This window comes from Bos grunniens, chromosome X, assembly GCF_055505025.1.
Source record: "Bos grunniens cultivar Pamir isolate PY7600 chromosome X, Bosgru_T2T1.0, whole genome shotgun sequence".
In the NCBI taxonomy this organism is placed as follows: Eukaryota; Metazoa; Chordata; class Mammalia; order Artiodactyla; family Bovidae; genus Bos; species Bos grunniens.
The window spans coordinates 12,510,403-12,582,491 of NC_141194.1; the positions used below are offsets into that span (position 1 = coordinate 12,510,403).

Below are 72,089 nucleotides of genomic sequence, written 5' to 3' on the forward strand. Positions count from 1 at the left end.
ATTCATATCCACTTACATTTTAAAAAGAAGAATAAATTAAGTTTTTAAAATGGTTACCAACAGGGGGAGGCAGGATGGAGACGAGAGAGATAAAGGAGGAATTCTGTGAATGTACCTTGTTGTTCAGTTTATTTTTGAACCATGAAGGGAACATAGACTAGTTCCAGACAATAAATACAGAACAAAATTAGAAAATGATTATTTTGGCAACCATTAAAGAAATAATGAATGCAGCCAACGACCCTCAATAAATACCAAACCAATGGGTGCAAAGTTGATAGCTTCGTAATGGATGGATTGGACCGAGAGCCCCAAAACCCAATGATTATTCTCATATTATTAAAAATGGAACAATCAGACAATGATTCCCTTATCTTGAGATACAAGATGATGTTCACAGAACTTTGAATTATTTCCACTGAAAACAGCTGAACCTGAAATGAATTGAGCTGCAAGGTCTATCTACCAGTTTATGGAAAATATTGGGGAAGAGAGGAACTACTTGAATGATACAGTAATCACAAAAATCGCAACCATGCTGAACTCTTTAAGACAAATCATTAAGTTTGTCCAACAAATTTGTATCATGAGAACTAAAAATAAAAAAGGAGAAAGCTCAGGAGTAGAATTAATAGGCTTAAGAGCCGTGATCAAATGTAATGAGAGAATCTTGTGAATTTTGATTCAAACAAATTAACTCAAAAATATCATCTTGAGACAAATAGAGAAATTTGTATATAAACTGTAGTTATTCCCTTTTCCAGGGGTTGCTGGCAGATTCCTTACTGTCTGAGCCACCAGGGAAGCCCGTATATAGACTAATTGTGAAATATTCAGTTCAGTTCAGTCGCTCAGTTGTGTCCAACTCTTTGCAACACCATGGATTGCAGTATGCCAGGCTTCCCTGTCCATCACCAACTCCTGGAGCTTGCTCAAACTCATGTCCATTGAGTCGGTGATGTCATCCAACCACCTGATCCCCTGTCACCCCCTTCTCCTCCAACCTTCAATCTTTCCCAGCATCAAGGTCTTTTCCAGTGAGTCAGTTCTCCACATCAGGTGGCCAAAGTATTGGAGCTTCAGCTTCAGCATCAGTCCTTCCAATGAATATTCAGGACTGATTTCCTTAGGATGGACTGGTTGTATCTCCTTGCTGTCCAAGGGACTCTCAAGAGTCTTCTCCAACACCACAGTTCAAAAGCATCAATTCTTCGGCAGTCAGCTTTCTTTATAGTTCAACTTGCACATCCATACATGACTACTGGAAAAACCATAGCTTTGACTAGACAGACCTTTGTTGGCAAAGTAATGTCTCTGCTTTTTAATATGCTGTCTAGGTTGGTCATAGCTTTTCTTCCAAGGAGCAACTGTCTTTTAATTTCATGGCTGCAGTCATCACCTGCAGTGATTTTGGAGTCCCAAAAAATAAAGTCTGTCACTGTTTTCACTGTTTCTCCATCTATTTGCCATGAAGTGATGGGACCGGATGCCATGATCTTAGTTTTCTGAATGCTGAGTTTAAGCCAGCTTTTTCACTCTCCTCTTTCATTTTCATCAAGAAGCTCTTTAGTTCTTCTTTGCTTTCTGCCATAAGGGTGGTGTCATCTGCATACCTGAGGTTCTTGATATTTCTCCCAGCAACCTTGATTCCAAGCTTGTGCTTCATCCAGCCCGGCATTTCGCATGATGTACTCTGCATATAAGTTAAATAAGCAGGGTGACAATATACAGCCTTGACATACTCCTTTCCCTATTTGGAACCAGTCTGTTGTTCCATGTCCAGTTCTAACTGTTGCTTCTTGATCTGCATACAAATTTCTCAGGAGGCAGGTCAGGTGGTCTGGTATTCCCATCTCTTGAAGAATTTTCCACAGTTTGTTGTGATCCACACAGTCAAAGGCTTTGGCATAGTCAATAAAGCAGAAGTAGATGTTTTTCTGAAACTCTTGCTTTTTTGATGATCCAGTGGATGTTGGCAATTTGATCTCTGGTTCCTTTACCTTTTCTTTTTTAAAATTAATTTATTTATTTTAATTGGAGGCTAATTACTTTAAAATATTGTAGTGGTTTTTGCCATACCTCGACATGAATCAGCCATAGGTGTACATGTGTTCCCCATCCTGAACCCCTCTCCCACCTCCCTCCCCATCCCATCCCTCAGGGTCATCCCAGTGCACCAGCCCTGAGCACCCTGCCTCATTCATTGAACCTGGACTGGCAATCTATTTCATATATGGTAATATACATGTATCAATGCTATTCTCTCAAATCATCCCTCCCTTGCCTTCTCCCACAGAGTCCAAAAGTCTGTTCTTTACATCTGTGTCTCTTCTGCTGTCTCACATATAGGGTCATCTTTACCATCTTTCTAAATTCCATATATATGCATTAATATACTGTATTGGTGTTTTTCTTTCTGACTTACTTCACTCTGTATAATAGGCTCCAGTTTCATCTACCTCATTAGAATGATTCAAATGCATTATTTTTAATAGCTGAGTAATATTCCATTGTGTATATGTACCACAGCTTTCTTATCCATTTGTCTGCTGAATGGATCTAGGTTGCTTCCATGTCCAAGCTATTGTAAACAGTGCTGTGATGAACATTGGGGTACACATGTCTCTTTCAATTCTGGTTTTCTCGGTGTGTATGCCCAGCAGTGGGATTGCTGGGTCATAGGGCAGTTATATTTCCAATTTTTAAAGGAATCTCCACACTGTTCTCCATAGTGGCTGTACTAGTTTGCATTCCCATCAACAGTGTAAGAGGGTTCCCTTTTCTCTGCACCCTCTCCAGCATTTATTGCTTGTAGACTTTTTGATAGCAGCCATTCTGACCAGCCTGAGATGGTACCTCATTGTGGTTTTGATTTGCATTTCTCTGATAATGAGTGATGTTGAGCATCTTTTCATGTGTTTGTTAGCCATCTGTATGTCTTCTTTGGAGAAATGTCTGTTTAGTTCTTTGGCCCATTTTTTGATTGGGTCATTTATTTTTCTGGAATTGAGCTGCATGAGCTGCTTGTATATTTTTGAGATTAATTCTTTGTCTGTTGCTTCATTTGCTATTCTTTTCTCCCATTCTGAAGTCTGTCTTTTCACCCTGCCTATAGTTTCCTTCGTTGTGCAAAAGCTTTTAAGTTTATAGGTCCCATTTGTTTATTTTTTATTTTATTTCCAATATTCTTGGAGGTGGGTCATAGAGGATCCTGCAGTGATTTATGTCAGAGAGTGTTTTGCCTGTGTTTTCCTCTAGGAGTTTTATAGTTTCTGGTCTTAAATTTAGATCTTTAATCCATTTGGGTTTATTTTTGTGTATGGTGTTAGAAAGTGTTCTAGTTTCATTCTTTTACAAGTGGTTGACCAGGTTTCCCAGCACCACTTGTTAAAGAGATTGTCTTTTCTCCATTGTATATTCTTGCCTCCTTTGCCAAAAATTAGAGTGTTCATAGGTGCATGGATTTATCTCTGGGCTTTCTATTTTGTTCTGTTGATCTATATTTCTGTCTTTGTGCCAGTTTCATACTGTCTTGATGACTGTAGCTTTGTAGTATAGTCTGAAGTCAGGCTCTTCTGCCTTTCCTAAATCCAGCTTAAACGTCTGGAAGTTCAAGGTTCACATACTGTTGAGGCCTGGCTTGGAGAATTTTGAGCATTACTTGCTAGTGTGTGAGATGAGGGCAATTGTGTGGTAGTTTCAGCATTCTTTGGCATTGCCTTGTGAGATATTAAGGAATTGTTAATTTTGTTAGGTGTGTTAATGGCATGGTGATTAGGTTACAAATAATGCCCTTATGAAGTAGAGTCCAAACTGAAATATTTACAGTGAAATGACATGATGTTTATCATTTGGTTTAAGATGTTCCAACAAAAAGAAAAAAGGGAGTTCTCTGGAGGTCCACTGCATGGGGTGGGTGTTGGGGAACTAAGATTCCACAGGCTGCATGATCCAAGAAAAAAAAAAAAAGAAAGAAAAAAAAATAGTGTGTGTGTGAAAAAATGAAACAAAGATAGCAAGATACTTACTCTTTGTTGAATGTGAGTGACGAGCATATAAGAGTTTATTACATTTTTTTTCTTTTTTGTGGATGCTTGAAGGTTTCTTATATCAAAAATTTTAAAAACTTGCCTCAAACTCAAATCAATTATTTTGCATAACTTTTTGAATGATGGGTGTTCTTTGGAAGGAATGATGCTAAAGCTGAAACTCCAGTACTTTGGCCACCTCATGTGAAGAGTTGACTCATTGGAAAAAACCCTGATGCTGGGAGGGATTGCGGGCAGGAGGAGAAGGGGACGACAGAGGATGAGATGGCTAGATGGCATCACCGACTCGATGGAAGTGAGACTGGGTGAACTCCGGGAGTTGGTGATGGACAGGGAGGCCTGGCATGCTGCGTGTGATTCATGGGGTCGCAGAGTCGGACACGACTGAGCAACTGAACTGAACTGAACTGAAACACTTTCTATGTTGGCAAAGGCACTGTGATATCATAATGACATAAAGGTTCACGTTTACATTTATGTCTAATACAAGGAAAGTGTATCTGATGCGTCAGCTAGTTTGAAATTTTCATGGCTTTATTTACTGTGATAAAAATCCTAGGCTAATTTTTCCTTTATTTTGCAACTGAAAATGGCTAGATTGACAGCTTTTGATTTTATTTTCCTCAAACAGAAGATAAGAGGCAAGATATAAATGAAGACTCCCTTTTAATGTTCTACAATTCTTGACCTTCTATTTCAGTAAGTGAAACCTGGTTTGTCTCTCAGCTCAATGTTTCATTAAAGGTCAGATTGCAGCTTGTAGTAAATAAATTCTAGAAAGGTGTGGGTAACAGGACTTGCATTTGAAGGCCAATCTAGCTGTTAAAAATAATTATCAAACAAAGTAAAATATTTCTTTGGTGTTGGCATTATCCCATTATTTATATATTTTGCTTTTAAGTAAACAATTTGCTTTATGTTTATATATCCTATTTAAGGTATTTACTTACTCATCTAACCTTCTCCATCTCTCTCCTTACACTATCTTTTCTCAATTAATTCTTCACTACCTTAAGGATCAGTTGTAATGTTAGTTCTTCTACAACCTTCTTGATTAGTAACAATGATGCTGTTCACTTAGCACTCACTAATAGGGAAGCATATATTACAATGGCTTCACACATAAAAATTCATCTAGTCATCATTACAACCTTATGAAATCAGTGCTACTTTGTATTTTCTTGCAAGCTGAGGCCCCAAGAATTTGTCACTGGCCCAAATGATAAGATGTAGAAGACATAAAGTCAGGCGATACTGAGGCATGGCCAGTAGGGTAAACAATGTCCCTGTTTGCCTGGGATTGAGGACTTTTCAGGAAGCTGAACACTTAGTTCTAAAATTGGGAAGTCTTGGGCAAACAAGGATACTTGGTTCCCCTAGAGGAGACACCTCCTTGCAGTGAAGCCAACCTATTTGTCACCACCATAGGGTATTTCTTCCCACCTGGAACTGCACAAAGGGGAAAGAGTTAAAGTCAGAGGTTAGATTTTGCTGGGTTCCTAGAAACTCCAGAGAGTGTTAGCTCGCAGTTCTTGCTTGATACAGTAAAGTGTATTTGACAAATGGTGAGTCAATTGTAGTCTTGTAGGTGAAATCTTATTTTAAATGTAGCCAATTTTTTTTTAAAAAAAGAGAGACATCTCTATGTGAACCCACACTTACATAAATGCTAAGTTCACTACAAGTACTATACATTGACCTACCTACATTTCCCTCTCTTATGAGAAGGTATCAACAAGGTAGAGAGTGAGATGTGTAGAAGGGAAAGAATTACTAAATTCAGTGTGAAATGAACTCATCCTTGCCTACAAATGACAATGGTCATTCATGAGCAAAACACTGTCATCAACTTCCTTAGTCATGAGCCTTCCTCTAAGAGATATCTTCTAGTTCATAAGAATAGGCTATTGTTTTCTTCGCATTTTATATTGTTACAACAATTCTACAACCTATTTCAAAATTTAATGATATGATAATTCAGTTTTTCATTAGACCTCACAATATGGTCTAATTACTCATGGCCAAGGATCTACCCCTTTATTATTAAAACCAATTTGCCAGTGTAATTAAACCATGAGAGAACTGTGTATCTGACATCATTTAACATACCTTTCTGAAAGGATGCCATTAATTGTCCATATTCTTTTTTCCATCTGAGTTCTACTTACTACATGAATATCCCCAGGGTGACCCTTGGGGACTGCTTTTCTGAAATATTAGAAAGCTTTAAAATCTTTAATATGTTATAAACTGTTTTATGATTTGATCATATAGGATGACACATGTCAGGTCCTTGACCCCAGGAGAAAGCTTGAAAATCAAAATGAGCATCCAGATAGTTTATTTAATTCCATCAGCCTTTGAAGTGTTGTTCTTGAGAATGGAGTCAATTTCATGAATGACAGTTGTTATAAAGATGGAGGTAGAATTTACCTACCCTACATATCCAGAAGTCTGCCCTCTGATCAGAAGGCAGAATGTCATCCTTAGGTTTGCTGACATTTGCAATTCAGTCTACATAATGTTAAAATTATTATAAATTTTATTGATATTTACAAAGTATTTTCACTTATAAAACATGGACAAGCCCAAAGGAATAAAATTTCAAATCAGTCATTATCTTATCCTCTTATTGGCATTTTATCAGGAATCATTCTTGTTTTTTCTCCTTGAAGAGAGACAAATTTATTTTTACTAAAAATAAGATATACTTTAATAATAAATAGTTCAGAAGATAAGAATAAATGAAACAGGACCCAAATTAATATAGCACATCATAACTTGCTTCAAAATGTTTATATAGTGAGAACATCTTCCCATGCTTGTAATTATTAAATCTATAGTGCTATATTTAATGATTGTATATAATTTTGTTATATGGATATGACAATGTATATAATCCAACTCACTGTTTTTGAAAATTAGGCTTCCCTCTCTTTCTATAAGCACTTCTAGATGAACTTTTTGTAGCCAAATATTTACACATATTCATAACTATTGCAGCCATGAAATTAAAAGACGCTTACTCCTTGGAAGGAAAGTTATGACCAACCTAGATAGCATATTCAAAAGCAGAGACATTACTTTGCCAACAAAGGTTCGTCTAGTCAAGGCTATGGTTTTTCCTGTGGTCATGTATGGATGTGAGAGTTGGACTGTGAAGAAGGCTGAGCGCTGAAGAATTGATGCTTTTGAACTGTGGTGTTGGAGAAGACTCTTGAGAGTCCCTTGGACTGCAAGGAGATCCAACCAGTCCATTCTGAAGGAGATCAGCCCTGGGATTTCTTTGGAAGGGATGATGCTAAAGCTGAAACTCCAGTACTTTGGCCACCTCATGCGAAGAGTTGACTCATTGGAAAAGACTCTGATGCTGGGAGGGATCGGGGGCAGGAGGCGAAGGGGACGACAGAGGATGAGATGGCTGGATGGCATCACTGACTCGATGGACGTGAGTCTGAGTGAACCCCAGGAGTTGGTGATGGACAGGGAGGCCTGGCGTGCTGCGATTCATGGGGTCGCAGAGAGTCGGACACGACTGGGAGACTGATCTGATCTGATCTGATAACTATTTCATTGGACAATTTACTTAGAAGTGGAATTCCTGGATTGAAAGGCATATTAGGTATTTTTAAACTCAATAAAGTCTGTCCAATTGGCCTAATTTTTTTCCAAGTAGTCTAAAAATATCTGTACATTAGATCTGCTTTTTTTAAAATCCCTTCTACATATCACCCAAATTCACTTCATGTCAAGAAATTCTATTGTTGGCTTAGTGAGACTACAATAGGGATGACTTTAATGTTTTGCTCCCAGCTTTTCTTTCAGTCTTTTCTTTTTATTTTACACACATGTCTTATAGGCAGCATGACCATGTATCCTGGTTTGCCTTGAACAGCCAGTTTATGCATATTGTTCCAGCACAATTATTCATAGCACTCCATTTCACTCTCAAAATTATCCCAATTTAGATGATCATGATGTGAATGTTAGAGAAATGCACTTGGAGCATTAGAAATGAGCATGAAAAGTACTTAGCACTCACTAGGTGGAAGACAAAAAAGGAGCAGTGAAATCATCATTATCTACACAAGACATCACTTGAGAAGTCCAATTTTCAAAGAAAAATCAACAAATGCCTCAAGTGGGTGAACTATAACAGTGGGGGTTACCACCATTGGTACTAGAAGCTGGGTTTACCAAAAGGCTGAGAATTCTTTGACTTGGAGGGTACCGTGGGACCCTGATTCATAGAAATTCATTGGATGTCCCTAGAAGGAGTATAATTGTTAGTAGTGAAGTCATGGCTTACCAAGACAGGTAGTCTTAAAGGAACTGAGTTCCTCCAGCAGAGGGAGCTAGATTGAAAATTTGAAACAGAGGGGATTCTGGGCTTTACTGCTAACTTGAATATTTTCCTGAAGTCAGTGCTGTTATTAATATTTCTTTCATGTATACCAGCATTGGGCCTCCCTGGTGGCTCAGACAGTAATGAATCCTCCTGCAATGCAGAAGACCCCAGTTTGATCCCCTGGAGAAGGAAATGGCAACCCACTCCATTAGTCTTGCCAGGAAAATCCCAGGGACAGAGGAGCCTGGTGGGCTACAGTCCATGGGGTTGCAAAGAGTCAGACACTATTTGGCAACTAAACCACCACCACCAGTATGTATTTTTTAATCCCAAACTCCTAATTTGTCACTCCTCCTCTTTCCCTTTTAGTAACCGTGAGTTTGTTTCCTATGTCTGTGACTCTGTTTCTCTTTTTCAGAATAAGTTCATTTGTATCATTTTTTTTAGATTCAACATATAAGTGATATCATAGGATGTTTGTCTTTCTCTGGCTTACTTCATTTAGTATGATAATCTCTGGGTCCATCCATGTTGCTGAGAATGGCATTATTTCATTGTTTTCATGGCTGAGTAGTATTCCTGTGTGTGTGTGTGTGTGTGTGTGTGTACACCACATCTTCTTTATCCATTCATCTGTCAATGGACACATTTGCTTCATAGATGCAATTCTTATTCTGTTTATGACTAAGTGATGAAGTAGAACAATGATCAACGTAGCCACTTTGGTTATTATGACATTTAAATCATGTTTGTAATATAATTCAATTGGCTGTAGAGTTACTAGTTAAAAATGGATGAATCACTTTGAAAGTTTGTATTCAAAAGTTTGCAGTTTTGGATTACATTTCCTCATACTTTGCCTTTTTTGAAACTATAAATGTTATATTTCCCCTTTTTTATATGAACATTTTAGTCTAGAATAAAATATAATGGATAATCAAGATTTCAACAAAACCTTGCCAGGCAAAAATCTCACCCTTCTTTAAATGAGCAAACATCTGTCATTCATATCTGCAGAGACTTTACATAACTGAGTTGGCATTCAGTGATGTCCTTGGACCTCATCTTTAATTAGCTGTAAGCCTAAGTTTGGATGATTTATTCAAAATATTAAGCCTTAGAAAAATATAGGCAACCTTCCTAGTATCAAATGTATTAACAACAAGTTGTAACTCTTTAATGGAATATTTCATAGCTCTCAATTGTAAATGTACACGAAACTACTTTATTCTTTTCTGCGATTGTTCAGTGGACTAAGTTTTCCTCTGAAATGAAATCTCAGAGCAGGTCCCATAAAGTTTCCAGTCACTCTCATGTAACAAAAGCCCTTTAGTCTTATTTTGGGCTTCCCTGGTGGCTCAGAGGTAAAGAATTTGCCCGCAATGCAGGAGACCTGGGTTCAATCCCTGGGTTGGGAAGATCCCCTGGAGGAGGGAACAGCTATCTACTCCAGTACTCTTGCCTGGAGAATTCCATGGACAGAGGAGCCTGGCAGGCTACAGTACATGGGCTCACAGAGTCAGACATGACTGAGCAACTTTCACTTTCAGTCTTATTTTAGTAGTTGATAGCTCCATTCTAAACTCTTTTCCTCTGGCCTACTTCAGATCTAACTCCAGTACTTTGGCCACCTCATGCGAAGAGTTGACTCATTGGAAAAGACTCTGATGCTGGGAGGGATTGGGGGCAGGAGGAGAAGGGGACAACAGAGGATGAAATGGCTGGATGGCATCACTGACTCGATGGACATGAGTCTGAGTGAACTCCGGGAGTTGGTGATGGACAGGGAGGCCTGGCGTGCTGCGATTCATGGGGTTGCAAAGAGTCAGACACGACTGAGCGACTGGACTGAACTGAACTGAACTTCGGATCTAAAGGCTGGCGGTGGGGGTGGACTGGGCTGGAACAGGTCAAGATGCGGTTTGGGAGGATTCAGGATTCTTTCTTGATTAGGTGCATTTCGTCCTCCTTGCTCAGTTGGCTGTCCTTAGTTTTGGAACCCTCCAGAATAAAGAATAGAAATAGGGGACAGGAAGAGTCCCAGATAACCGGTACTGCTGGGATTTCCTGTTTGTACATGCCAGATCTGGCAAGCAGTCAAAGGTGACTTTTGGTGCACTTCAGAGTTTTTCAGAGACTTCCCATGGGAATGCCTGATACTGGTGAGTGTAGGATCTCCTCTAGCTGCCTGCGTAGGAACATTCTCTCCAAATTCTTCATCCAAAAACATCTCCAATTTCTTTCTTTTCAGATCACTTTGCTTCATATCAGGAAGACTTCCTAGGCAATTTTCCTTTTAAAATAAAACCAGTCTTTCTCCTACTTTCAGAGCCTACATCTCGCCCAAAGGATGGAGGAAGCACCTTTGTCCTACAATAAGTGGAGATGCATAGTTCTCAACACTGCCCTCTACTCGATGCTTCCATCAGCCTCTCCTTGGTGTGAGTCAAGAACCAGTCAAACCCTGGTCTACTCTGTCCTTGATTGTCAAATGATATAGTTCTCAGGTCATTATGTACATAGATTATAGAATGAACAGTGACCCCTACAGTTACATAATACATAGCAGGTCTTCTGAGTAGTCCTCTTAAAGTCTGCCTCATTAGGCTTGAGGTGAACTGGGAAACATTGTTCTCCTTTCCCCTAGTGTGGGAGGGGTGAGGGAAAACACCACAGACCCCAACAATACTCTTCAAAGAGAATTTCCCTCTAGCTTCATTAATTACAACCCTTTTACATCATCTTGATATGCTAAAATGTCATCACCTCCCAGCCTGGAGTTTCCTTTCTGCATTCTTAGCAGGGGAATAGAGATAAACAAATTGTGCTAAAGTCATGTAACAGAAATTACAAGTGTATTGGGTCTATTCCTTTAGCTCTAACCTTTGTTCTCTGTTGCCTGTGTTTAATTATGGTGGCTCTGAACCTCAGTAAAAGAATGTTGTCTATAGCCTGAAATACACATAATAGCCCTTTTTCAAGTTCTGGCTTCTAGGCTTGACCTTTAAAGATATTGTATAGCACTTTTCCATTCATATAGAGATAAAAAGCTGCAGAACAGAGAATAACAATAGTCTCATTGGAGGTTTACAGGAACATTGTGATCAGACCTATGCTACGTGGACAGTTGCAGGAACAAAGGATTCTGTCACCAAGAAGCTTGCAACAACCAGCCAAACCTTCTCCTTTCAGTATAAAATAAGCTTGAATTCTAACTCAGGGTAAGATGGTTCCTTGGGGTGACTAGTCCACCATCCTTTCCATCTGCTAGCTTTTCAAATAAAGTTGCTGTCCATTGCCCCAACAACTCGTCTCTCAATTTATTATCCTGTTGTGCAGCAAGTAATATGAGCTTGAACTCAGTAACAGTCATACAATGGACTACTTTTCACCAATGAAACAAGACAAAACAAAACCAGCAAAACCCTGTACAACTGATACACAGAAAAATGTGGATGTATCTAAAATGCATTATCTTGAGTAAAAGAAGCCAGGCAAACAGTTAACATGTGATATGAAACCATTTATATGAATTTCTAAGCCAGGCAAAATTAAGCTTTTGTGATAAAAATCAGAACAGTTGTTGTCTGTAGTTGGGAGAGAGGATTAAATGGGATGGGTATCACTCTAATGGGACTGTCTCAATTTGATACATTTATCAAAACATATCCAATGTGCTTACATTGTATGTAAATTATACCTCAGTAAATGATTTAAAAGAACTTAGATTTTACGGGACAGATTTTACAGAATATTGGCACAAGGAACATTGTGCCAATTACAAAAAAGATATCATAAATTTTCCTTCACTTAAAAAAAATTACTTTGTGTATCTGGCTCAGCATTTCATCACATTAAGATGGTTTAGAAATTGTGTTCTCTCCTTGCTGTTTGTTTTCTGCTAATATTATTACCTTGTCTTCATCCATATCACCAACATAAATGATGAGAACCTGCCTCCTCCTTTCAGGTTGAGGTCAGTTGGCTCTATCAGATGCCTGCAGTTGTGTTCCTTAATAAGCTATGCCCCTATCTAATCCTATTAGCCCATAATGAATATGTCTTAAGTCATCTACATGAATGTCACAGAACTCTTTGTCAAATACATGGTTGACTTCAATACACACGATATTTCCACGATTCCTCAGACTTACAAATTATCAACATTTTAAAGTGTATTTTCTTTATTAAACTAAGGTGTGTGAAATTGAGCCAACATCTCTTTCAAACAATTTTTTTTATATTTTCAATGCCATGAATTCCATTTACGTTCCATATCTTTTTCATCATATTTTATTTTTATGCTTACAAGTATATAGCATAGAGAACACTTGAAAGGCTGGAGCCTCTTGCCCTTTATAGATGATATTAGATAAACTGGAAAATGTCTCAAAGCTTAGAGCAATATGGCAGTCTGAGCTGATAAGGAAAAGCAAATAGGCACAGATGCTGGACAAAATGTAACAATCTTTTTCTACACAGCTGAACTTGAAAGAGAATAAAGAAAATCCCCTGATACTAGAAATGAAAAGGAAACAACACCAGAACACTAGGCAGAAGCAGATGCAGGGCAGGGTCATGGGAGTATCAGGTCCAGGGGTTTGAAGACTGGGGTTGGATTCCCACACAGAAGGTATACACTTGAGACTGCACTTTTAAGGAAGTGAGAATGGAGCCCCACAAATAAAGCTACACAAGCCCCAAAGCTGTCTCAGTAATGCAAACTGGATAACTTTTTATTTCTTTGAGGAAGATACAAATAATATTGCTCTCTGTCCAGGGATATTGTAAAAATAAAAGAATTGTCTACAAGAATAGAAACATCATAAAGGTACTACCCAAAGTCATCTATAGATTCAATGCGATCCCTATCAAAATTCCAATGGTATTTTTCACAGAAATAGAAAAAACAAACTTAAGTGTATATGGATCCACAAAAGACCCCAAATAGCCGAAACAATTCTGAGAAAGAGTAGAGGTGCAGGTATCACATTTTCTGATTTCAAACTTGATTAAAAACTATAGTAGTTAAAACAATATGGTAGTGGCATAAAAACAGATACTTAGGTCAATGGAACAGAATTGAGAGCCCAGAGATAAACACAAACACATACAGTGAACTAATATTTGACAAGTAAGCAAAGAATACACATTGGGGAAAGGAAAGTCTCTTCAGTAAACAGTTTTGGGAAAACCATATATTCACACGAAAAAGAATGAAATTAAACCCCATCTTAAACCACTCACAAAAATTAACTTGAAATGAATTAAATATTTAAACATAAGATTTACACCATAAAATTCCTAGATGACAACATAGGGGAAAAGCTCCTTGATATTGGTCTTGACAATAATTTATTTGAATATGACATCAAAAGAACAAGCAACAAAAGCAAAAATAAACAAGTGGGACTGCATCAAATTAAAAAGCCTATGGACACCAGAAGAAACATCAACAAAATGAAAAGACAGTCTACACATAGGGAGAAAATATTTGCAAGCCATTTATTGGATAAAGGGTTAATATGCAAAACATAAAAAGAAATAATACAATTCTATAACAAAAAATCAAACAATCTTATATAAAAATGTTCAGAGGAACTAAATTCTGCTATTTTTCCAAAGAAGACATCCAAGTGGCCAACAGGTACATGAAAAGATTCCCAACATCACAAATCATCAGGGAAATGCAAAATGAGATACCACCTCACACCTGTTAGAATGACTACAAGCAAGAAGAGATAACAAGTGTTGACAAGGATATGGAGAAAGGGGAACCCTTGTATACTGCTGGTGGGAATGCAAATTGGCTTGACCTCTATGGAAAACAGTAAGGAGTTTTCTCAAAAAATTAAAACTAGAACTACCATATGATCCCACAATTACACTTCTGGGTATTTATCCAGATGAAATGAAAACAGGATCTTGAAGAGATATCTATGCTGCCAGGTTCACTGTGGTATTATTCACAAAATCCAAGATATGCAAACAACGCATCTGTCAACAGATGAATGGATAAAGAAGATGTGGTGTATATATACAACGGAATATTAGCAGGCTGTGAGAAATAAGGAAATCCTGCCATTTGTGACAATATGAATGAACTTTGAGTACATTATGCTAAGTGAGCTAAGTCAGACAGAGAAAGACAAATACTGTATTATATCACATATATGTGGAACCTAAAAACTCCAAACTTATAAATACAGAGAGTAGAATGGTACTTACCAAGGTCTGGGGTTGGAGGAATTGGGGAGACGTTGTTTAAGGGTATAAACTTCCAACTAGTAGATAAATAAGTCCTGGAAATCTAATGCACAGCATAGTGAGTATAGACAACAAAATATATTATAAACTTCAAAGCTGTTAACAAACTAGATCTTAATTTTTCCCACCACAAAAAAGAAATTATAATTATGTGATGTGATAGACCTTAGTCTCAGCTAATGCTATGGTGGTAACTGATAAATGCCTCAAATTAACATGTTGTACACCTTAAATTTACACAATGTTATATGTCAATTATATTTCAATAAAAATCATGAAGAATGATTCTTTATTACCTTCATGATCCAGAAATCTCAGGATGAGAAGTTAAAAAAATTTTAATGAAATGAATGAAAACCACCAAGTTCCAGTGGTGGAAAAGTATGTTTTGGAGCATTATAGGATTCCTCTCCAACTCCTTGGTCTCCCAAAAATGAACTCATAATAAGAACTACACACAATTATGATTCTATCAATATGGTGACCTTGGTAATGGGAAAATACTCCTGCTATAAAACATCCAGAAATGCTGGACAAAATAGAAAAAATTTTAAGTGTGTGGTGCACACACACACACACACACATACACACACACACACACAAGGGAAATTGACAGAGGGAAAACATAAAGAAGTGGCTAGAAACAAAAATGAAATTATGATCCAAAGTTATTACCTCTCTAGCATGGAATGAATGGAGGGCTTCCCAGGTGGCTCAGTGGGTAAAGAACTTGCCTGCAACGCAGGAGATGCTGGAGATCTGGGTCAGGAAGATCTCCTGGAGGAGGGCACAGCAACCCACTCCAGGATTCTTGCCTGGAGAATCCCATGGACAGAGGAGCCTGGTGGGCTACAATCCATAGGTCACGAAGAGTCAGACACGACTGAAGTGACTGAGCACAGCACAGCACATCATGAATGAAATGGAGGTCACCAATCTTAGTAGTATCATCAAGGATTGAGTATTAATGTATACAAACAGGCAATGAACTTTTGGTTCTACTAAATGAGAAAGAAATTTGGAAACACATCTTTTGAATAAAACCAAGAATTTCAAGAGTTATATCCTTAATTTATTGGATTGTCTGTTGGCATGGATTACCTTTCTAAATTTCCTATACTCTGTCTAATTTCATGGTAGCTAGATGCCTATGAACAACATTCCTGAGAATCTCCTGTAAAGAGTATTTTGGCTTACATTTGGCCAATGATACAGAATTATGAAAGAGTTGAGGATGGAAGAAAAGCTGAAGTCATTGTTCTTTCCCTGGTGGTCATGCACAGATGTGTAAGCTGCAGTGGCTTCTTGGTGTAATACTATGAACCATACACCAAGATTGTGCAGAAGATGTGAGTTTCTGAGGCGTCTTTTCAAGTGATTGAACTGGATGGTTGTGCTAACTTCCTACTCCCCTGAAACTTAGTGGTGAAATGGAGCTATAATAGCCTTCCTTGAAGTTAATACTTCAAAAACCTCTAATGGTTTATATTAGCACTTATTTATATTATTCCTCAAAAGAAATACCTAGACTGAATCCTTACTGACAGTTAAAGGGTAGATAAGCAAAAGCATCCTTCAAATGGTACAGGTAGACCTCAAAGGAAGCTTGTTTGTCATGGTTTAGGCTCTGTATGGGGAAAAGTGAAAGTGAAGTTGCTCAGTCGTGTCCGAATCTTTGTGACCCGTGGACTGTAGCCCACCAGGCTCCTCCTTCCATGGGATACTCCAGACAAGAATACTGGAGTGGGTTGCCGTTTCCTTCTCCAGGGGATCTTCCTGACCCACAGATCAAACCCAGGTCTCCCTCATTGTAGGCAGATGCTTTAACCTCTGAGCCACCAGGGAAGCCCAGTCTCCCATAAAAGTTTGTCATAAGGGACCTGCTCCTCAAGCAAATGGTCCAGGAACCACAAAGTCAAAGAATTTACATAAAAGTGATCCTTCTTAAAGAAGTGAGACTGTTGGTGTACTTGGAATAAACATATAGAAATCCTCTCTCAATGAATGTACCCTCAGTCCTGGTCATAGATTCTTACACATACAACTTCATTGAACTTGAGCTTATAACCCAAAATGAGGAAACTCATAAGATAACAGTCTTATTATCATTGAGAATCAAACTTCACTTAGTTTGATAATCAGGTATAATCAGAACAGGATTATACTCCCAAGAACTTTAGGTAATAGAGCCATTTGATTAAGATGATAAAATAAGCATGTTTGAAATAATTAAATACATAAAGAAGAAGACCACTATGAAAAAATAGGCATACTTGAAATATAACCAAATGGACCTCTGAAAGGAACAAAATAGCCAAGAAAATAAAAAACACAACTGCTAGTTTTAATGCAGATTAGAAATGCTGCAGAGACAGCCAGTGAAATAGAAAAGAGCTCCAAAATGAAACCCAGAGGGGTAATGATACAGAAACAGGAAGAGAATTAAGTGACATGGAGGACAGAATGAGAAGAACCAATACACATCTAATTGGAGTTCTAAAAGGAAGAAATGTGAGACTCAATTCTAAGCATTGATAGGTGAGATTATTCTATAATTGATGGAGGAATTAATCTTCAGATTTCAGAAGCACAGGTATCCCAGGGAGAATTAATAACACTAAAAGTACAGCTAGACCTATTGTGAAATTCCAGGACATGAAAGACAATGAGGTAATTTCACAAGCAGCCAACAAGAAAAGATAGGTCTTATGCTTTAGAAGGTATGTGATTTGATCGCAGACAAGTCATAGAAGAGAAGGCAGGAGTTCTGGAGGGTTGATGCACCTGTTAACCAAGGACACAGCAAGTACCCCCAGCTTCCTCTCCCCTCATTTCGGATAACTCTGATGCATGTAAGCTATCTCCCAGACTACCCCAGGGGACTGGGCTTCACTTAGCGGTGAAAAAGTGAAAGTGAAAGTCACTCAGTTGTGTCTGACTCTTTGCGACCCCATGGCTGTGGCCTGCCAGGCTCCTCTGTCCATGGGAATTCTCCAGGCCAGAATACTGGAGTAGGTAGCTGTTCCCTTCTCCAGGGGATCTTCCCAATCCAGGAATCGAATCCAAGTCTCCCGCATTGTGGGTGGATTCTTTATCATCTGAGCCACAAGGGAAGCCCAAGAATATTGGAGTGGGTATCTATCCCTTCTCCAGGTGATCTTCCCAACCCAAGAATCCAACTGGGGCCTTCTGCATTGCAGGTGGATCCTTTACCAGCTGAGCTACCAGGGAAGCTCAGTTAGTTGTAAACTTGCTCTATAATGTACCCTTAGCTGGCTTCCTTCCTTTATTCCTATAATTCATAAGTGGTATTTTCTGGGATGATGTCTCACATAAATTATGTGCATTCACATTGTTCTGTCAGGGTCTGCTCTGAGGGAACCCAACTTAAGGCAGATATTAAAAATATGATTTTGGTCCCACAATTTCTAATAAAAACACTGTTTTTGGAGGGGCAATATTGTTCTTCATTTTCAGACCTCTGAACTCTGAATTACCAAGTGGAGTTTGGCCATGTCTGTGTGAGACATCCATAAGGTAGGCAAAATACAGTTGATTTGGCATCTACTTGGGTGTTTCTCACCACCCAAGAAGAACTAAAGAGCCTCTTGATGAAAGTGAAAGAGGAGAGTGAAAAAGTTGGCTTAAAGCTCAACAAGCAGAAAACTAAGATCATGGTATCTGGTCCCATCACTTCTTGGCAAATAGATGGGGAAACAATGGAAACAGTGAGAGACTTAATTTTCTTGGGCTCCAAAATCACTGCAGATGATGACTGCAGCCATAAAATTAAAAGACGCTTGCTCCTTGGAAGAAAAGCTATGACCAACCTAGTTCAGTTCAGTTCAGTTGCTCAGTTGTGTCTGACTCTTTGCGACCCCATGGACTGCAGCACACCAGGCCTCCCTGTCCATCATCAACTCCCGGAGTTCACTCAAACCCACGTCCATTGAGTCGGTGATGCCATCCAGCCATCTCATCCTCTGTCATCCCCTTCTCCTCCTGCCTCCAATCCCTCCCAGCATTAGAGTCTTTTCCAGTGAGTCAACTCTTTGCATGAGGTGGCCAAAGTACTGGAGTTTCAGCTTTAGCATCATTCCTTCAAAAGAACACCCAGGACTGATCTCTTTAAGAATGGACTGGTTGGATCTCCTTGCAGTCCAAGGGACTCACACTCTAGTAATGACCAACCTAGACAGCATATTTAAAGGCAGAAACATTACTTTGCCGACAAAGGTCCGTCTAGTCAAGGCTATGGTTTTTCCAGTAGTCATGTATGGATGTGAGAGCTGGACTATAAAGAAAGCTGAGTGCTGAAGAATTGATGCTTTTGAAATGTGGTGTTGGAGGAGACTCTTGAGAGTCCCTTGGACTGCAAGGAGATTCAACTAGTCCATCCTAAATGAATTCAGTCCTGAATATTCATTGGAAGGACTAATGCTGAAGCTGAAACTCCAATACTTTGGCCACCTGATGTAAGGAACTGACTCATTTTAAAAGACCCTGATGCTGGGAAAGATGGAAGGCAGGAGGAGAAAGGGATGATAGAGGATGAGATGGTTGGATGGCATCACCGACTCAATGGACAAGAGTTTGAGCAAGCTCTGGGAGTTGGTGATGGACAGGGGAGCCTGGCGTGCTGCAGTCCATGGGGTCACAAAGAGTCCGACATGACTGAGGGACTGAACTGAATTGAACTTGGTATTTCTCATCAAATCCTGAGTGAGAATCCTCTGACTCCATCCTATGAAAGTCACAGTTTTATCTGTTTAAAAACCTTTTTATCTTAAAATAATTAAAGACTTCCATCCAGGAAGTTGAAAGGTAGTACTGAGATTTCTGTTTACCCTTCACTCAGCTTCTTAGGATAGTTAATGCCTTATATAACTTATAGTATATTATCAAAACCAGCAGATTGTTATTGGTGCAACCTATAGACATTATTCACATTTACCAGTTTTGCATGCACCTCTGTATACATGCATGTGTAGGTCTATGCAGTTTTATCACGTGTATAATTCATGTAACCAGCATCAGGATACAGAGCTGTCCACCAAGCCAAGGGAGCTTCTTTGTGCTACTCCTTTAGAGTCATCCCCACCCCTATGGCCAGCCTCACCCCTGGCAACCACTCATCTATTTTCCGTCTATGACTCTTTTGTGTATAACCTTCACACTTGCTAAGAAGAAAAGTTTTAATCTCTCACAGAGACAAAGCAGATTAACAGGCAGTTTTTCAATGTCAATGGGATTTTCAGACTTGATTTTAAATAAATTCACTGACATTTTTGATACAGTGAAGTGTTTCTAAGAGTGTCCTTTGTATGGGCACAACCTACTTCAAGGGAAATAAATGTTCATTTCAAAATTGTGCTTTAAATATGCATGAAACTGGTATGTCCTGCTTTACCAGGTTCAGTTCAGTTCAGTTCAGTTGCTCAGTTGTGTCCGACTCTTTGCGACCCCATGGACCGCAGCACGCCAGACCTCCCTGTCCACTCAAACTCATGTCCACTGAGTCGGTGATGCCATCCAACCTCTCATCCTCCTCTCATCCTCATCTCATTACCAGGTTGGGATACAAAATAATGGTATTTCTTATGAGTTTTTCATTTGTACTAACGGATTCTTTGCCCCGATACCCCCTATTTGCAAGAAACGTCTTTCTGCCATCCATATAATCCACCTCATAATAATTCTAAGAACTTCAGAGTTGGTCATTTGGTCCAAGAGCCTCAGTTCTGACTACTGTTACCTTTAGCAAAGAACAATGGAAATATTTTGTTATTGTTGTTCTGACCCAAGAGTCCCAGGCTCTTCTGTTGCCATCTTTGTCTCATGCTATTACTGATAGTCAAGCAATATGACACAGTCCTCCACTGCCATGAGAGAAGACCAAGCACACATCACCACTGCTGGACTGGAAGCTTCTATGGGTGCAACTGGGAAGGAAGTCTCCACACACACACAGAAATGTCTAGATCTGAAGGCATTCCAGCATCAGCCATGCCCTGGGAATGGGATAAATCTTCCTTACAACCTCCAAGCAGGACACAGCTTATCTGTGTTCAAGCAATATCATTTCTGGGTTTCATGCTGCTTCCATGCAGAACTGAATTCTACAGCTGTTATTCCACCAGCAAAGGCAGGGGTAGGGAGAGACAAGAAGTGCCGAGGGGATATTTTCTGTGTCTTTCCTCCATGGCCATAATCCCTCAAACCCACCATCTTCAGTCTTTTTGAGGCCTGCTGTCCTTGTCCCCAACTTAATCCTATCCTTAGGCTTGCCCATCCAACAAGGCTTGCCTATTCCTGCTTGAGATGATGAAGCATTTTAATACTGCATATCTTGGCAACTGACAATCACAGTTTTAAACAAAATTACTTTCTAAGATTTGGAATTTCTCACCTTATCCAGAATCACTTTGTTATGTTTAAAAGCAAACAACTTTGAGAATACCCATCTCTAAAACTGACTCTATGACTTTCTATTATTTCTAGGCATAATTTCAATGGGAAGTTATGATAAATGATAATTATTTTCCAAGAGATGAAAAAAAATAAGCAGAGGTTGTGTTCTAATGCACCAGCTACAGAGCTTAGGAAACCATGCCATGCACCTCCTCTCCCACTGCATGTACAGTTCTTGGTACCAGTAAAGAGCAAGAGAGAAGGGGAGATCACATTCCCAAGCAATAAGACAGTAAATAAACAGATACTTTTATGCACAGCAAGAATGAAGAAAACAAAAGGGAGTTATGGCATAGGGTGACCACAGGTATGAATTTCTTCAGCTAGGAAAATGAGAGAAGATTCAGAAAGCAGCCATTTAAAAATCCTGAGGAAGAGAGTGTATGCTTCAGTAGGGCAGGGCTTTTCATGTGTTTAGTTCACACAAACTAGAACAGTGTCTGACCCATCTACAAAATATCTGTGAGTTGCAGTAATAAGGGCTTCAGGCAGAGGGAAGAGCAAGTCCAAAGACCCCATGACAGAAAGAGCAGTGTGACTGGAAAAGAGTGAATGAAGGGAGTCAAAGGAGATGACTTTTGAGGGGCATGAAGGGGGTCAACATTTGCATTTTGGCTTTTTATTCTACTTGTAAGGAGGACCCACTAGATAATGTTAAACAGTAGAGTGATAATATCAGCTTTTCATTTTATCTACCCAGTAACCAGGGGTTGCAATGGGATGGTCTGGCATAGAAGAGGTGGATGGCAAGCTATGATTGGAGGGCTCATGAGATCCCTGGGATGCATGCTGCCATGCAGGACCCTTCATAGCATAGGCATCTCAGTCTAAGTCCACACTCCCTGGGACCTGTGGAATCAGAGGATCTCCAAGTCATGAGAAGCTCGAGATCAGGAGTGAGGCTGGGATGTGTAGGTAACACTCAGCAGTGAATGCAGGTAAAGGACATGACGATGCAGAAATAGGGAGGGGCAGAGAAAAGTGCACTGTCAGATGATCAGTTACAATGACAGCTAAAGTAACTGATCGCCCTGGAAAAATGATCAATCTGAGGCACTGTGTTAGCATGGCATTCCTCGTTAAAGAATCAAAATTTGCTTTCAAACAGACTCACATAATATCTGTTTTGGTCTTTCCTTGATCTTCGTAGAAAAGAAACACACAGGCTCATTGTTCAAAATTAATATATTTCAGGAAAATTATACTCTTAAAAAGTTTCCTTGTTACAAAACTTCAAGTTTTCTTTCACAAATGAATAAATTGCTCATATAAAGCAGCTCTGCTATGAAATAAGAAGAAAAATTGATCAAAACATGATTAAGATATATAGTTTTAAAAAGTGCTTGGATTTTCACTATTTTCCAAATAGTTAACATCTATTTCTCTGTTAGTATTTTATTTTGTCTTTTTATCCTCCAAATTCAGGATTTGCCTAGGCAGATTCTAGCATTTTTGAATTCATGGATGTTTAGGAAATGCTACACTTATAAATGCAGAAAACCTGACTGGAAGCCACAAAATTATGACGACAGTTAAGCAGAAAACATGACCACCTTAACAAAAGTGGCCAAATAAACAAAGATGATTCAGCTCTATCATTCTCGTTCACATTATATTTTCTTCAGCTTTAAGAGGCGCATATTATAACCATCCTGTTCACGGTAGAATTAAATCCAATTCTCCTTGACTAACATTTATTATATCTCTGTACATTACATGACAGTTTCAGCTTAGTAATGTGCAAGTATGTAGTGTTGTGAGCTGGTTTCCAGTGCCTACCATTGGCTCACTAGCAGGGAGTGCTATGGGCGAGGGTGGGAGATGAGTAGATGGCAGAAATGACTCTCTTTCTTCTCCATGCCCTGAATGAAGGCCCTTGGCCATACAACTCTCTAGTGCCTCCTACTTTGACTCTGTCCCAGGCTAACAGAATGAGCTGGAAGTGCCAGGATGCTCATTCTGAGCCAAGAGGGGCCCTTCAGGAGTCTTGAGTGTTTCTCCCTGCCCTCTGATATCTCCACATCATCATGGCCTATGCCAGGTGGAATAATGGCCACCAAAAGATGTTGACACACTAGTAAACTCTAATTTGAAAAGATATGTGACCCCAATGTTCATAGCAGCACTATTTAGAATTGCCAAGACATGGAAGTAACCCAAATGTCCATTAACAGATGAATGAATAAAGAAGATGCAGTATATATATATATATACAATGAAATATTACTCAGTGATAAAAAGAACAAAATAATGCCATTTGCAGCAACATGGATGGACCTGGAGATTGTCATATTAAATGAAGTAAGTCAGACAGAAAAAGGTAAATACCATATGATATTGCTTATATGTGGAATCTATGGGATTCCCTGGTGGCTCAGTTGGTAAAGAATCTAATCTGCCTGCAATGCAGGAGACCTTGGTTTGATCCCTGGGTTTGATCCTGGAGAATGGAATGGCAACCCACTCCAGTATTCTTGCCTGGAGAATTCCACAGACAGAGGAGTCTGGTAGGCATGGGGTCACAAAGAGTTGGACATGAATGAGCAACTAACACTTTCACTTAAAAAATGAGACAAATGAGCTTACAAAACAAAAATAGTGTCACAGATATAGAACAAACTTATGGTTACCAGGGGGGAAGGGGAGGGGAGGGATAAATTGGGAGATTGAGATTGACATATACATACTACTACATATAAATAGATAACTAATAAGAACCTACTGTATAGTACAGGGAACTCAACACTCTGTAATTACCTATATGGGAAAATAATCTTAAAAAGAGTAGATACATGTATATGTATAACTGATTCACTTTGTTGTACACCTGAAACTAATACAACACTATAAATCAACTATACTCCAATGAAAATTTTAAAAAACCACAAAGATGTTGACACCCTAATCCAGAGAACCTGTGAATGTTACCTTACAAGGCAAAGGCGACTTTGCAGTTATGATGATGTGAAGGGTCTTGAGATGGGGAGGCAATTCTGGATCATCTCAGTGGGCCCCCTTTAATCATGTACTCAGTCACTCAGTTGTGTCTGACTCTGTGACCCCATGGAGCCCACCAGGCTCCTCTCTCCCTGAGATTTTCCAGGCAAGCATACTGGAGTAGGTTGTCATTTCCTTCTCCAGGGGCTGTTCCTGATTCAGGGATCGAATCTGCATCTCTTGCATCTCCTGGATTGGCAGGTGGGTTCTTTACCACTAGCACCACCTGGGAAGCCCTCAATGGTAATGGGAGACATGGCTGTGGGAGAATGGTCAGAAATGCTGGTTTGGAAGATGGAGGAAGGGTATCATGAGCCAAAAACTACAGACGACCTCTAGAATCTAGAAAAGGCAAGGAAATGGTTTCTCTCCTAGAATCTCCAGAAAGGAATGCAGCTCTGCTGACACCTCTATTTTAGCTCAGGGAGACCTGTGTCAAGACCTACAATCACCAGAACTGTAAGATAATAAACTTGCATTGTTTAAGCCAGTAAGCCTGTGATAATTTATTACAGCAGTAATAGAAAATTATGCATGGCCAGAGATAACTGACACAAGAGAAAAAAGTTAACAGATTTTTCTCTCTCTTCTGGTCTAAATAATCCTTTTTATATAATTCAGTCTGTATTATAGAATATTCAGTCAATTTAAATTTCACCTCCCCCTTAAGGCTGCTTTCCTGTTCCCCCTTTCCCCTAGATGTGGTTGGATGGGGAAGCTTGTGACCCTTCTAGTGTTAGGAGCAGTTGGGGCCCATTTTTGTAGGGCTACTCTGGTTTCTAGATGGGTATTACTGTGAGGTTGTGTTTGCTACACTTCTGGAACTGGCTGCCTTTCACATGCATGGCTCAAATCCATGGCTTGTACATCTTGTGATCTGTCATCTCATTCCAGGTAACCATCTCTCCTTGCTTTCTGGGCCCCACTTTGATTTTCTTTGGCTTTTTAAACCCTTCAAGGTTTGACTCACTTTTCTGTTCGTCCACTCCCTCAATGGCCTTCACTATATTGCTCAGATACTAGGCTCCCTTCTCCTCCACAGAGACCCTTCATGGAAAGTTCCCCAGTAGATTCTCAAGCTTCACTTTGGTTCTTCCATGAAGCCTCTGGAAACTTTCAGATCCATTCCATGTATGGAAAGTTGGGGGACACACAAGAGAGTCACAACAGGACCACTTTCCACAATGTTGTCCCTCCTTACATGCCTGTCATCTCAGGAGTTCCCAATTAGGATCACACACACCCCAAACCACTCATCTTTCAACTTTTCTCTGAGATGATGTACCAGACCTCTCCACTGCAGGATTCAATCCAGAGCAAGGAAGCCAAGGCACATCTTCTCATGCTTTCCTTCCTCTTCTCCTTCTTCTTCTCTATATCCCCCCAAGATGGAAGGAGAGGACTCATTCTTTCTATCTGAGAGGAATTCCCAATGCATTCCAGACTCCTCCTAAATAAAGAGGTATTTTCCTTGCCCCAAATCACTGGGTTTATAATGGCAAATGGGATGCAGGGAGAAAAACTGTGTTGCTAATGATTTAAGTTCAAAAAATGTGTTTCTTCTTTCATGTCTATTATATGCCAGGCACTAAGCTAGGTACTACGATGTGAAGTATAGCATCATTCATGAAGATATTTCTGTTTAGAGAAGACTGCGGAGTGTGTGCACGTGTGTGCATTTGCATGTGACTATGAAAGAAAATATGAATGAAATTTTGTCCAGTGTGACAGAAGATTATTTACACTATGTTTTGGGGCAGATTAAAGAACATGAGAGATTTTATTAGAATGGCATGTAAAACTGGGTTATGAGTCACTTAAATTTGCAAAAAAATATATATATATTTATGAATAGAGTACTGTGGTCAATGTTGGGGATTTTCTCCCCGGGACTTGGAAATGATGAACCTGAAAGAATGACACTCGGACAGTCTCTTGCAAGGACTGACAAGTTTATTTCTGCAGTCAAGCCTTTTTATAGAAGCAGGAATGAAGAGCTTAGAGTATATAGCCAGCAGAGCGCCTATGGGGTTAACACCTAATTGGTAAAAATATTTCAAGGACAGCATGCTCTAAGTGACCCATGTGCTTATCCCATAACCCATTTTCTCAAGCAACATCCTTAATATTTATTATTAAATCTTGGCACCGGACATAACCAAAGGCAGGAGATGTTTTTCTGCCCGCAGCACACAAAGCCGGGGTACTTCTGGCCCTTCGCCATTTTCCCAAGGACTTCCTCCAACCGGCTATTTTGTACTGCGCTTCCCAACATATCCTCCTTTTGTTTTTAATTTAAGCATGGCAGCTGCTAGTTAGACTCCGTTGTGGGAGGCATGGAGTCTTGAGTAGAGATATCTATATCCTATAAGCAATGACAGAAAAAGCGAGATGATTAATAACATATATAAAAATGTTGTTTCCTGAAAACCAAGTTCTAGGGTCTAGAGATGATAGGGTTTTGGTTAAAGTATCATAAAATTGAGTGCTGTACAATTCCTTAAGTACCTTAACTTGAAAATTAGCAACTTGTTGTTTCAACAAATTGATGTCTAAACTTGAGTTATCTGTGAGATACTGCAAATGCACTTTAACTTTATCCCAAGGATAATCAGTGCTATTATAGAGCATGTTAGACAAAAAGAAGCAAAATTCCAGTGACAACGTATACGTGTTTGGAAAGTCAGTTGCTGCACTTGATCTCCTAAGTGGATAACCACAGTTTGTAACTCATTAATTCATGTTTGTAATTGCTGATCTATTTGAGCTTGTCGAGTCCAAAGATCATGAGAGTCTTTGTGCCAAGCAATGATAAAATCATGATTTTGTATAGAATTATGTAAAGCCATACTAGACAAAGTTCCTACAGTCACAAAAAAATAAGGCTTAAGATGCCTGCAATAATCCACCCAATGATGCGCTTAGATCGCCTAAGTCCAGTTTTCAATAATACAGAAAGAAATACAGAATCAGTCCAAGGTTCAGTTAAGTTTACGGAAAGCCATAACTCAGATCTTTGTTTAACTAGCACAATGCTAGCATTGTGATATGAAATGGTGTGATTAAGGCAGGTATACAATGCACATGCAGTACAATTGACAATCTTGGTCGATAAGTCAATATCAAAATGCCCTACAATAAACAAATACGGAAGGTGAATACATGATTGAATATAGCCAGTACTATTGTATAGGAAGGTATAATTAGAAGGATGAAACATACCCATAGTCCCATAAACACTAGAGAAGTACTCTAAGGCTACTGGAATTTTCCAAATGTGCCATTGCTCTGGCCCCACAATGGGGACGATAATCCTGGGGTGTGGGGGTGATAAGCCCCCGTTATACCAATTCAGCAATATGTCCTTATCAGTCCAGAAACTTGTCTTAGATTTATGAAAGCCTCCAATGCTTGATCTATTAAACCAGGAGCAGTTATGATGTTCCTCCTGCTCTTCAGAACAGTTTACAAACAGCCCATGAGGTCCCCAGTCAACAAATTTAAATGTATGATTAGTATGATTTTGCTGAATTATAGAAACTTTCCCAAATTGGCCTCGACAGTCAGACCAATGTAACGGTTGTATCTCCTGTTTTCTTCTCCAAGATACAGTATGACATGAAGGTTCCTCTGGTTGAAAAAGCGAGTTCGAATAGTTGGCTATCTGGCCTGGATAATGTCGCTTGGAGCCATTAAGTAAGAAAGATGCTGTAGCGAACATTCCCAGATGCAAAGCAGTCCCATTGTTGGCAGAGTATGCCCACCACTGTGGGAGGATAGTCATGCAAAGGGGATGAGATCCGAAACAGATAGGCAAGGTTTTGAATCCCACGGAAATGTTGATTGGCTTTCCCTCATCTTCTTCATGAATTGGTAGCTTTATGGACCAGGGACTTGGAAAATGCACGCTATCATTAGTAAAGATCATAGAGGCTTTATCTACCCAATCCACTATGGAGAGAAGTGGTGGGTTGGGTATGTATGCCCAATAAACATATTTTGCACTTACCCCAGAGGAACAGGAAAGAACAGCTAACATTGCCAGAAATAGCTTATCTGGAGTCACAGGAGTTTCAGTACTCTTCAGTGTCTGCTCAGCCTGACGAGTCATGTTTTTCACTTGAGCCCATGTCGGGTAAGGATTCAGATGATGGCGTCTCCTCATTGATTCCTCCAGGGTCATTGACGAGACCCTTTGTGTCAACTTCATCACTTCCCAAGGGAGTCCAGTCTTGGGGTCCCTCTCGGTAACAGACATGGCGAAGGGGAACCCAGATTTTCTCTCCATCTGCAATGACAAGACCATAACCCTTGCCTAGGAGTCGTAAGATTCCTGGCAGCCACTGATTAAATTGCTTATACCATATTGGTGTATTGATTTCTAATTTGCTGTTTTTGTCTTCTGCAAAATTTCTATCTGCACGAGTATCAGAATTATGTTTTGTTAAGTTTAAAAAATTTAGGGAATAGAGAGTTAAAGATAATAATAATTGAGGGTTCATAGGATAAGAAGTGTATCTCCTCTTCTATATTCCCCCTTTCTGTTTTAATAAATGAGTTTTTAGGGTGCAGTGGGCTCTTTTAATAATGGCTTGACTTTGGGGATTATAGGGTATTCTTGTAATGTGTGTGATGTTTCATTCTGATAAAAATGAATGAAATGAGTGCGAGGTAAATACAGGTCCATTGTCTGTTTTCAGGACTGAAGGAATCCCCATAACGGGGAAGGTGAGTAAGGGTGCGGAAATGGCGTGTTTGCTGGATTCTGAAGAGATAAGTATTGTCCAGATAAAGTCGGAAAATGTATCTATTGAGACAAAAAGCAAAGAAAACTTTCTTAAGGAGCAGTGAGTGAAGTCAGATTGCCAAAGGGAATTAGGTTGTTGCTTCCAGGGATTAATTCCTGAAATTGTAGTCTGTAAATGCAGAGGGGCACAGACATTACAGGTTTTAATAATATGCCATGCTTCAGTGAGAGGAATATGGTATTTAGAGTGCAATCTGTTAGCATTGGTATGAAGATTAGCATGTTTGTCATTGGCAGACGTAAAAATGGGAGCTATGAGCCTGTCAACAGCATCATTTCTTGCAACCAGAGGGCCAGGTAAACCTGAATGAGCACGCATATGTGCAAGAAAGAAAGGTTCCGTATGTGATCAAATTAAGGCTTGAGTCTGTGAAAAGAAAGTATATAATTCTTCATCTAGGTTGTATAAAAAGGAGGTAACAAAATTGGGAAAAAGGGAAGCAAGGTATTTGGAATCAGTATATACGTTGAAGGATAATGGTTGAAGCGACAAAAGAGCATATAAAGCATACAATTCAACTCTTTGTATTGAAGAATAGGTAGTGGTTAATTTTTCTTTGATATCAGGGCCAATAATCCCTGTTATGCCTTTCTTGTTGCCATGAATGAAATAGGTGGGTGCATAGGAAATAGGCTGGGATGCAATGATATTAGTTACAATGAATTTAGTACATTGTAGAAAGCCCTATAATTTTCTCTTCGGCAAATGAAATAACATTTTGAAAATCATTTAATGCCATTTGCATGGTCAGGTTATATTGTAAGACAATTTGCAATTCCTTTTTTGTCAAGGGGACGTGTATTGCATATGGATCAAAGCCAGTCAAAGTTTGTACATGGCTTCTTCCTGACATAATTAATTGCCCTATTTTCTCAATATATGATACAATTTTTTTAGACTGTTTAGTGTGTAATATACCCATTCTATTGGGCTATGTTGAGTTATAATTGCTGTGGGTGAATGTTCAGTGGGGGATATATATAAAGACATTGGTTGATCATGATCTAGCTGAGTTGAGAAAGACTGTTGAATGCGTTTCTCCATTAAGGCCAGTTCTTCTTTGGCCTCTTTTGTTAGCTGCCTAGGGCTATTAGGGTCAGGGGATCCCTCTAAAATTTTAAATAGGTTTTTTAAGGCATAGGTGGGGATGCTGACAGATGGCTGTAGCCAATTAATATCTCCTAGCAATTTTTGAAAATCATTCAGTGTGCGTAGAGATTGCACAGAAATTTGAGTTTTTTGAGGTTTGATTTTAGATTCTTCCATAACATGTCCTAAATAATTAAAGGGTGCTTTCTATTGAATTTTATCTGGCACAACAAGCAGGCCATGATTTTGAAGAGTAGTAGTAACTTCATTATATAACTGTTGCAAACAGAGTTCAGATTCCATAGAGAGAAATATATCATCCATGTAATGAATTATAAATGCAGTAGGAAATTTATCTCTAATAGGTTGTAATAAAACAGATATGAGATATTGGCAAATGGTAGGAGAGTTCATCATTCCCTGAGGTAGCACCTTCCATTGAAATCTTTTAACAGGAGCCATGTGATTTATAGAAGGAATTGAAAAGGCAAAATGTTTTCTATCTTTAAGGTGCAGAGGTATAGTAAAAAAGCAGTCTTGTAAGTCAATAATAATTATAGACCATCCTTTTGGTACCATAGAAGGGGAGGGCAATCTGGGTTGTAAGGGCCCCATAGGTAACATGGTATTATTAACATTTCTTAAATCTATCAACATTCGCCATTTTCTTGATTTCTTTTTTATTACAAAAACAGGGGAATTCCATGGGGAAAATGAAGGTTCTATATGAGCTTTTTGTAATTGTTCATTTACTAATTGTGTAAGAGCTGCTAATTTTTCTTTAGTTAGGGGCCATTGAGGTGTCCATATTGGGGTATCAGATTACCAATTAAGAGGCAGCAGTGTTAATTCAATGGCCCCCATTAAAAAGGTTCATTTAAAGAAATTGTGGCTTTCGTTTGTTCAAGAAAATCCTGTCCCCATAAATTGATAGGGATATTAGTAATATATGGTTTAAGATAAGCTACAATTTGATCAGGGCCATACATTTGTAAATAGGATGCATTGACAAAAGTTTGTGTGACATCAGTTTCACCCATTCCTAATAGTCTAGAAGGAGCCATAACCTTACCCCGATCAAGGGGCCATTTTGCAGCTCTAATGATTGAAATGTCAGCTCCGGTATCTAATATGCCTGTGAAATTTTTTCCCTGTATATGTAAAGTAAGCATGGGTTTCTGATGTTCCTTTAATAAGGTGGATAGTGCAGCAGTAAGGTTGGTACTGCCAAAGCATCCCTGCCGAACTTTATCAGATGCCTTCATTGGTTTGACATATGGCAAAAGTAATAATTGTGCAAAACGTTCCCCTTTTTGTAAGTATATATTTCCCATTTTCATAACATTTACCATAACATGTATTTCCCCTTCATAATCTTCATCCATAACACCGGTCAATACCACTAAACCTCTCATTGTGCAGCTATTACATCCCAAAATTAGTCCCACTGTCCCAGGTGGAATCGGGCCATAATATCCAGTGGGAATTTTGTGGGGGTTGTATAATTCTATTAGTTCCATATCATAAGGACTAGGTATATCAATGCTAGCACTCTTAGATGTAGCTGCTTGTAGCATCATAACACTAGGTCCTCCTTTTGTAGTGGGGCTAGAGGATGGCCCCTTTATTAGTTTCCCTGTTGTTTTTGTTGTGCATCAGGGTTCAAGGTGTTTCCATCCTTATCAAATTTAGAATGACATTCATTCAGCCAATGGAACCCCTTTTTACATCTTGGACATATTTTTGGGGGTCTCTTCTTATTAGAAGTAGTATTATTTTTTTTTCTGGCCTGTGTTGGCAGGTGGTATTGTTTTTTCATATGGCTGGGCTTCCCATAATTAAAACATTTGGCAATAGTAGCTTTCTGTACATTAAAGGTTTCTAATGTTGCCAATTTTGCTCTATGGGAACTAGATCCAATATCCTTATAAGCTTTCAAATATTCCATAAGAGAGTTAGTCTCTCGAATTGGTCTAAGCATGGATTGACATTCCTCATTAGCATTTTCAAAAGCAAGTTGTTTTAAAATAATATTTTGTAAAGTCACATCCTTAATAGATTTTTCGATTGCATCCTTTAATTTCCCTATAAATTGAGAATATTCCTCTTCATGTCCTTGAATAATCTTAATAAATGAACCATCAGAGTTAGTGCTATCAACCTTTGCTTATGCCCTGCAGGCAGTTTCTTTAATGAAATGTAACATCTGAGGGGTAATATTAGCTAATTGCGCAATCATATCGGCCATGGCTCTTGTTCCAGTGAGTATATCATATGTTAAATTGGCAGGGTTACCATGAGATTGCTGGTCAATCATCAGCTGTTGGGCCTCATCATTAACCCACATTTGCCATTGCAGTAATTGTTGAGGATTTAAAATCATCTTTGCTACTTGAAAAAAATCATATGGCATCCAATGGTCAGCCCATCCTCCGAGAAATTCTATACAGTAAGAAGTAGGTCCATACAGAGTGCATGCTTTCTTAAAGCTAGACAACATGCCGAAATCTAGATTAGCCCAAGTATTTTGGCCTTGGGCAGGTTGATTAAATTGCATTGGGAAAGCGAAAGTGCAAGCAGGCATCTCCCGAGGAGGAGTGAAATGATTAGTACGAGCAAAGTTAGCAATTGCTGTTACAGGTGGAGCAGAAGGAAAAACCTCAGATTTGGGCTGTCCGTTGAATGAAATGACCTCTGTTCTAAGTGGCTTCAGTTTTGATATATCCTGTATATATATGTCTCTAAGTTGTTTTTCTAAGAATTGTGTCTGATTGAGCATAACATTCTTATATTTCAAAGCACCTTGCATATCTTGTTCTTTAAGCTCATATTCATGTAAAGATTGAATAGTTTTTACTTCCAAATCAACGTTATGCCCTTCAATTTGTTCTATGATGGCCTGTATGAGTGACCATGTAACCCTTGCCGATATGCTTGCAAAACATTATTTTTAACCCTTTTCTATAAGTCTAGATTGAGTGTCCCCTCTTCTGGGAACCATGAATTGTTCCAGTAAAATATGATAGTAGTCGTTCAACTGATCTCTTGAAACATTAATACCGTTTTGTTTCAAAAAATGATGCATTATAGAAATGAAAGGAATTTTACTGTTATGTTGTCCCATCCTGCTTACCTCTTTCTGCAGGGGCTCATCGTTTTGTTCAGCCTTCCTTTCAAGTCCCTGTTCATGGCGCCACTTGTTGGGGATTTTCTCCCCGGGACTTGGAAACGACGAACCTGAAAGAATGACACTCGGACAGTCTCTTGCAAGGACTGACAAGTTTATTTCTGCAGTCAAGCCTTTTTATAGAAGCAGGAACAAAGAGCTTAGAGTATATAGCCAGCAGAGCACATATGGGGTTAACACCTAATCGGTAAAAATATTTCAAGGACAGCGTGCTCTAAGTAACCCATGTGCTTATCCCATAACCCATTTTCTCAAGCAACATCCTTAATATTTATTATTAAATCTTGGCGCCAGGCATAACCAAAGGCAGGAGATGTTTTTCTGCCCACAGCACACAAAGCCAGGGTACTTCTGGCCCTTCGCCATTTTCCCAAGGACTTCCTCCAACCGGCTATTTTGTACTGCACTTCCCAACAGTTAGGATTCTGAGATTTCTATTTTTAATTGTAGTTGATTTACAATGTTCTGTAAGTTTCAGATGTACAGCAAATTCAGTTATACATATGTATATATCTATTTTTTCAGATTCTTGCATAGGTTATTACAAAATACTCAGTATAGTTCTCTGTGCTATATAGTAGGTTTTTGTTGGTTATCTATTTTATATACAGTAGTACCTATTAATCCCAAACTTTTAATTTAAGACTGAGCTTTTACAGCAATACACTTGGTTTTGAAGCATAAGGCAAATAATTTGTATGAATGTTGGGAATAATAAGAATGGAAAAGAGTCTTTGCTAAGCTTTGATATTTTAAATAGTCCTTTCTATATCCAGTAACATCAGATCTAGGTCTTGAATTTGATGTGCTGATTCATAACTTCAGATTTTATAAAAATAGAGAGCAGCTATGTTGACTTGTTGAACAAACTCCCAAGTCAAATTCTCAGCTTTATCCTGGTACTTGTTTTTTTTTTTTTTTAAATTATCCATTAAAAATCTAGTGTGCAAGTGAGGACAACAAAAGCCCACAATAAGGATTGTCAACATGGCTTGTGTAAGAGCACTCTGCAAATGGTACTGTGCTTCTTTAGCTTGGGTTCTCTAGGAAAGACTCCGAGGAGGCAAGGATTCCTCTACTCATGATACATTAAGGAAGTGCTCCTAGGGAAGCCTGTAAGAGAGTTGGAGAAGCAGAGCAGGGAAGAGAGAATGCCACAAACACTTCCGATCTTGGGCAAGGTTTTCAGAAAGTTAGCTTTGGTCTGATTCTTCAGGGGAGATCTGGGGTGTAAGTTAGGCTCTAGATTTTGCCTCAACTTGGAAAGTAGCAAGGCTTTCATGCTCTGATACCTACCAGTCATTGGTTCAGGGCTGCCAGGAAAATATAGTATATGAGGAACATCAATCTCAGACACCACTGGGTCTCAACTGTGCAGAAGACAGCTCCAGTTACCTGCGGGGCTTCTTCCAAAGAGATCTACAGGTGCAGGGATTAGAAACAAGTCTTCATAAATCAAACATGGGCATGCACTGAAATGGCACAAGGGATCAGAAGGGATCTGGGTGGAACACTGTGAGTGTTCATGACCCATGTCACCCAAGCTAGCATCAGGTCATATGATGAGAAAAGACTAAACTTACCCAACATATTCTTACTGTTGCCTGAGGATTCTGGGAGAATCATTAACCTCAGTTCAGAACAGCCAATATATAATTGTGATGGTGCTTAAATCCCAAGTCACTCTCCCATCTCTTTCCATTCCAAGAGAAGAGACTCACTATGTCCAGAGCTAAGCTTTCATTATCACGCTGAAATATTTTTCAGTTTAGGAATATTATTTTCCCAAAGATGGCACCATTTATCATGACAGAAGACCAAGGACATTCCTTTCACTGCCCTTCCAGTTGCACGGTGGTGGTTTAGTCACTAAGATGTGTCTGACTCTTGCAACCCCATGGACTGTAGCTTGCCAGGCTCCTCTGTCCATGCAATACTCCAGGCAAAAATACTGGAGTATGTTGCCATTTCCTTCTCCAGGGAGTCTTCCCAACCCAGGAATCAAACCTGGGTCTCCTGAACTGCAGGCAGATTCTTTGCTGACTGAGCTATGAGGGAAGCCCCTAAATGCAACCCCAAAGTCCATGGAATTCTCTAGGCCAGAATACTAGAGTGGGGTAGCCTTTCCCTTCTCAAGGGGATATTCCCAACCCTGGGATCGAACCTCGGTCTCCCGCATTGTGGGCAGATTCTTTACCAGCTGAGCCACCAGGGAAGCCCAAGAATACTGGAGTGGGTAGCTTATCCCTTCTCCCGCAGATCTTCCTGACTCAGGAATTGAATTGGGGTCTTCTGCATTGCAGGCAGATTCTTTACCAACTGAGCTATCGGGGAACCCAACTGCATGATGCTCTCGTTTAAAGCTCCTTTTCCTGGCTTCTGAGGCCCTCTGTAATCTGACCCACTTGACCTTTTCTAAATCTGTCTCCTCCCTGTTCTTTCAACCTTCATACTCCCTTCTTGCCAGGTAGATTTTTAACTACCCACATCTCATATCCACTGTAACATGTTCATATCTGCTTTGCCCCTTTACCCTGGCTGTTTCCACTGCCTGGATTTCCCCTTCCTTCCCTTTCACCTGTGCAAACCCCAATCATTGTTCAAAGTCCAGCCTAAGTCATTCTCTCCCAATAATCCCTAGACAAATCCAGGCCTCACTGCTGACACCCTTATTTAAATTTGTTGAGTAAGTAGTCACTAGAGCATTTTACATGCCTCTCTATTGGGCTTTATCTATGCACTGTGAGTTTGTTGTGAATTATACTCAACTCTAGTGCTATGGTTTGGCCTAGTCCGGTTGTCATCAGCCCCGAATGCCTTTTAGACTTACTGGAAAGGTTTTTACAAAATACTATTGTCTGTTTTCCACCAAAACCAAATATATCAGAATCTGTGGAAGTGGAGCCCAGTGCATATCATTTTGTAAGGCCACTGAGTGGTTCCAATGTAGAGTCAGAGTTGAGAATTTGCTCTGAGATACAACTGAATACAACCACTGTTACAAGTAGTCACCTCTAGAAAACAGATACATATATTATGACAATGGGAAATATCCAACACTGGAAAGAGGTATTTTACAACCATCGTACAAAAGCCCTGCATCATCTTTTGCTAAACAAAACCATAAAAAATAAAGAAAGCACACCCATCTATCTCCATAACTTCAGATCCAACTTCAGATCCCTGTGTTTGGCCTTTAAAATCTCATTTTTGCTAACAACTCACAGTGGGATTACAGATATGACTATCATCATGTTCCCTAGATGAAACCTTTTTAGGAGTTTTAGGCAGAAAGAAATTCAATACAAAGAATTAGCTGCTTAGAGAACTATTGGTCAGTTTTCATTCCAATCCCAAAGAAGGGCAATGCCAAAGAATGTTCAAAGTATTGCACAATTGCATTCATTTCACATGCAAGCAAAGTAATGCTCAAAATCCTTCAAGCTAGGCTTTAATAGAATGTGAACCGAGAACTTCCAGATGTGCAAGCTGGATTTAGAAAAGGCAGAGGAACCAGAGATCAAATTACCAACATCTGTTGGATCATAGAAAAAGCTAGAGAATTCCAGAAAAACATCTACTTCTAGTTCATTGACTACACTAAAGCCTTTGACTGTGTGGATCACAACAAACTGGAAAATTCTTAAAGAGATGGGAATACCAGACCACCTTACCTGCCTCCTGAGAAACCTGTATGCAGGTCAAGAAGCAGCAGTTAGAACCGGGCATGGAACAATAGACTGGTTCAAAATTGGGAAAGGAGCATGTCAAAGCTGTGTATTGTTACCCTGCTTATTTAACTTATCTGCAGAGTACACCATGAGAAATGCCAGGCTGGATAAAGCACAATCTGGAATCAAGATTGTGGGGAGAAATATCAATAACCTCAGATATGCAGATGACAGCACCTTTATGGTAGAAAACGAAGAGGAATTAAAGAGCCTCTTGATGAAGGTGAAATGGGAGAGTGAAAAAGCTGGCTTAAAACTCAACATTCAAGAAACTAAGAAAATGGCATCCAGTTCCATCATTTCATGGCAAATAGATGGGGAAAAAATGGAAACAGTGAGAGACTTTATTTTGGGGGGTTCCAAAGTCACTGCAGATGGTGACTGCAGCCATGAAATTAAAAGACACTTTCTCCTTGAAAGAAAAACAATAACAAACCTAGAGAGTGTATTAAAAAGTAGAGACATTACTTTGTCTACACAGGTCTGTATAGTCAAAGCTGTGATTTTTCCAGTAGTCACTTATGGATGTGAGAGCTGGACCATAAAAAAGGCTGAGCACCAAAGAATTGATGCTTTCGAGTTGTGATGCTGGAGAAGACTCTTGAGATTCCCTTAGACAGCAGGGAGATAAAACCAGTCAATCTTAAAGGAAATCAACCCTGAATATTCATTGGAAGGACTGATGCTGAAGCCACCTGAAGCAAAGAGCTGACTCACTGGAAAAGACCTTGATGCTAGGAAAGATTGAAGGCAGGAGGAGAAGGGGACGACAGAGGATGAGATGGTTGGATGGCATCACTGACTCAATGGACAGGAGTTTGAGCAAACTCAGGGAGATAGTGAAGGACAGGGAAGCCTGGTGTGCTGCAGTCCATGGGGTAACAAAGAGTTGGACATGACTCAGTGACTGAACAACAACAATAACAAAGAGAACTATTAGAAGGGTTGGGTGTGTGTGTGTGGAGTCGCTCAGTCGTGTCTGACTCTTAGCGATCCCATGGACTGTAGCCTACCAGGCTCCTCCCTCCATGGGATTTTCCAGGCAATAGTACTGGAGTGGGCTGCCATTTCCTTCTCCAGGGGATCTTCCCTACCCAGGGATCAAACCTAGGTCTCCCGCATTGTGGACAGACACTTTACTGTCAAAATCAAGAGGCCCTCTCTTGGCTGACCGCAAGATTTTATTCCAATGCGATTGCAGTGCAGGGACCAGGAAACTACTATGTGCTGTGCTTAGTCGTTCAGTTGTGTCTGTCTCTTTGCGACCCCATGGACTAGAGCCCAGTCAGCCAGGCTCCTCTGTCCATGGGGATTCTCCAGGCAAGAATACTGGAGTGGGTTGCTATGCCCTCTTCTTAACCCAGTGATCAAACCCAGGTCTCCCGCACTGCAGGCAGATTCTTTACCATCTGAGCCACCAGGGAAGCCCAGGAAACCACTCTAGTGACCATGGAATCCAGCCAGCATCACACTACTGAGCCATATTTCTAAGTTCAAATAACAGAGAAAAGAATGGCTGCTATTTCCCTCTTGCTTTCCATATCCCTCTGAGTATATCTAGTTGGCAGAACCTGTATCACACCTGGAATATAAGTGTCAATGGAGAGTGGTAAATGTAGTTTTTGGATTTCCAGTCTTTTAGATATTTTGGGTGGTAATGATGCTGCACAGCTTCCCTGATGACTCAGCGGCAAGGAATCTGCCTGCAATGCTGGAGACCTGAGTTCGATCCCTGGGTTAGGAAGATCTCCTGGAGAAGAGAATGGCAACCCAATCCAGTATTTTTGCCTGAAAAATCCCATAGACAGAGGAGCCTGGCAGGCTGTAGTCCATGGGGTTGCAAAGAGTTGGACATGACTGAGCACAGAGCACTTCCCACTGATACTGGAGGCCAAAAAACACTATCTCTAATACATTCCTGAGGAAGCTTCTGAGTCAACAACTATAGAGCTCTTTGTGAAAAACAACATTTCATATCAATGGTGTTGCCATGTGTCTGGGTTAAAAAGATGAAAAAAGTCCCAGATCTCAAGATAATAAGTTCCTTTAGAGGAGTTCTTCCGTCTTCTGTCTGTGGCCCCTAGTGCCTTGGAGAATTTGTCTTATTATGTCAATCACTCCTGAAGCCTTTCTTAAATTAGGTGGACTCGTGCCAATTGTGCATGCTTGGGCTCAATGCTTAATCTCCCTAAGTAAAATTAATGCATGAAGAATTGGCATCCCTAATGGCAGCAGTTAAGTGCTGCTTTTCGAGAGACAACTCAAAGGTTAAGATAAATTTTAAACATGGAAATGGTTCAATATGAGAAGATTTGAAAGTTTTTAGTTTGCAGTACATATGGAACACTTAAATGTTTTTATTTTTTATTGTTTAGGCAGAAACAGTGGGATAAGATGAGAGTTTAAAATGTCAGTGCTATACACACACACACACACACACACACACACACACACATATATATACATACACATAATGCTAAACACTAAGAAGTTAAGGTTGGTCCTTATCTGCTTGCCTTATATACATTTCTGTTCAATCTGAGATTTAAACATCAGTGGAAATATTCCAAGTAAGGGAGCTAGAACATTTTGGGCAAATCAATAAGCTCTGCAAGCCATAACCTCTTCAAGTGTAAAATAGGAAACATCACACATTTGTTAGGATTAAATAAAGGAAGTGTTAGTCGCTTAGTTGTGTCTGACGCTTTGTGACCCTATGGACTGGAGCCTGCCAGGCTACTCTGTTTACAGGATTCTCCAGGCAAGAATACTGGAGCGGGTTGCCATTTTCTTCTCTAGGGGATCTTCCTGACACAGGGATGGAACCGGGTCTCCTCTAGGCCTCTCAAATTTCTTCACTAATATTCCCCTAATGGCAGAAAAAATACAAGGGTACCCACAGGAAATCCAAAACTTCTTCGAAATGTTTTGTTTCAGCATAAAATGTTGAGTGAATTCTACCTACAAATCCATATTACATTCATTAATATCTTAGGTTTTTTTCATCAACAAAGATTGACATTTGGAGGATGTACCTGTTTTATCCTGTGGTTTCCAGTAGATTCTAGCATGTTCTCTTGAGAACCAAGGTTAAAATTGGAAGTGTTTCACCTGTAGAGGCCCCTAATTACTCTTAGTTGAATTTTTGAAGATGTTTTCAGGTACTGAGAATCTTTTTCTTCCAGTTTCATAAGTGTACAACATAAAGATTTGACTTATGTACATCATGAAATGATTACCACAATAAAAGAAAAGAATAATTTTTTCCTTGCAATGAGAACTCTTTGGATTTACTCTCTTAACAATTTTCATATATAATGTATAGCAGTGTTAATTATATTAATTACATTGTACATTAGATCCCCAGCACTTATTTCAGATAGAGGATTTAGAATATAAACATAGAGAAGAGTAGGAAGCAATTTCTAAACTTTGAGGGTTACTATTTTTGTCTTGCTTTTACAGCTTTGCTGGAGAAGTTTTACTCCTTTGGGAATGCTGAGGCATGCTCAAGCCTTCCTTTTCCCATCCCATCCAGTTATAGATACTGAAAAATTTTACCCAATGAGGTCTTCATTTTCTGGCCACTTAATTAGTCCAGACCAAGACGGCTTTTATGCCTTTATATTACAAGCTCTGTCAGTAAAGAGTTTCTCTGCAATGCAGGAGATCCACTTTCGATCCCTAGGTCAGGAAGATCCCCTGGAGAAGAAAATGGCAACCCACTCCAGTGCTCTTGCCTGGGAAATCCCATGAACAGAGGAGCCTGACAGGGTTCAGTCCATGGGCTCGCAAGAGCAATGAGCAATTAAACCTATTTACCTATACTTACTAACTGATGGTGTCTACTTCTAAGCTCAAAAGTCTCACATATGCAGAGTGTAGCCCAAGTGCCAAAAGGTATACAAACTACTCTCCACACCACACTGCCAATCAACAGTAGGACTGAACTTGCTCTAGGTTCTCGGAATGCATTCTAGGTCCTTCTCTGTGGCAGGAGAACTTTCCTGATCATCAGACTATTCTATTGGGGTGCATCATGGGGGCACAAAAAACACATTTAGTTTAGCTTGCAAACATGCTGGTCCTATTTTTCTCTCCCTATGTTGACTAGCCAGAAACAGGGAATTTGTGTCTTTGTCAATCTTGGATAAACCAATTCAGAAATTTCTCAGTCTCCACCTACTGTGCCTCCACACTTTTATGGCTTTGCTCATAAGGTTCACCAGACATGCAAAAGTTCATGCTTCCTTTGTATTTGGAAAAATTCTGCTCTTCATTTAGGACCAAATTCAAATGGCAAGTGTCTAAGTTTTCCGTTCCTAGGGACCTACTGCTTCACCAACTATCTCCTTTCCCTTTCCTTCCAACTAAGGTGTTCAAAGATCTGTCATCTAAGTTTGTTTTAGCATTATCACATCATATTGGTGGCGGTTACATGTCATCTGTCACCCATGTTAGCCTGTGGAGACTTTAGAAGGGAGGGAGCCCTGTCTTAGCTATTATGGCATTCCCAGTACCTGCAAACTATGGGTGACCAAATGTTGATTGAAGGATGAATGAATCAATGAATGACCGGGATCAGTTCAGTTCAGTCGTTCAGTCATATCTGACTTTTTGCAACCCCATGAATCGCAGCACCCCAGGCCTCCCTGTCCATCACCAACTCCTGGGGTTCACTCAGACTCACGTCCATCTAGTCAGTGATGCCATCCAGCCATCTCATCCTCTGTCGTCCCCTTCTCCTCCTGCCCCCAATCCCTCGCAGCATCAGAGTCTTTTCCAATGAGTCAACTCTTCGCATGAGGTGGCCAAAGTACTGGAGTTTCAGCTTTAACATCATTCCTTCCAAAGAAATCCCAGGGCTGATCTCCTTCAGAATGGATTGGTTGGATCTCCTTGCAGTCCAAGGGACTCTCAAACGTCTTCTCCAACGCCACAGTACAAAAGCATCAATTCTTCAGTGCTCAGCCTTCTTCACAGTCCAGCTCTCACATCCATACATGACCACAGGAAAAACCATAGCCTGGACTAGACGAACCTTTGTTGGCAAAGTAATGTCTCTGCTTTTGAATATGCTATCTAGGTTGGTCATAACTTTCCTTCCAAGGAGTAAGCGTCTTTTAATTTCATGGCTGCAGTCACCATCTGCAGTGATTTTGGAGCCCAGAGAAATAAAGTCTGACACTGTTTCCACTGTTTCCCCATCTATTTCCCATGAAGTGATGGGACCGGATGCCATGATCTTTGTTTTCTGAATGTTGAGCTTTAAGCCAATTTTTTCAGTCTCCACTTTCACTTTCATCAAGAGGCTTTTGAGTTCCTCTTCAATTTCTGCCATAAGGGTGGTGTCATCTGCATATCTAATGTTATTGATATTTCTCTTGGCAATCTTGATTCCAGCTTGTGCTTCTTCCAGTCCAGCATTTCTCATGATGTACTCTGCATATAAGTTAAATAAGCAGGGTGACAATATACAGCCTTGACGTACTCCTTTTCCTACTTGGAACCAGTCTGTTGTTCCACGTCTAGTTCTAACTGTTGCTTCCTGACCTGCATACAGATTTCTCAAGAGGCAGGTCAGGTGGTCTGGTATTCCCATCTCTTGAAGAATTTTCCACAGTTTATTGTGATCCACACAGTCAAAGGCTTTGTCATAGTCAATAAAGCAGAAATAGATGTTTTTCTGGAACTCTCTTGCTTTTTCCATGGTCCAGCAGATGTTGGCAATTTGATCTCTGGTTCCTCTGCCTTTTCTAAAACCAGCTTGAACATCAGGAAGTTCACGGTTCACGTATTGCAGAAGCCTGGCTTGGAGATTAGCAGCCTAGATTATAAACAAAATCACAATCCAAAGGATTGAAGTGCATCAGTACCAGCAAAATTCTTTGCTGGAGAATTTTTACTCCTTCAGGAACGCTGAGGTGTACTCGAGCCTTCCTTTTCCCATCCCATCCAGTTACAGTACTTGGACAAAGGAAACCTGAAGGTGTTTTCCTTTCTTGTGAAATATTTGTGAAAACAATGTGAAGAATGGAGACAAGTCTTTACATGAAGGTACTTCATTTGCAAATGAGACCTATAGAAGGCATTGCCTTAATACCTTCAGTCTGCTTGATTAGGAGAGTTATTTCTGAACAAAACACACTGGAAAGATGACCACACTCCCCACACCCCACTCCATTTCTGTTGTAAACTGTGTAGAAAATAGAATCAGCATATCTGAAATTCACTAAAGTATAGCTTCAGTTTGTGAAGCTATTGCATCAATGATGTTAATTATTTGAAGTTCGTGGATTAATTAATGGTTAACAATTACAAGAGAATGTTGCACAAGCCACTTTTTCCAGTATTAAATTTCATATTCAACAATTATCTCACAGATTATTTATATGAGTAAAAGACAGTCTTATGGAACCTCCTTTCTCAAGAAAGTGTCAAACACTTCCATTTTTAATTTAGCACTGAGATTGTGGTTTCTTTGTCTTAGTAATTATGGGCTTTCCTGCCAGGGCCCCATTTTTTTGCTTCTACTTTACAACATGATCATGGTTGAATAGCTTTAATCAGGCGCCAATTAGTCCCAAATCTATAACTAATTTAAGTCTGGGATTTTGTTGGTTGTGTTTCCTTCTTTCAAACTGGGAGGGAAATTTAGAAAAGTTTTGAGCAAATGATCTCAATCCCTGATGAGTAGTTAGAAGAGAGATATTTCTGTAACCTGCCCAATAAACTGGTTATCATATTAAACTCATTTTTAGCAGCTTATATTCACTTAAGCCTTGCTCCAGATGGTAGCTGTCAAAATGTTTCTTATAATTAGCATCAGTAAACTTCTCCTGGGCCTTTAAAATTCATTGCAAATCACATGTTGTCTATAATCATAATAAGATTGGAAATGTTATTAATATCCTGCTCAGTATTCTGCTACACCAGTTTCTGTAAAACTACATGAATCAACAGAACCAACTTCTCTCTACTGTGCTATCTCAAAGGCTGTTAAATGGTAAATGTAACTATATCTAGATATTGTTAAAATTAAATATAAAATGGAGACTGGACACGAGAATTCCTTGAGCAGACAAAAACACTTTAGCCATGTAAGCAAAGCTAAATCTAGCTTATTTCATGAACATAAGTGAAGCTTAACTTAGGTTATTTCTTGTAAATGTCTCTACAATCATAAAGGAAACTTAAGCCACCTTCCTAAAAATGGTACAAGATCATGACTTTTAACCAATCCCCTTGCCACCTGGAAACCTTCATTGCAATAATCAAATCATTATAAAAGTTAAATAACTTGCTTATTTTCACTTTATAAGATATCCTGTAACTTCATGACCCTGAGTTTCATATCAGTTTTTATTTTGGGGGGCTCCCAAGTTTGCTAACTATTCTTATACACACAGTAAACTTTTACTAAATACTATTTATTGATTTGATAATTTTAATTTAGTTATTTCTGCATTTTTTACAATGAAAAAGTTGATTTGCTCATTTTCAGTTTCATCTCTAAAATATAAAGACTCGCTAAATCATTTGTTTAGTCAAACACATAAACTGTTCTTATTAACATATTCTATAACACAATCATTTGGTTCACACCATAGGTCTTCCCTGTAGCTCAAATGGTAAAAAAATCTGCCTGCAATGCAGGAGACCTTGGCTTGATCCCTGGGTTGGGAAGATCCTCTGGAGAAGGGAATGGCAATCCACTCCAGTATTCTTGTCTGGAGAATCCCATGGACAGAGGAGCCTGGCAGGCTACAGTCTGTGGGATCGCAAAGAGTCGGACACGACTGAAGCGACTAACGCTACACTATAATCCATAAACTAGGTGTCTCAGTTGTTGAGTTAATCAGGTCTCTTTTGATTGCAAATGACAGAACCTCTATTTGAACGAGTTTATGAAGAGGAAGCTGGATTGAAAGGGCACTGGGCATCTTTGAAACCAAACTTCAGAGGTATACTGAATAGTCCCAGGGATAACTGGGGCCAGTTACTCATCTGAATGCTGTCTTCATTTCTTCTTTTCATGCTCTTTGGAGAAACCAGCAAGGGAGTGTGAGAAGCAGGACAGGGAAGAGGAAGCCAAACAAATATGCTACTCCATGCCAACAGCGTGCAATTCCAGCTTCAGCCTGATCCTGCAGGGTGCTCCAAAGCATAAATTATAACTGAGTTTGCTTCACCTGGCGGCAAGGGAGCTTGGTCCTCATACGCCTGCACCAATCAGCCATTAATTAAGCTCCCAACCCCACCCTGGGGAAATGTCAACTCAGGCACTTCCGGCTATACATGTCAGGGCAAAAAAGCTCCATTAGCAAAAAGACGGTGACTTAAAATAATCACAGGTGTGAACCATTATATGCCAATGCACAGAGAAGTTCCGGTAATCCAAAAGCTATTGGCCTAATAGAATCACATTGTAGACTATTAGAAACAAATGCACACAGTTGGGGAAAGGGTACACAGAAATGATTAAAGGAGGTCTCAGAGGGGGACTTCCCTGGTGGTCCAATGGCTAAGACTCATGAGCTCCCAATACAGGGGGCCAGAGTTTGATCCCCGGTCAGGGAACTAGACCCCACATGCCTCAACTGCAAAAAAAAGAGATTCTGCCTGCAGCAACAAAGATCAAGGATCCCATTTGCCGCAACTCAGACCTGAATCATTTGTAGCCAAATAAATAAATAAAAAAGGAGTCTCAGAGGGATATGGGTGGGATGCCACAATGTCTACTACAAACACTATTAAAATTCTTTTTCATCCTTTATCTCTGCCTGTTGGCTTTGCCTTTCCTGCAGTATACAAGTTTGCTCAATGAGTCAGAGAACCCAGTTGCTAATTGTTCTTAAGCATCATATTCTACAGTTTTCACTACCAAATTGGGAGCTCTGTACTCAGTGCCAGCTAGAAAAGGCAAGAGGAAGAACTTGCACTGTCTTGGTTTGGGTTCAGTGGCCACTTTTTTTAACCACTCAACTGTAATTTCAAGAACAGGGTGACACAAAAACATGGTGGCCCTGCAAGAGCTACATTTGCAGGAAGGGATAAAGCAGCTTCCAAGAGAGGAAGGCCTGTGATGTTGCTGGAAGAAAATAAATATACTGGGGGACAAAAGGGCATTTGGCGACAGGTTGGGCCACAGTTATGTGTTCACTGCCTGAAGGATCGTTCAGTACTCTACATAGACATCCTATTTCGATTATATCCTTGCTATGGCTGAGGACTGCAGGGGCCATTTTCTGGTCACAAAAATAAGAATGAAAGAAGAGATTGTAGATTGCTTTGGGGAAACAAATCTCAAAAGGACACCCTATTGGGATCGGTATAAACATGAACTCATAGTAATATAGAATCGATATCATATGAACATGAATTCAATGTTCATTAATTTATTCTATTGGATTACATGCCTGGAATTCCCTGTTAAATACAAAAGGGATTTCAACTGTAGGGAATATAGCTGGAGGGGAATCAGACCATTTAGACTATCTAAATTTATCTCTTAGTCTGATTTTCCTTTGTATGGCTACAGATGCTTAATAACTGTCTAATCCAAGGAGAACGCCACTACTAGTGTCTCAGAGGTGAGATACCTGCCTTTATTTCTCCAGTTTTAAAAGATTTCATCTTTGCTCATTTAACATCCCTTTCAACCTATATCCCCACTTCTGTTTATCAAGCATTTTTAGTGCAATGGGCTCTGATATTAGCACAGCCTTGCATGAATATTTCAATGTGCTGAGGAACAGCATTGTTATCAAGCACCAGCAGCTGCTGTTTATTGGTGATAAATGAGTTTTGTTCCATTGAGATCAATTTCCCTGGTTTTTACTCTATTATCTGGGTAGAGATGAAGGATATCATATATCCTTAAAGTGATACTCACACAGTTATCCAGTTAATGAGACATTGAGGAGTGGGGGTTGTGGAGAGAGAGAGACACACACACACAGAGGGTGAGGGACAGAAAGAGAGATAGTGGGGTGGGGGTGGGGAGAAGGAGACACATATGCACAGAGAAAGAAAGACAGAGACAAAGAGAGAGTTGGAGAAAGAAGGAGAGGCAGGGGTAGCAGGGGAGAGAGAGATGCAGAGAAGGGGAGAGAGAGATGCAGAGAAGGGGAGAGAGAGATGCAGAGAAGGAGAGAGATGCAGAGAAGGGGAGAGAGAGAGATGCAGAGAAGGAGAGAGAGAGATGTAGAGAAGGGGAGAGTGCACAAACCAGAGGCAGAACCTGAAATTACTGTGGGTCCTCCACTGTGCATCCCTCTTCCAGGGTTCTGCTGTAATATCATTTGTAAGGAAATATTATCTGACATGGAAAGGCAGTGAATCATTAGTATTTATGATGAACACGTTTCCAGGATTGTAGTTCACCATAAGATGAGTGCTTCTGATGCTGTTTGAAGTCAGTCTCCCTCATATTGATAGCAGAGGCTTAATTCAATGCCTACCTGTTGGCAGTGGCATCGCTGTGTTTACTTCTGTCAAACACGGACTCAAGGGAACGTAGTGGGAACAGTTCATCAGCCTGGGTATTCGGAGATACTGTGGGCAGGGCAGAGAAGCGTCACCTGTTGAAGGACTAAGTTTAGGGAAGATGGAGTGGTTTGAAAGTTAGCTGTGAGGAGTTGCTCCAGGACTTTAGGGCTCTTTTAAGGAATAGCACTAATTCAGATCAATTTCACAAACATTTATTGAGCATATGTCATATGGCAGATCCCATGCCACATACTAGGGATTCCAAAGCAAGTCAGAGCCCCTCCTCTCAGTAAGGTACATGCATTATTTCAAGCCACTGTCGTACACACTGTGGTGGAACTGAACTCATGACAGAGATAGTGAAGGACAGAGGAGCCTGGCGTGCTGCAGTCCATGAGGTCGCAAAGAGTCAGACAAGACTGAATAACTGAACAACAACATGGGATACAGAAGAGAGTTATTTCATGTTTCCGGGTGATGAGTGTGGGCCAGGACAATTTGTAGTTCAAAATATAGCAAAGACGGGGAGGTTTACTGGTCAGGATGGACTACATGGAGACTACAAATCCAAGATCTGAGTAGCCTGGCCTGAAAGAGAGATCCTGTATGGTTATTCTAAGTTGTTGTCCTTAACACTGGTCAAGGGAACATTTGTCCTTAGTGGTTATCATTAATGCTGGTTCATAATGGTTGTCCTAACGTTGATTAACATAATGCTTTTTCTGAATATACTGGTCAGCGGTAAGTTACCTTTAATGGTGGTCCATGTAAAGCTTATCTTTATGTTATCCTAGATGCCGGCCAAAAACAGTTATCTTTAGTGGTGGTGAACAATGGTTGTCATTATGTGGTTAACAGTGGTTATCCTTAATGCCTATTCTGAATGATTATATTTAATGCTGGTCAAGAACTATTTCTGGCTTCCTCTACTTTCTGGTCATATGATAGGTATGTACTTCCCGGCCCCCTTATGGATGAGTGGTTTCATGTGACTAGTTCAGACTGAGGCATTATGACTAGAACTGATTTGTGTCCCTTTTGGACTAGAGAAGAATTTAATCACTGGAGTGAGAGCCTCCAGAGCTGTTTTCCTTTCCTTTTGGATAGTGATCATTAACAGGGGCTGTGGAAGTTGCTCCATTAGCATGATCCTCATGAGCAAAGTAGCCCTGTAGCCCTGCCTGTGTAACACATGTAAGGAGAAATGAACATGTTTAATTTTAAGCCACTGAAATTTGAGGGTTCTTTGTTTCTGCGGCAGAGCATAATCTCTCTCGACTGGTCTGGGGACAGTGGCTCTCAGATCCAGTTGCACACCAGAGTCCCCAAGAGAGCTTTCAAAAGATGTGAATATCCGTGCATGAAACTGTAACTCTGTTGGAATAGAATTCATAGGTTTGGGTCCTGAATTTCATTATCTTTAAAATTAAGTTTCAATAAAACTCCTAGAGGAAAACATAGGCAAACACTCTCTGACATAAATCACAGCAGGATCCTGTATGACCCACCTCCCAGAATATTGTAAATAAAAGCAAAAATAAACAAATGGGACCTAATTAAACTTAAAAGCTTCTGCACAACGAAGGAAACTCTAAGCAAGGTGAAAAGACAGCCTTCAGAATGGGAGAAAATAATAGCAAATGAAGCAACTGACAAACAACTAATCTCAAAAACATACAAGCAACTCCTACAGCTCAATTTCAGAAAAATAAATGACCCAATCAAAAAATGGGCCAAAGAACTAAACAGACATTTCTCCAAAGAAGACATACAGATGGCTAACAAACACATAAAAAGATGCTCAACACCACTCATTATCAGAGAAATGCAAATCAAAACCACAATTAGGTACCATCACAGGCTGGTCAGAATGGCTGCAATCCAAAAGTCTACAAGCAATAAATGCTGGAGAGGGTGTGGAGAAAAGGGAACCCTCTTACACTGTTGGTGGGAATGCAAACTAGTACAGCCACTATGGAGAACAGTGTGGAGATTCCTTAAAAAACTGGAAATAGAACTTCCATACTACCCAGCAATCCCACTGCTGGGCATACACACTGAGGAAACCAGAATTGAAAGAGACACGTGTACCCCAATGTTCATCGCAGCACTGTTTATAATAGCCAGGACATGGAAGCAACCTAGATGTCCATCAGCAGATAAATGGATAAGAAAGCTGTGGTACATATACACAATGGAGTATTACTCAGCCATTAAAAAGAATACATTTGAATCAGTTCTAATGTGGTGGATGAAACTGGAGCCTGTTATACAGAGTGAAGTAAGCCAGAAAGAAAAACACCAATACAGTATACTAACGCATATATATGGAATTTAGAAAGATGGTAACAATAACCCTGTATGTGAGACAGCAGAAGAGACACAGATGTATAGAACAGTCTTTTGGGCTCTGTGGGAGAGGGCGAGGGTGGGATGGTTTGGGAGAATGGCATTGAAACATGTATATTATCACATGGGAAACGAATTGCCAGTCCAGGTTCAATGCATGATACAGGGTGCTCGGGGCTGGTGTACTGGGATGACCCAGAGGGATGGGATGGGGAGGGAGATGGGAGGGGGTTCAGGATGGGGAACATGTATACACCCGTGGCAGATTCATGTCAATGTATGGCAAAACCACTACAATATTGTAAAGTAATTAACCTCCAATTAAAATAAATTAAAAAAAATTAAGTTTCAAAGGGAATTAAAAAAAAAAAACAACTCAAATAATAAGTGACTAGAATGTAAACTTCACAAGGGGAAGGACAGTGTCTTGGTTACTGCTCTACACCCAGTGCTTAGAATAGTATCTGGCACATACTGAACACTAAATCAATATTGGTTAAAGGAATGAATACATGAATAAATACAATCACACTTAGTTTATGTGATTTTTCTACACCAGGGTCTGCATCCTGTTCCCTATGCTATCTACTCAAAACCATTACCTGGGTTCTCTTTTAAAAGGATGCTTTGCCTTGGTTGCTTTGCCCACCTTCTAGCAGTTGGATGTCTGGATTTATGTCTTTCCACCACTGTTCTGAGCCTATGTTTGCTACAAGTCCTGGGAAACTGATAACTAATATGTACAGATGAGTCCACGAAGGCCAAGGACCACTACTCTATCCCCATCACCTGTGTCCTGCCTGCTTCTGGCTTCTTTCCCTTCCCATACCCTTGGGTTGTGCATGATCCTCTGAGTCTGGGCATTTGCACAATTATATTCTTGTCTTTAACAATCATTACTATTAGAAAATCTTATATTTCTTTAGTAATTGGTCATTTTTATAGAGTTCTTTAATCCACTTTAAAGCATTCATTAAAATGTTATCCTACTATAGAAATGCATATATCAACAACCTCAGATATCCAGATGATACTAGTCTAACGGCAGAAAGTGAAGAGGAACTAAACAGCCTCTTGATGAGGTTGAAAGAAGAGAGTGAAAAAGCTGGCTTGAAACTCAACATTAAAAAACTAAGACTGTGGCATCCGGTCCCATCACTTCATGGCAAATAGAAGGGGAAAAAGTGGAAGCAGTGACAGATTTTATTTTCCTGGGCTCCAAAATCATTGCAGATGGTAACGGCAACCATGAAATTAAAAAGACGCTTGCTCCTTGGAAGGAAAGCTATGACAAACCCGACAGCATATTAAAAAGTAGAGATATCACTTTGCCGACAAAGGTCCATATAGTCAAGCTATGATTTTTCCAGTAGGCATGTATGTATGTGAGAATTGGACTGTAAAGAAAGCTGAGAGCCAAAGAATTGACGCTTTTGAACTGTGGTGCCAGAGAAGACTCTTGAGAGTCCCTTGGACTGAAAGGAGATCGAACCAGTCAATCCTAAAGGAAATCAATCCTGAAGGATTGATTGGAAGGACTGAGGCTGAAGCTGAAGCTACAATACTTTGGCCACCTGATGTGAAGAGATGACTCATTGGAAAAGATCCTGATGCTAGGAAAGATTGAGGGCAAGAGGAGAAAGAGGCAGCAGAGGATGAGATAGATAGTTAGTTAGACTCAATGGATATGAATTTGAGCAAAATCCAGGGTATAGTGGAGGATAGAGGAGCCTGGCATGCTACAGTCCATGGGTTCGCAGAGTTGGACATGACTTAGCGACTGAACAAAAACAACTATATAAATGTGCTTTATAAATGGAAGATTCACAATAGACTTGAAGTTCCTTTGCCACTGATTTTCAGAATCATGGCCTTGACATCTGTGAAGAAGTCAGAGTGAAACTTGTTACTTGTTGATATTAGGAGCCAAATTTTTAAAATGTTCTCTTTTATCTCATTTTTACCTTTCCTATTATCTTATTCATCTTGACTGCTATTCCATTTCTGATCACAGATGTATAAAAAGAAAAATGACACCCATAACTATTAAACTTCTCCCCAGGCTTCCCAAATCACAGTGAACTTTTAATTCTCTGGGCTTCTCAAGAAACTTTTTTGGCCTGACCTAATTATCTTGGCACTTGGATTGTGTTTGATTATGTGTCTGGCACTGTGGATATTAAGTTCATTGAAAAATGACGTTTCCCTAGTAATTATTGTATATCTTCCATAGTGTTTAGCAGTAGAGTTGATAATCAATATATTAATATTCAGTAGATACTTGAATGAGTACATTTATTCAAGTATATAGTAAATATATGATATTTGACAGACAGATTGAAAGAATAACAGAATAAATTATATACATGTGTGTATATATATGTATGGCTTTACTACATTCATCAATTGAAAATTTATAGTTTATAACAAGACCATAATTACAGTGAAAATATACTAAATCTTAAAGCTCATGTTAGAGTATTTAATCACTCATAAAAATTAAGAGTTCCCAAATCCACACATCCATCATATTCTGTAGCATCTCACCACAACAATTGGTTCTGAATCTTAAGCAATGCTCAAAGCAAGACTAATGTCTGCAGTGTCAAACATAATCAAACATTTCCTAGTTGTGCAACCCTGCTAAACCCTTACAGGAAAGAGCTGCAGGTGCAGTTCGATTAGAGAATGGTTAGTGTTAATGAATTTTCCACCAGAAATAAAAATGCATAAATCTGGCCCCTAGCCAATCATTTCTTTCAGTGCAGTAAAAAATATTGTGTTTTAAACAAAGTGAAAGAAGCTGTACAAGATCATTGATATTAAGATATTTTTAAAACCTTATTTTTAGCCACTTAATATAGCAGATGGCTTAATAAATCTTAATTTTTAAAATATTATTATTATTTTTATGAATAAAATTTTAACTTCTTCAGAGAAAAAATAGCAAACTTCTTGTAATCAAGAATAAAATGGTTACATAGCTGGCCAGGCTCCTTTGTCCATGGAATTTCCAAGGCAAGAATACTGGAGTGGGTTGCTATTTCCTCCTCCAGAGGATTGTCAAAACTTATCAAACTGTACACATAAAATATATGCATTTTATTGTATATAAATTGCATCTCAATAAAGGTTATTTTTTAAAGTTTGTAAAATAGAAAAAGAAAGAATAAAGTAGCCTTGGTCAGCTAGGACAATGCTTTGAATAAGGGCTATGTTAATTAAATCTTTGCTGATTTCACCATTTATTAAATTGAATTAAATAATTGAAAATACTTAAATGTGCATGCAACATTGATTTCACAGTATCTGAAACTAACATGGCATTTTAAACAAACTATACTTCAGTAAAAAAAAAAAGGAAAGTGAATGAAAGTTTCTCAGTCTTGTCCGAATCTTTGCAACCCCATGGACTTAGTCCATGGAATTCTCCAGGCCAGAATACTGGAGTGGATAGGTAGCCTTTCCCTTCTCCAGGGGATCTTCCCAACCCAGGGATCAAACCCAGGTCTCCCACATTGCAGGTGGATTCTTTACCAACTGAGCTATGAAAAAGAGTCATTAAAAGGAAATTGGGGGGAGGGGGGAATTTGAAGAAGGTGGTAAAAAAGTACAAACTTTCAGTTATAAGATACATATTAGGGATGTAATGTACACCACGATGACTGTAGCTAACATTGCCGCATGATACATAGACATGTTAAGAAAGTAGCTCCTGGTACATATACACAATGGAGTATTACTCAGCCATTAAAAAGAATACATTTGAATCAGTTCTAATGAGATGGATGAAACTGGAACCTATTATACAGAGTGAGGTAAGCCAGAAAGAAAAACACCAATACAGTATACTAATGCATATATATGGAATTTAGAAAGATGGTAACAATAACCCTGTGTATAAGACAGCAAAAGAGACACTCATGTATAGATCAGTCTTATGGACTCTGTGGGAGAGGGAGAGGGTGGGGAGATTTGGGAGAATAGCATTGAAACATGTATAATATCATGTATGAAATGAGTTGCCAGTCCAGGTTCGATGCACGGTACTGGATGCTTGGGGCTGGTGCACTGGGACGACCCAGAGGGAGGGTAGGGGAGGGAGGAGGGAGGAGGGTTCAGGATGGGGAACACGGGTATACCCGTGGCGGATTCATTTCGATATTTGGCAAAACTAATACAATATTGTAAAGTTTAAAAATAAAAAAAAAAAAAAAAAAGAAAGTAGCTCCTAAGAGTCCTCATTACAAGGAAAACATTTTTTCCCTTTTTTTTTTATTCTTTCTTTTCTTTTTATTACATCTACATGAGAAAAGGGATGTTAGCTGAGCCTGTTGTGGTAATCATTTCACAGGATATGTAAATTAAATTATCATACTGTATGTCTTAAACTTATATAGTAATATATATCAATTATTTCTCACTAAAAATGGAAAAAATATAATCATGCATTTAAGAGAAAAAAGGGAAATTGGATGCAATATGAAGTGGCTCTCCCATAAGATTTTGGTGAGAGCTCAAGGCCTACTCACCTATCCAATGCTTGCATCTTTGCTATAGCTGGTAAAGCTCACTAGAACTAAAAAGATGTGACCAACACTGATTTAAAATAATGAAAGCTAATCCAAATAATGCATATAAGAAATGTAAGTCTAGACCAGTGTTTCCCAAACTTAAGCATGAAACACCCGAAGGACCACAGATTGCTGGGCTACATCCCCAGAGTTTTTTTATTTTTGTCTAAGAATTTGTATTTCTCATAAGTTCTAAGTGGTACTGATCTGCTTTTCCATAGTTTGAGGTCTAGACTTCGTCACACTACAAATAGTAGTGTAACAGAAGATTTAATGGAGTTCAGAGAAGGACCACAGAACATCACTTGAGAATTCCCATTTTTAAAAGGAATGGGGAAGAAAGACAGGAAGCAAGTATAGTTGACACAATATCAAAGATGTGCGTGTCCTAATCTCTAGAACATAAAAATATGTTACCTTATAGGGCAAAAGGGACTTTGCAGATGTGATTAAGTACCTTGAGATGGGGAGATTTTCCTGAATTATCTGGGTGAGCTCAATATAATCATAAGGGTTCTTTTAAGGGAAAGAGGGAGACAGAAAAGTCAGAGATGGGGAAGGAGATGTGATGAAAGAAGGGATAAGGAGAAAGAGAGGTGACAAACGGAACGAGAGGTTGGAGCGATGTTAGGAAGGGGCAGTGATATAAGGAATACAGACATTGGAACAGGCAAGGAAAACAGATTTTCCCTGAGAGCCTCCAAAACCAATGCAGCTCTGTTGACACCTTTTTTTTTTTTTTCAGCCCAGCAGACCCATTTAAGATTTCTGATCCCCAGGAGTATGAGCTAATAAATTTGTGTTGTTTTAAGCCACTAAGTTTGTGAGGATTTGTTACAGCATCAATAGGAAAAAAATTACAGTAAGAGACAACCTAATTCTTTGTTTAGTTTACTCAAGCAAGAGATTATTATCAGTTATATATTAATATATATATCATTGCATTCTGAATATAATTATTATCGTATATAATATATTATATAATATACGATATATAATGATACATTATATATATCATTATATATAATGATATATGTATATAATAATATATCATTATGTATTATATATCATAATTATAATAATAATTATACAATAATAATTATATTCAGAATGCAATGATATATATATTAATGATATATATCATTATATATTATATAATCATATATCATTATATATTATATATCATCATAATTATATATTATTATATATAATATATATAATGGTATATCATTATATATGATATATAATGATATATAATTATTATTTAATTGATATAATTAATCAATTATTATTGATAAATATAATTATATCATTGCATTCTGATTATTATTATATTCAGAATGCAATGATTTATTCTTGCCTTTAAGGATGTTGGTGAATAGTTACAAAACGAAGTTTCTAAGCTATTTAACAGGTCTATAGATATGCTATCCAGGCTTCCCTAGTGACTCAGCAGTAAAGAATCCACCTGCCAATGCAGGAGACACGGGTTTGATCTGTCTACGGGTCAGGAAGATCCCCTGGAGAAGGAAATGGCAACCCACTCCAGTATTCTTGCTTGGGAAATCCCATGGACAGAGGGCCCTAGTGGGCTGCAGTTCATGGAGTTGCAAAGAGTCAGACACGGCTTAGTGACTAAACAACAACAACAGATATGGTATCGGCCACCAGTCTGTTCAGAAGAACACCTCAATATCTCCTCAACATCTTTACTCCAATGCACTTCCTCACCAATTCAGGTGACTGTAGACTGTGGATTCAGTGTAGCCATATGAGGCTCAATGTAAAATTAAGTCTGGTCTGATTCACTAACAGGAACTTCATGTGTGTTAGTCGTATTACTGTCAAAACTGTAAGATAAATAAAACACAAATGGATTGTGTAGTCAGCAAAAGAAAGTGCATATACTGTTCTTGGTTAAGTTTACAGAGACTTCTCTACCCATTCTTAATTTTCAAACAGATTATACAGACTGTTGTGAAAACTAAGGAAAAACAAATATATATGATTATAGATAATCATAAAATATTTTTTAAAATATATAACTTTTAAAGAATATCTCTCTGATCATCAGCTGGCCCACTATAATATATCTGGACCTTTGGACAGCAAGCAGCTCAAATCAGTCAATCTTAAAGGAAATCAACTCTGAATATTCATTGGAAGGATTGATGCTGAAGCTGAAGCTTCAATACTTTGGCCACCTGATGCGAAGAGCTGACTCATTGGAAAAGACCCTGATGCTGGGAAAGATTGAGGGCAAGAGGAGAAGAGGGTGACAGAGGACAAGATGGTTGGATGGCATCATGGACTCAATGGACATGAGTTTGAGCAAACTCTGGGAAATAGTGAAGGACAGGGAAGCCTGGCGTCCTGCAGTCCATGGAGTCACAAAGAGTTAGAAATGACTTAGTGACTGAACAAGAACAGTATCTGGACACCTGGATCAGTGAAAAGCATGTTTTCATAATTTTTGTATGGTACCCACATCTTTCATATTTACAAACATTGATAGGTATTCTCTTCTTTTAGCAAATGCAAAATCTTACAGTTCATATTTATAAAACAGATGAATTGGGACATTGCCTCAATATTAAGGCACATGAACCCCTAATACTTTGATGGTATTGAAATAATTACATATGATTAATATGATATTCCATTTTTTCCAAAAAACTCTGTCATTGACCCAATGGTAATTTTTACAATTCATAGTGTGCTAGATGAACAGAAATATAGGAGTATTGTTATTATTATTTTTTGCTTGAAAATATTTATAATGAATTTTAAAAATGCACTTAGAATTTCTTGTGACCACTTAGAATAAAACTAAGCTACTAAAATGTATTTTAATACATGGATATTTAATATTCATAGTAGTGAAGATACACTTTACAAACATTTGAAAGCTTTCCTGGGTCTTAGAAGAGTTGAAGATGGTCTGAAGGTCTTTACTTCAGGGGTTATTACTGATATAAAATGACAAATGTGCCTTAAGTCAAGAGCAGAGATTGGAATCTGAGTGAATTCCTTATGAAGACAAGATTTTTCTTTAGAGAGTGCAATGCTGTTCATCAAGCAGAAGATAAAACTATACAAGATTTAAAATTTACTGTATATTGATTCTGTAGGTTTCTCTCTGTTGGGATATGTAAGAACAAATGACCTTATTAATTTTTGTAAGTCTGCAATCTTCATGTGGTGTATAGCCACATCAACAGTGGAGAATAAATTAGAATTATCCAAATTCCTCAGACTAAACTTTGGTAGGAATATAGTTGATTGCTTTTGATGTTAACATATTGAGGATATGATATTTTTGGGCTCAGCGTTTAATGAGAGGTAGGTAGTGTGAAATGATGTTCTCTACCTCTCATTTGACACCAGTGGCCATTTTGTCTTTTCTAAGAATTAGGATAAATCAATGTTGTTGTTGTAGCTGAGTCGTGTCTGACTTTTTTGCAACCTCATGGACTATAGCCCCCCAGGCTCCTCTGTCCATGGGATTTCCCAGGCAAGAATACTGGAGTGGGTTGCCATTTCCTTCTTCAGAGGATCTTCCCAATCCAGGGATCAAAACTGCATCTCCTGTATTGCAGGCAGATTTTTTTTTTTTTTAACTGCTGAACCACCAGGGAAACCCAAGTCAATGCTATGTATTCATTTTATCTTTATCTGTTCACGTGTGGGTGATAGTCAATGCAGATCTCCACTTTGAGTCTCTTTCCAGTGCAGCATGGAGAAGAGTTCTCATTTAGACTTATAAGGAAGAGAAAAAGAGAAAATGCCTGAAAAGTAACAGGCAAGTTGATGATAACCTTTCGAGATAATATTGATTTCAGTTCAGTTCAGTTCAGTTGTTCAGTCATGTCCGACTCTTTGTGACCCCATGAATCGCAGCACCAACTCCCAGAGTCTACCCAAACCCATGTCCATTGAGTCAGTGATGCCATCCAACCATCTCATCCTCTGTTGTCCCCTTCTCCTCCTACCTTCAATCCCTCCCAGCATCAGGGTCTTTTCAAATGAGTCAGCTCTTCGCATCAGGTGGCCAAAGTATTGGAGTTTCAGCTTCAACATCAGTCCTTCCAATGAACACCCAGGACTGATCTCCTTTAGGATGGACTGGTTGGATCTCCTTACAGTCCAAGGGACTCTCAAGAGTCTTCTCCAACACCACAGTTCAAAAGCATCAATTCTTTGGCACTCTGCTTTCTTTATAGTCCAACTCTCACATCCATACACGACCACTGATAAAACCATAGACTTGACTAGACGGACCTTTGTTGACAAAGTAACGTCTCTGCTTTTTAATATGCTGTCTAGATTGGTCATAACTTCCCTTCCAAGAAGTAAGCATCTTTTAATTTCATGGCTGCAATCACCATCTGCAGTGATTTTGGAGCCCAAAAAAATAAAGTCAGCCACTGTTTCCACTGTTTCCCCATCTATTTGCCATGAAGTGATATTGATTTCACTACTCCTCTAATTTGCCATTTATTATGATTGGAAAAGTAATTTAGACCAATAAATAATTTACATTAAATGAACATTTGTTGACAAAACGAGTACCTTAAAAACATACTTGATGGAATTGTTCCTCATTGGAGATTTACTCACACACATAGCTCATTATGAGCATATATTTGTTGTGAGGAGCTCATGAAGGCAAGACTATATATGTGACTTTGGACTTCGAAAACTTCTATTTTGCTTCCCATATTTTCCTTTGAAAAGCTTTAGAATAATTTTCTTTTATCACATGAATGACACTTTTAAAAAGTTTCATTCCTTGCCCTTCTGTGTTGATGTTCATGCCTTCTTTCATGAGACCTATATTTTCTACTTCCAAATTTTCTATTTTTATTGGTAAACTTATTACAGATCTATTCTGACACAAAGACCTTTTCATTTACCACTGTAATATCAGCATCAACACCTAACACTTACTGTACCATGGTTGTCAGATTTTTTTTGAGAACCGTAATTAACTAGATGCATGCATCATTGATGTTTACATGCAACAGATGGCTTAGCTGGGAGAATTAGATAAATTTAGCTTCTGTTGGGCATGTATGAGTAATATACTGGAAGGAAAAATGTGTAGAAAAAATGACTTAATTTTCCCATATTTTGAGAGTTTTTAAAATTCAGCTTTAGGGAATGATATCTTTTTATAATGTTGAAGTTCCTTGAAAGTAAAGATATGGCATATGTTTGCCATGGTGGAGAACTGGCATGAACAAGTTCATGGCTTCAAATTTTGGAGCAGAACCCTTTGCTGATCACGGACTCTTAGGAAATAGGCAAGTAGCTGATCCAAAAGGACAACAACTATTTATTATTATTGTAGTTAGAGTACGTGTTAAGTTCTTAAGAAATGATTTCTGGTACATAAATGAATGAGTGAGTGAATGAATAAATGACTGTGAAGATAATTAGTAAGGGCTACTAAAGTTACGGGCTTCCCAGGTGGTACAGTGGTAAAGAATCTGCCTGCCAATGCAGAAGACCCATGAGATGAGGTTTGATCTCTGCATTGGAAAGATTCCGTGGAGTAGGAAATGGTAACCTACTCCAATATGCTTGCCTGGAAAATGCCATGGACAAGAGGAGACTGGCAGGCTATAGTCCATAGGGTTGCAAAGAGTCGGACAGGACTGAGTGACTGAGCACACACGCACTAAAGTCATAGTTTGCTTACAAAATTCTTTCATATGCATTTTACTTGAACTTCATGACAAATCCACATGGTGAAAACTACTGTCTCCATTTAATAGCTAAGAAAGCGAGAGTTCAGAAAAGTACAAGGACTTGTCCAAAGGTCTTAGCTGGCAAATTGTGAAGGCAGAATTTTATCAGAAGTTTTAGCTCCAATTTCTCTATTCCTATGATTATATCCTGCCACATCCTATTATCAGACTTCAGTCTGGATTTGGGTGTCTAGAAGGATAATGGAAGGATTTCTGGTGGGATATTTGTGGGGCTGCAAACTTCCTTGAAGGCCTAACCCAGGTCTCCCTTTATTCACAGCTTATGAGAGAGGAGGCCCAATGATGCCTGACAGTGGAGAAATATACCTGACCCACCTGATGGCAGCAGCTTACAACATAGAAACCAGAAGCTGTTTATCTATGTATCTATTTACCTATCTAACTACTGAGTTATAACAGACATATAAAATTGTATGATATTTAAATGCATGTGTAATGGGATGATATTATAAACATTGTGAACAGATTCTCCCCATCTACTCCAGGAAGGAAAAGCCATATCTCTGGAAAATAAAAAATGATTTCAACCATCTTCCCAGCTTAACTGTAAACATCAAGACGGCAGGGCGCACACCAGTCTCTTCTACAAGCTTTTCCTCAGTGCTTAGCACAATTTCTGGAGTATAGTAGTTCCTCAGTAAACACACTTATTCCTCACTTCTGGAGTTTAAATTGTACCTGAAAATCTGACTGCAAAGTGAGAAGACTTCAAATGATAAACCATTTCCATTAATATTAATGGGAACGATGCTGCTGCATTCCATTCCAATGTGAGACCTCTAATTAATTTTTTACAGGTAGAAAAATATCTCAACTGAACAATGAAGGTAAACTTTTATAAGTAATAAACTATAACTTGTAAGTAAGTAAAGGGACCTTCCTGGTGGTCCAAGGGTTAGGAATCCACATTTCCAGTGTAAGAAGTGCAAGTTCCATTCCTTGTCAGGGAACTAAGATCCTACATGCTGTGAGGCAAAGCCAAGAAAAATAATTATAAAAAAAGTAAATAAATACTGTTTGACATGAGATATAATAAAAGTTTATTACACTTGACAAAGGCAGGGAAACTTCTTGAGAGTAGGTGGGGTGGCAAAGAAAGGGTATTAGGGTGTCATTCTTTAGAAGGTGCATTTTTCTTTCTGCCCAGTTTCATCCACTGGTTTTTCAGTCTTTTGGGAGATTACGGTTATTTTGCACTCAGGCTAGCCTTAAAAACATTACAGCACAGAAAATCTCTTACAGGTCAAAATAAATGCTAATATATGAGAAGACTTTGAAACATGTGAAGGTACTTCATGAACCCAACAGCTTGAAGATCTAAAAACTATTTCTGTTATTGGATAGATGAACCCAAAACAAAGCATCTGCATTCATTACAGTAAGTCACACAATTCACTCATGTTCCATATGATTTTCTCTGACTAGAAAACTTTTGTTTTGGGTAAATTGAGGAGGGCATCTTTTTCTGAAATGGTAATATTGATACATTATTTCTTTATGTTTTTTTCAAGTGAAAACAAAAAAGAATCATCTCAAAAGTGGAGTAACTTTCTAAGGGCTCTTAGGAAGACAACTATTAACTGACAGTCACTGTGTGAAGTAAATCCGTATTTGATGATTGATTTAATCCTGACTCTGAGCACACTGGAAGCTCTAAATTGACTTGGATGCTGCTGACCTCTGTGATGAACATGCACGGCTCTGTCAACAACTTACTAACTTTGCTTTTGTTGGAACAAAGCCCAAAAACAGTTGATCTGCTACTTGATGAGGGAAATGAGGGCACGGTAGGGAGAATGCTTGGCTCCAAAGACCCCCACAGCCCAGTCTTTCCCCGCTCAGGTCCCATCTGTCTACCCAGATGCCTTTCTCCTTACTTCCTTGTACCCCTGTGATTCATCACATTTTCGGTTTTGAAAGTCTCAAAAACAGTTCAAAAAGGCAATTTGAATTTCAAACCTTGGTTTAGAGATATACATATATTTTAAGTTTTCTAATGTTGGTAAAAAATGCACTTAACTCTTCAATTAGAATTTAAAGGTAGATAGATACTCTTGTAGAATTTTAGTCTATCTCTATATTTTACTTTACATAATAATTACTAGTTTGAGTATCTTTTTTCTCAGAGTAAATGCAACTCCTCGTGGGAGAGACTTTATTTTTTTTTCATTGCATCATCTCCTATGCTTCTCACAAACAAGGCACTGTTTTGAAAAATATGAATGCAATAGATGCCACGTGGAGAGCCTAAAAGAAAGTCTATTTTAAAGATTTCCCATATATTCACTCATAAAGTCATGCCCTTATCTATCTGCATGTTGAGCTCCCAAAGAAGAATCCAAGTAGGTGGCCAGTATTCTAAGCTTATCTGGTTTAAGTGCATACTAAAATTAATGGTAGATTTCCAGTTTTAATCATAGTCCATTGCCTAAGTGTCATGACTTTAAGGTACATTCTATAGGGTACATATTATAGCTGTGATTATCTATATTCTATATAATGGAATGATTTTTCCATCTCTTCATTCTGTTTATATGTACTTTGAAACTCTCCCTGGAACTTCATGTAGATATACTTGTTTTTAGGATCTCTTACCTTTGCTTTAGGTGGTTACAATTCATCTTGGGGTCCAGGCGCATTTGTCATCTGGAATTATTCTTTAACATAGCATGCAATTAATTGACCTTTAGCTTTCAATTTTTTGTGGCACTGAAATTGACCAGTTATGTCACTTGCTTCAACTCTTATCCATTTATTTAGTTTTTATCCTGTAGAATGGTGCTGGACATTATATGTTGTAACATAAATAATTTTTAGGAATCCAAAATTAGCAATATGCTACTCCCAAGGTATACATTCTTAAATGTTAATCAAATGCTTTGAAGTTGAAAGACACATTCAACATTCATGTTTGTCTTGTCTTCAACAAGAAAAAGTTGTTTTTGTTATACAAATGGTAAGGGATTACAGGAACAAACAATGGACAACCTGAATTTATGACAACAGTCTTTGATAAATAGAAAGATATGCTTCTATCTAAATAAAAATGAAGCATCCTTTGGTATCTGGGAGGGAAAATAGAATTCCAGAGATTGTTTTCCTCATCAAATGAGAGCTAATAAGAACTGATGACTGAGACAGGTGGTAGAATTAACTAGGCCAACCATCCAATCATACAAGCTGACACAAATCACTTGAATGTACTTTTCAGGCTGAAAACATGGGTTCTGAAACCCATCAAAATAAATTTTACAGATGGTTTGACAAAATGTCATCATGTAGAATACAAATCATTTTCTGTACTCTTTCAATGCATATTTGTTTTTGTTTTTTGAAATAAAAATTCTATCCTAGAGGTTTCCTTTAGCTCCTAACTCTATTAACAAGAGTTATTAAAATAAATCTATCTTAGATATTTCATGGTATTACCTGAAAAACAGATATGTACACACATCCATCCACTTTCCTCCTTGTTAGAAAGAATGAAATTGTGTTTTAAAGTGTTCTGATATTGTAATGTCAAAACATTTTAACAAGTGTTAAGGATGCTCTCTGCTGAGAAAGAGAGCATATTAGTTATACCTTAACATTGCTGAACTAATCTAGGTCATCATTCTTCCCTGAAATTAAGGTATGATAATACTCCTGACTGGTCTTACATGCTCTTAATGACCTGATTAACCACAATGGTGTAGTTACTCACCTAGAGCCAGACATCCTGGAGTGTGAAGTCAAGAGGTCCTTAGGAGGCATTACTACAAAAAAAGCTAGTGGAGGTGATGGAATTCTAGCTGAGCTATTTCAAATCCTAAAAGATAATGCTGTTAAAGTGCCACATTCAATATATCAGCAAATTTGGAAAACTCAGCATAGGCCACAGGACTGGAAAAGGTCAGTTTTCATTCCAATCCCAAAGAAGGGCAATGCCAGAACATGTTCAAACTACCACACAATTGTACTCATTTCACATGTTAGCAAGGTAATGTTCAAAATCCTTCAAGCTGAGAAAACTGCATGCAAGTCAAGAAGCAACAGTTAGAACCTTACATGGAACAACTGACTGGTTCAAAATTGGGAAAGGAGTACATCAAGGTTGTATATTGTAACTCTGTTTATTTAACTTACATGCAGAGTACATTATGCCAAATGCTGGGCTGTGTGAATCACAAGCTGGAATCAAGATTGCCAGGAGACATATCAAGAACCTCACATATGCAGATGATAATACCCTTATGGCAGAAAGTGAAGAGGAACTAAAAAGCCTCTTGATGAAAGAGGAGAGTGAAAAAGCTGGCTTAAAACTCAACATTCAAAAAATGAAGATCATGGCATCTGGTCCAGTTACTTCATGGCAAATAGATGGGGACACAATGGAAACAATGACAGACTTTATTTTCTTGGGCTCCAAAATATCTGTGATGGTGACTGCTGCCAGGAAATTAAAAGATGCTTTCTCCTTTGGAGGAAAGCTATGACAAACCTAGACAGTGTATTAAAAAGCAGACATCGTTTTGCCAACAAAGTCCATATAGTCAAAGCTATGGTTTTTCCAGTAGTCATGTATGGAAGTGAGAGTTGGACCATAAATAAGGCTGAGCACCAAAGAATTGATGTTTTTCAGTTGTGCTGCTGGAGAAGACTCTTGAGAGTCCTTTGGACAGCAAGGAGATCAAACCAGTCCATCCTAAAGGAAATAAACCCTGAATATTCATTGGAAGGACTGATGTTGGAGCTGAAGTTCCAATACTTTGGCCACTTGATGCAAAGAGCAGACTCATTGGAAAAGACCCTGATGCTGGGAAAGATTGAGGGCAGTGGGAGAAGGGTGTGACAGGGGATGAGACGGTTGGATGGCATCATCGACACAATGGATATGAGTTTGAGCAAACTCCAGGAGATAGGAAGGACAGAGGAGCCTGGTGTGCTGAAGTCCATCGGGTCGCAAAGAATCAGTTATGACTTAGCAACTAAACAACAACAACATTCCTGACTGGTCTCATATGCTTCCAGGAGAAGGTTAAATGCTGATTCTAGAAGGATCAACTATCACACCAAATCACATGGAAGTAACAACCCAGATGGACCTGAATTAAGTTAGGCACAGCCTGGTTAGTGGTCTCATGCAGACATAGTTGGGCAGGCTCATTCCTTAGATATGAGATGAAGATTGATTCTCTCGGGACTATGTGAATAGAATTTTCAACATACATCATTCTAGGAGAAGGATAGCCATATACCCTTTCACAGAGACTCAAGAGACATTTGTAGACTTGTTCAAGGTTGGCTGCTTTTTCAGCAGGAATGGAACTTGGATGCCAATCTAGAACCTCAAACCATGATATTTTGCTTTTTCCATGACGTTACACATTACTAACAGCACTGGTGTACTGAAGTGATGAAATGAAAGTCGCTCAGTCATGTCCAATTCTTTGCGACCCCATGGACTGTAGCCTGCCAGGATCCTCTGTCCATGGATTTCTCCAGATCAGAACGCTGGAGTTGGGTAGCCGTTCCCTTCTCCAGGGGATCTTCCCAATCCAGGTCTCCCACAATGCAGGCAGATTCTTTACCATCTGAGCCACCAGGGAAGACCAAGAATACTGAAGTGGGTAGCCTATCCCTTCTCCAGCAGATCTTCCTGACCCAGGAATTGAACCAGGGTCTCCTGCATCGCAGGCAGATTCTTTACCAGCTGAGCTACCAGGGAAGATGTATAACAACTGAGTCTCCAAGGGAAAATAAAAAAGCTCTGACTTGCAGCAAATTCTCCCATGATGGCCTATTTCAAGCTAACAATAGGATATAATTATATACAGAATTGTAATGTACAGTAGCACACCATTATATAATATTTCCACCCTACAGAGGTAGTAAACACAAATAACTTCAAGCATATAGGTATTTGTAAAATAACTGAAAAGTGATGAGTCTGAGTACTATCCTCAGTTCAGTTCAGTTCAGTCGCTCAGTCATGTCCGACTCTTTGTGACCCCTTGAATCGCAGCATGCCAGGCCTCCCTGTCCATCACCAACTCTTAGCTTTTGATAATTTATTTCATAGTAAGTTTTTTTATAATTTAATTTTGAATAATAGCTATATTTAACCACTGGCTTGTAAAATTTCTGAATATGTAACAATTGTCTCCCATGAGCCAGTACATGCTGGACCCAGCACTTTATTGCCTGATATTTGCATAAAGACTAAGAATAATGAATATCGGCATTTTAAACATTTCATGTTAAATCTACACCTTACTCACCACTTAGTACTTCTTATCTATTTCTGTACCTGCAATCAGAAAACTTAGATGACAAAAAAAAAAGAGGAGAATGTAAGCTCCTTTAGGCAAGTCTATGAAGGGGAAAATTTGGAAAGCTGAGCCAGACTTTGAAGCCAGGTTTGAAGAAAGGAACTAAGTAAGAACTAGGAGCTATCTCAAAATTAGGAAGGAAGTTAAGGGATTGAAGCAACAAGCAAGAAAGCCTGTTGCTCCTGGACAGACTCCCAGAATAATTTTTTCTCATTGTCAATCACCAATGTGTTTTTCCTAGACAACTCACAGATATATATGCCACTTTTATTTTAGTGCTATGAATTACTACAGGCCTATTAAAACTTCGCTTCCTCTTTTCCCATATCCCTAGATGACTCAGAATTTTTAATTTCCACGATGTAAGATCATCAAGCTTCATTTCTGGATTCCACTCAAATCTTTTCTCTAGCACACAACTCATTTCTGACACAAGTTTTGAATCCTCAACTGCCTGTAAGAGCATCTCTAAGAGAGTGGCCTCAAATGCCAATTTGATTATAACAACCTTATCATATCCTACCCAAAGAAGCTGAACCCACCTGATTTTCTGACTTCTGTGGGTGACCCCACTGATCACGTAGTCATCCACACTTGTTGACTTTTCACCTTCACCTGATTGGTTTAATCTAGTCAATTCTCCCGCTGAAAGGCCTTACTTAATACACCTCTTCTTTTCTGTCGAGATATTACTGACATATAACATCATGTCAGTTTAAGGTGTTCAGCGTGTTGATCTGATACACTCACATATTGCAAAATGATAATCACCATAGCATGAGCTAACAGCTCCACCGTATCATATAATTTGTTCTCTGGTGAGAACGTTTAAGAGCTACTCTCATAGCACATTTCAAGTATATAACACATCATTATTTACTGCAATAATAATGCTGTGCATTAGATCCCCAGAACTTATTCATCTTATAACCGATGGTTTGTGCCCTTTGACTAACATCTCCCCATAGCACCCCCTCCACCCCCGGTAGCCACTGTTCTGAAACCAAGTCTCCATAAAACTGAACTCCTCTACTGAGTTTATGATTAACCTCTCTACCCAAAATGTTATTCCTTTTCACATCCAACACCTGTTCCCCAAAAGATTGAGTGGTATCAAAGAAAAGGGGTGACTGAAGCCGCACACAAGCTGCTGTGTCCTTGTCCCTTGAAGTAAAAGGCTTTTGCTATAGTCTTCCGGGCCTTCCCTGAGCTTCAAAAGGCTGGCTCAAGAGTTAATGATTAGGAAATGTGAAGAAAAGATGTAGAAACAAAGATACTTGTTAGGTTGGGAAACTGGTAACGATTTAGACTATAAGCTAGCTACAAAGCAGAATCACCAAACTCCCAGTTTCCTGAAAGATAATAACAGTCTGACATACACGCCGAAGTTGTTTTTACAGGAAGCAGACCCCCACCAGATGAAAACTTCTGACCATAAGCATGTAGACCCCAGACTGGTTGAAACCAGAAGATTGGTGATGCACAAAACTTCACCTTGATGCCAACCAATCTGAGACCAACCAATCTGAGGGCTGAGCACAAGCTGATCACACACCCTGTGCCCCTCTCCATCGCACTGCCTATAAAACTTTTGTCTTCTAACTAGCAACTTGGAGATGGTCTTAGGACATTAGTCCACCATCTTCCCAGACTGATGGTCTCCTAAATAAAGCAACTTTTCTTTTCTCACCATTTGTATGTCAAAGGCTTTTTTAGACTCCACATACGTTATATCATACAGTATTAACCTTTCTGTATCTGACAGAATGCCCTCTTTCTATGAAACTCTTCCTTTCTGTAGAATTGCCACCCACTAACTCTACTAACAGGACTTCTGTGTCTTATGGCAATGATTTGTGATTTTATTATCTGTGATTATGGCAATGATTTCCCCTCTGGCCTCTTTGTTTCTGATTCCTCCAATCTGCTCATTTTGTCAAATTTTATCTCCCTCAAGCGTCTACCTAAAATGTGTCAGTGCCTCTTGAATCTAGCCTAGATGTCTTCTTCTGGCTTCATAGTCTTACACTCCAACTGTGTGTCCCATGACTCTAACTTCTACCCTACACTAGTTAAGGCCATTGTTTCCTGAATATGCCTGTCCCCTTCCCAGCTCCCAACTTTAACCATTCTACTATTTCTGCCTGGAGTTACCTTTTCATCAATGACATCACTTTTCTTCCTGATCTCAGCTTTCCATCTAGTGGAATCATTTGTTCTTCTTTTATGGCATGCAGCACCTTCTACCTTTTATAAGTCAATTGGGTAATTGTTTTATTCTCCCTATTAGAAAATGTAAAACAATGTCTTACATTTTTTCTTCATTTTTGCAGGCCTCAGACTAGAGATATATGATGACTTATTGAGATGGGAAGTCAGACATGTTTTAGAGTTTCTTCTAGACTAACTTTGTTGGGACTGCGAGAGAGGAAAAAAAGCCATGGAATGTCGATTGCCAGTTCAGAAAAAAATCAATAAGAACAATAATGTAACAGTATTAGTAGTTATAATTCGTAAGTGTCTGCTCTGTTGTCAGACGCTTGCTAGGTGATCTCTCTCTCTCTCTCTCTATCCCTCCAGATTCTTACTACTTAGCAAGGGATGCATTGTACATGACTAAATTGCAAAGAAACTAAGTGACCTTTGCTAGAATTTTGACTCAGGACTCCCTTTAATCAAAGCTCATATATTTCCAGTATCTGTTGGGAAGGAGGACAATCTCAGAAATACCTGAGAATGGGAGGATGAGCCCACCTCTTTATCAACTTTTTTCTGCACAAACATTTAAAATTTGCCTAAATGTTACACTTACAAATCACTTGATTTCAAGAAGGGTGTACTCTTGACTTTCTCCTGTAGGAGGTACACCTGTTGGGTGTGACTCAGATTGACTTTTTCAGCTTGACTCCTTTCACAGCTTCTTTCATATATACACAATATTGGCATCACCTCAGAACAAGTTCTTCATACTAAGAAATGTGATAAAAGATTAATTATTAAGGACCAAGAGATATGTAAATATCAAATATAATAAAATCAAGTCAACCCACATGTGAAAAATTCTATTGAAATGAAAAACATGGATAATAATCTATAAATAAAATTCCAAAGTGTGATATCATAGGGGCCATTGGACACCCAGTTTCTGGGCTAGAAGACGGGGGTTGGGGCTCAAATGACAGCACTTCCCAATGTTGGCTACTGAGCAGCATAATTGAACTTGTATTCAAGGGGCTTTGAGATCATGTAGAAGTCAACAGATCTAAATTTTGTTTATTTTTTGTATTTTTACTTTATAAACAGAATGATATAGAAGAAAGGGGGCTTTGGGATTAGGCAGAATTTGATTCCTGGCTCCACCCCTTGCTAGCTGGGTGTTCTGGGGTAAGTCACCTAGCCTTTCTGAATCTGAGTTTCTTAAAATGAAGCTAACATTACCTACTTAAAGTCACTGTTTTCAAAATAATGACATATACAACCATTGTCTATGGATGCATAACTTAGTGGTTTAAAAAAACAATCACATTTATTATTCACAAGTCTAAGGTTGAGTGGTTCTTTTGATCTGGACCAGCCTTGGTCAATGTTGACTGGGCTCACTCATGCATCTGCCATCAGTAGGCAGGCCAGCTGGGCCAGGATGGTCTAGGGTGGCCTCATTCTCATGTCAGATGACTGGCTACCTGTTGGTTGGTATGAGAGAGTTGACCTGGCCACACGCTTTTAATCACTTAGCATGCTAGATTGGACTTGTATATACGGAAGCTGAGGAAGATTCTTAAAGAGCTAGTCAGAGCAAGACATGATACAAGTTCACATTCAAAGGTGGAGGAAACAGACTCCATCTCTTGATGGGAGAAGCTACAAAGTCACATCATAAAGAGATATGGATATTGGAAGGGACCATTTTTGCAGTCTATCACATGACCACTTTGAAAAATTGTCAGTATTTTCTAAAATTGAGCATGTGCATTCCTTTTGATCCAATAATAGCATTCATAGACATATACCTAAAAGATACATTCATATGAGCTCAAAAAAGATACACTGAAATGTTCATAGCAACACCATTCATAATGGCCCCAAACTGCAAACTACCCAAATATCCATTAGCTTGCCTATTTAGAATTACTATTATATTATTATTATTTACATTATGGTATTTCCATATCATGGAATACTATGTGCAATGAAAATGAACAAACTACAACTACATGCAATAATACAGATGGATAGTACAAGAATTATGCTGAAAGTAAAAAGCCAGACACAGAGAAGTACATATTCTCTGGTTCCAGCTACATAAACTTCAAAACCAGGCAAAGTCAATCTATTCTATTAGAAATCAAGGTAGTGGTTGGTTACCTTTGGGATAAGGGATTGGAAATGTGCAGAAGGCAGAAGAGGGTCCTCAAGGGTGCTGGCCATGTTTTGTTTCTTGATCTGGATGCTGATTAAACAAGTGTGTTCAGTCTTTGAAAATTCATTGAGCTGTACTCTCATGAGTTAAGCACTGTTTTGTATGCATACCTTATATCAATTAAAACGTTTCTAAAAGATAGCATATTTGAAGGTACCTATTCATAGCAGGCTCTCAAATATTTATCTTTCCCCTTCACATTCCCCAAACAGACTATGTTATGTGGTAACAATTTTCATTGTTATCTATTTAGCATGAAACAACCAATCATTCATGTGAATGTAAACAGGACACCCAAAGATAATTAAAACAACAGGCACACTTAAATCTTGTGTTTTTAAAATAACTCTTCTGCCTGAGATATGATATTGGTATTCAAAGGACTGCATCCAGTATGACTGGACAGAGTCTCAGTTGTCTTGATTCTTTTTGTTTGTTTGTTTTTTCCAGTAAGATCAGCAAGCGAACTCAGGGTTATATTCAGTTTTCAGGTGGTCAATGTCTTATGTCCATTCCTTTTTTCCTTACTCAAAAAAAATTGGAATGCAAGAAATCAAGCATAACTTTATTGCAGAGGTAACTGTTCATTCTCTCTGATATATAGAAGAGGGGAAAATCAGTCCAGACTCTGAAGATACAATGATGAGCTAGACAGATTATATCCCTACTCTAAAGGAACATGACATCATTCATAGTGATAAAATACTTGCAAAATATCCACAGTTAATCAGAATAACGAGTGTATTTTGGCAGTAAACTAACAACTGCTAAATCAGAGCATGGCACTAAGTGAAGTGAAGTCGCTCAGTCATGTCTGACTCTTTGCGACCCCATGGACTATAGCCCACCAGGCTCCTCCATCCGTGGAATTTTCCAGGCAAGAATACTGGACTGGGTTGCCATTTTCTTCTCCAGGGTATCTTCCCAACACAGGGATCGAACCCAGGTCTCCTGCACTGCAGGCAGATGCTTTACCTTCTGAGCCACCAGGAAAGCCAAATAATATAGTGTTAATCTGGATAGGGCTGGGTTTTGCTGTGGCAAAAATTATCTCCTCGATTCAGAGACATGAAAACAATGAATATTTCTTTCTTTTGCAGCATATTTTTCAACAGTTGACTGGGAATTTTGCTCTACTTTACTCCTAACCTAGGAACAGTATCAGTCTGGAACACTGTATATCATCATAGTATATATAGAGAAAAGATGACAAACACACACTT

At 39.0% G+C, this 72,089-nt stretch overlaps 1 protein-coding gene across 1 annotated transcript; it reads right to left on the reverse strand.

Moving 5' to 3' along the window:
• Window positions 1–26,067: 26,067 nt before the first annotated feature.
• On the reverse strand, window positions 26,068–30,457 carry LOC147339807 (endogenous retrovirus group K member 25 Env polyprotein-like). Its single transcript, XM_086389130.1, has one exon. The coding sequence runs from the start codon at window positions 28,436–28,438 to the stop codon at window positions 27,002–27,004; it is 1,437 nt and encodes a 478-aa protein (XP_086245256.1). The 5' UTR covers window positions 28,439–30,457; the 3' UTR covers window positions 26,068–27,001.
• Between the last annotated feature and the right edge of the window lie 41,632 nt (window positions 30,458–72,089).

What these genes read in the sequence shown, in the direction of transcription:
- LOC147339807 (XM_086389130.1), bottom strand. Translation starts at nt 28,438, where the DNA reads ATGGTCTTGTCATTGCAGATGGAGAGAAAATCTGGGTTCCCCTTCGCC.